The following is a 72089-nucleotide window of genomic DNA, read 5'->3' as shown; positions in this document are numbered from 1 at the left end:
GCATCATTTATTGAATTTGTTTTTTGAGTTGTTGATGTCGTGGAAACATCATCAATATTTGAAGTATGAAAGATAACTTCTGATACATTTTCAAACTTCTATAATATGTTGACAAATATCGGGAAGTGTTAAAGTGTTTGAGTCAAGTCGTCATCTTTCATTATTATGCATATATATCAAAAGCATAAAACTTCAGAAACCATAGCGAGACTCAAATGAATTTTAACGTTTGTTGACACAACGCAAATACTATTAATGTAAAATAATAATTATAGAGTTTTTGTCACTTCGAATTAAATTTTAAAGTTGATAATAACTTTATAGTGAAAATTGAGAGCCCTCTCGTTTTTGTCCCAGCATTAGTTATACCACTTTTGATGCTATTTAAAATATATGGAATAAAAATATTCATATTCATAATTCAACAAAATTATTTATGCTAAACTCAATTTCATTGGAAATTAGGAACATCAAATCTTCCAACGCTATGAGTTCGAAAATTTTGTTAGTTTAATCAGGTGACTCAAATTCAATGCCTTTTTTATATCATCAATAAACAAATCATTTTGATATGTTCATTCGCACGGAATTTCTTAAGTGAATTGAATGCTTCTCTAAGAAGTCCACTCGGGTGCAATAGCAAGATGTATGCGTGCTATTTCGTTTCTTCTGTACAAAGTATCAATTCACACACCCCATAATTGTATAGTATATTGATAGGATTCATTGATGGCTACTCACATTTATCACCCCAAACTTAAGAAGCGAGTAGGATCTATCGTTGATGTTTTTCTTAGAATTCCGGATATAAGTGTAGAGTTTCTAATGCTAGTACTCTATTTATTTTGATGAAGAGAAGAAATACATGAAACTTTTCTATAATCTTGATAATTAGAAGTATCCAAAGTATTCATAAATATTCATCTTTTAACAAACTTTTCTGTGATGCAAAAATAAAGCGATTATATTATGTCAAAACTGTCTCCAATCTTGAATTATTACAAACCGGGAAAAAATTGCATTAAAACATAGAATTAATCACTTGGTTTGTGTCATAAACTCCTGGATTTTTTCCAAGAAAATCTCATTATTCTCTTTCTTAGATTAATTATAAAATTGCATGTTCACCTCGTTGGGTTCGGATAAAAAAAGCTACAGAAAATTATTGTCTAATTTTTCAAGAATTATACTCTCTCTGCTATTTTCAAGTCGAATATTTTGTAGCTATTGGTATCAGTGTTTAGTGAAAGAGAAATTTGAATCCGTAATTCCGTTAGGTACTCACAATGGAAACATAATTATCATTAATTAATGAAAATATATAATGTATAATATTCATCAAAATTTTGCAACTGAAATATTAGAAAAACATGACAAAACATTAGCGTAGTCTTAGCGCTTCATTTATTAAATTAAATATACAATTTTAAATGATTTATCAAACGAAAAAGAGTCTTAAGACATTTTGTTTGTTGGTAGCAAAGAATACAAGTATGCACAATGTACACGTTAGATCGTACTAGTAGCAAAGATACCGACTGGATAAAGGAAAGCTTTTTATATTTTTCTGTTTACAATAATCATATATGTGAATAATATCGTCATTTTCAAGATACTAGTTACTTTTTTGGAGAAAAAAGTGCGTGGAGAAGAATTGCTCAAGAAAGCGTTCAACAAGTGCAGGAATTGTGACTCTTTCTGACAGTCTAGTGACAAAAATTCAATTTCACGACTGCCTTCATCTCTCGCAGTCGTAACAGAGTGTCAAGCTATGGAAATGCTCTCAGAAAATCGATAGTACCAATGGGATGAAATTACGAAATTAAATATTTTTGAAGCTATAACTCTCTCCTCAACTGAAAGAAGATGAGCCAGAGAATTTAAGTTGACGCGCAATGACGACGTACGTGATTGCCTAAAAGTCCCTACATATTTTTCCGATAAAACTTCATGCATACATTCGCATCGGTTGTCCTTTCTCTGGCTTAGCATTGATAGCTCGAACATCGTGAATTATTTCGAACTACATTAAACTTTCATAATTCCACCAGACAAACAAAAAAACTTTACGCTCAAATCGTTTCACGTGATTCTCTGATCATTTTTTGGCGCACTATTCAACAAATTTTATAGATCTTACCAAGTTATTTCAATAATCAATAAAAATAGGTTGAGATAATTTACAAATCATTAGGCTAAGTCGCTCAGCCCACAAGTTTTTGAAGTACTTCACACTATGTATATCCATGAATGCACGGTGGCCGAGGTGTCAAGATCTCAGCCTATACATTTTGCTTTTCTCGGTTCGATTTCCGCAAATGCAATTTTTTTATGCTAATATATTTATAGGAATATTGTTTTGAGATAATTTTTTAGTACTCTTTTTTATTTTATTTGTGAAATTAATTTTTGAAGGCTAATTAATTATCATTATAACTGAAAATTTAGTCCTATTGTATCAATCAAAATTTTTTATTGTATTTCATTAAGTCAACATTATTTATCGGTAGTGCACGTAATTTGAAGAATAAATTCAGTTTATCAGTACGTAAAGAAAATGGAATACTCTGAAGGACCAAAACTCAATCTTATATATTAAAAAAATTGATGATTTCCATTCCGAGTCCATTCAGGCGTTCTACCCAACCGATTTGCTTACTTTTTTTTTTAATGAAAGGTATTGATGCACAGATCAGCCATCAACCATCAGATTTCATCTAATTTTCACCATTCTCAAGTTATACTCAATTGCGGTTTCCCCCTGTACATTACTTATGGGAGTTTTTCACATACACACGTTCTATCCTCAATATCTCAGGTTCTATTCAAGATAGAGACTTCGTTTTGGTTTAAGAACACTCGCTGAGTTGGAGAGGAGCTAGGCGCGGACAGTCAATGTGGAGTTATGGATTTTTGTAGGTTTTTGACAATTTTTCTACAATCAAAGATCTATATCTCAGGTTCTAATAGAGCTACAGAGTTGTTAGAATTGAATAAAACACTTTATTTAACAATTCTTCATTAATAAATTAGTACAAATACATAAAAAACCAGTACATATACTAATATTACTTCCGGCTTACTTCAAAAAGCTTGTGTTTACTTAAAACTGTAAGTTCCTTCATAAAATATTTGTCAGCAATAAATAACAGACGACTAGCCATTTTTTACGCTCATTACAAATTATTTCGCACAGTATCTTAATAATGAGATTTACAAGAGTCGATTTTTTTTATCTATATCGAGATCCATAACAAATATCTGATCTTTAAATTTTATGACATGGGAATAGTTTAGCAGTTCCAGACGGCATCACTATAATGAATTAAATTGAATTATAATCATAGAATTACTTAATTAAAAGAAGTGCAAATCGAAAATATATTTAGCACCTATGAATATCTCCCGCTTTGTGTCATGAGAAGAAAACACTGTTTTTAGGCGCTATTAAATTCACAGCAACATCTTTACGACATGTTAATTGAAGTCTAACAGCGTATTAGTCTCATACAATGTTAACTCATAATTTTATTCAGATATGCAGCATTAATCAAAATTGTATTAGATATAATGTCGCCTGTCACAATACCGAGTCGATTAAAGTTTGTAACAGAATTTTTTTATTACATTTGATTGCTTAACTGATGTGTTATTGTCTTAGATAGAAATCAGAATCAGAATTGTCTGAGTATCATCTTATACTGGGTAAGTTTAAAGTATAGAAATATTTGATTATCTTCAATATTTTCGCATTGAAATAAAATATACAGTGATAGTTGCAAATAATTTATTGGGACACCTCGTATATCAGCCTCGATTCTATTATTACACAGAAGTCGTCACCTAAATTAATGCAGTTTTTCCTATGGAATTTCGAAAAATAACAGCGAAATATTTGTAAACTTGGACCTTGTGCCGTAGTATGCTTTTGGCTCAGTGGCGAAAAGAAATTTTTAGGCCAATCTTACTTCGAAACTCTATAAATTAAGACTTATTTAAGACGTATTTTTCCACAAATAACTCGAAGGTCCAGTTTCACTGAAAACATTATTCGAAATTGGAATGTAACTGAAGGCCAAGCGAAGAAAATCATATTTTAATGATGTGTTTTAATGTGTTATCTTGCATTTCTCGGCATGCTTCGTTCCTGTTTTGCTCCCACTGCAATTGGTCCACGGCGTCTCCTTGTTGGCAGTACATGCAATTCTCTGTGTCGGTTTTTCCAAATCTTCTCGCATAAACGCCGAACATTCCATGTCCCATATAACCTATTAGGTGTTGTCTCATTTTCTTATCATTCTCGTTACGTCCTTAAAGTTATTTCTCTGGATCTGCTTCTTCTTATATTTTGTTCATTCTCGATGTTCTTATGTATTGGATTCTTTCAGTAAACCTTGTTATTCCGAAGGCTGTGATACCACATACTCATCTTCTTCTTTTATAACATTATCAACACAGTTTTCACAAAGATCTTGGCGATCTGCTGCTATAACTTTCTTTACAAGTTCTACAACCTCTTTACACAGTTCTGGAGACTGATTACATTTTTGTAATTCTGATTTTACGATTGCCCAGATCAACTTTATAAGGTTAAATATGCAATGGTAAGGAGGTATTCTGAGTATTACCCTGTTCTTTGCACAGGTTGTCAATATAATAAATTTCCTCTAACTTTGGACCTTTAATAACAGTAAGCAATTCTTTGTTTGTTGTGCCTTTCTTACGATTGCTGACAGGAATAGAAATCTTTTTTTCAGACAACAATGCTAAAATTTCAGCTTTGGTATCTTAAGGAGTTACCGCGAGTGGTAGGATGCGTTCTCCATAACGATTACTAACTGTGGTCGAATGTTGTTCATTAAATCATCATCAGCACAGTTTTTTTAGCAGATATTGATGAAGCACTAGACACGAAACCGTCTTTGCTTCCAGCGTGTACTGTTATAATGCGTTTCTCTTTAGAACATCGCCCATTCAAACAGCAATTTCTACTACCAACCGAAATTTTCTACATAGTGACTATCAAACCATGTTTCATCTAGATAAATTATGTGTCTATTACAACTTTGGTAGTTTTTTTATCTGACTCAAATAATCTTGTCGCTATCGAACTGATCTCAATTTTTCTTTACATGTTTTTCGGTTCTGTGAATGTTGGAAAATATTTTATGTACAACAAAACTGTAACAATATTTTTCTAGCATACATAATTTGTTTTCTTCCAGAATTCACTTCATATTCAGATGAAATTACCATGATATGAAAATTAAAAAGTAATAAATTCAACTCTGACTCAATTTATTTTTCCATCTATTCGATCTGCATGACAAAAGCCTGAAACATTTTCAGTTAATGGACAATCATTTATTGTCGTATTCTTAGAACACGGTGTATAGTGGCATTGTATGCACGTGCACAATTTCATCATGTAGGAAATATGTTTATACTCAATTTCTTCTTGTCATGCTTTAAATATTCATACATGGCTACGTTCTGCTATTTAGGAAACTCATTTACTTCAGACTTGTTCCCCAAAATGATATATTGAGATAAACAATATTGATTTATCATTTTAACAAGGTTATTCTTGTCAAACTGTGGAGGAATCGATATATTTTCAATATTCTAGTTATTTGATATTCAGTATAATCAGTTTATCTGTATTTGGAGGTGAAAATTCTTTCAATCTCATAAAAAGATTGATCAGAAAGAGGCTTTTATCATTTCTGTTTAAATATCAGTTTCTAAGTAACACATTCATAAATTATGCTATATTCTTCCTCCTAAATAATGTCCACTCTAGCCTAAATAGCCACCACTACTAACACTGCAACAACTTTTTGTCATTCTTATAAGGTTTCGATTGTGTTAATCATAATATTTTAATTAACAAATTGCAGTACCGCGGTTTCAATGGAACACCTGAAGCTTATCAACAGAAGTCAACTTGTAAGGGATGATACAACGATGTAGACAAAGTAAATAAGTTTCTCTCTTATTATAGTATAATTTCTATGTTCGGAGAGAGTGGAAATTGTATTGTGTCGAATCTACTTCCTGAAGCAATGCGCCCAAAAATTTTCTAAATAATCTAGTCGCATCTGGTATTGTAAACTATCCAATTCATAATCCTCCCCCTTAAAACAAATTCTGATTAAACAATGCCATCTCAATCGAAGGGAGCCAGTCACTGGTTTTCGATTCAGAACTCTCAATTCTATATAAGAGTTATAACCATAAACCCAACTTTCATCATATATAACCAAAGACCCAACTTTCATCTTCTACAATTTTATTTTGTTTAATAACATTTGATCAGGAAAAACTGATAATAGGAATGGGAGTGGAATTTTATTCGTGATTTGGGAAGGAAAACCACCTGAGAAATCGCAAAGACATCCCACGGGTTCCAAGGTATTATCGTATGGCTTACTAAGTGCCATGTACACAAGAGAAAAGATAGAACCATCAAGTACGGTTGCAAGCGATGTAGAGTACCACCGATATGCTTGAGGTACACTTATTGTTTAAATGTGAAGGTATCTGGTGTGGTCGCCACGGAAAGATCGTTGACCTGACTCTGTTCCACCGATTGAGTATTTGCTCGACAGGCGGGCGAGTTCGCCTGCAGAAGCCCAGAACGTCAACTCATCGGATAATTTATTGGAGTAGGGCAAGCCTATAGAATCAGCTACCAAAGTACGACTTCCCCGAAGACTACAACATACAGAAGTTAAAAACCAATATCCACAGTCATCTCCATACGGCAGGCACCACTCAAACTACTCGAGTTTGATAGGGATTACATATAAATGAAAAAAAAAAAAAAAATGACGAAGGGTTGGGAAAACCCCTCATAGTGTAAGCCAAAACTTATATCTCCGTAGTTCACAGAAGGTTAAACGAACGATTGAGTGTTTGTTAAATTTTCATTTTCCAAATTTTCAAATAAACCTCGTTTTCCCTCAATTTTGTAAAATATTACATTTTGCCTTTCCATGAGGAAGTTTTAATACAACAAAAAACATTTGAGGAAAAAATAATTATCAACATGAAAATCTCTGTTTTTATCAATTTGGAAATATTTGCAAGCTCCATTCAATAACCGTCTCAATAACTTCTGAAATTCAATATTTCTTAAAAATAAAAAGGAGAACGTTCCTACTAAACAACGTTGTCTCATAATCTTCGTTTTCTTTTATATATCCTTTTATTGGTCTTTATAACAAAATTGTCAAACATGTTTCTGGTGCTTTTTTCTTGTAGAATGCTCGTTATAAATTTAACAAAAGAGTTTTCTTGTTTGATAGGCTTTTCTTTGAAAAAGCTTTTGTCATATTTCGCTTATTAGGGATTCTTAATAAGTGAAACTTTTTCAAATTCTTTGTTGACAGAATATGTTTTTTGTATATATAGGGTTTGTCAAAAGTCCTATAAGATTCAAAATGTTTGAAAATCACTATTTGATCTCTAGAGAATTTAAATTATCAATTTTTTCGAGTGTCAATTTATTATATAAGTAATAAGAAGAGTCATGTTCTCTGAGCCAATTTTAATTCGTCCATTCCCATTTTTATCAAAACTCACCATATATACACAAATACCAAATACAACAATAAACACAAAATTATATGCTCAACGGAAAACTAAAATGAGTTGCGTGTGCCAAATCTCTAGAAGCTGCGTAGCTCTGCTGAGATCTAAACCTTAGAGATCTGATCGCTGAGACAGAATAAACTCTTCAATTCAAAACGTCTCTGCTGGGTTTGTGAATTTATATTGGTTTTTCCTAAACCGTATACTAGGTAAATCGGAGAGGATTAAGTGAATTGTACGCTATCAGGTCATGAAGAAAGTTATAAAAGAAAGATGACTTCGAATTCCCAGAAGCAGGTAACTTGGAATTGCCGGAGTCGCAGGTTTATTGTTTTATTGAAGATATGTACTTGTATCATATATTTTTAAATAAGAGTAAGAACTATCTTCACTTTTCAAAACTCTTTTGATTATCCATAGATTATGTGATAATTGCTAATAAAAAACTTCACAAGCTTCATTGTAGGAACCAATTATTATTCAAGTTTCTGGAACTACTAGGCATACATTTACAGATTAATTAATTAGTATTAGGTATGTAAAAATGACCAGATTAACTTTAATCATACTATATTATAAATAATTTATTGATTATCTAGATTGTTTTCCAGATTTTTATGAAAAATTAAATAAAATATCATCAAATCGTTAACTTTTTTTGAATAGATTAATCACAGTCAAAAACCTTAACGAGTCGTTTCGTTAGAGTCACTCTCCACGTAAAAAATGAGCACACGTCGATGAAAACTTTCACGATTTCCATTCACAGCACTTTTCCATTAACTCAAAGTTGAGGAAAACTCACTGAGAGATGAATGAGTGTTGTGAAAGTTCAATAATCTCTCGAACAAACTAGCAACAAAATTTGAGTTAGCTCCGGAAATCGGCGTATCTCCAACACAACTACTTACTTATTCAAGTCACTCGGCATCCCAGAAGAAACCGAGATAAATCTAATATAATCAGCTTTCAAACAGGGGCGGAATAACTCACTTTGTTTTTCACAATTGAGTTTGTTGTTAGCTATTATTTTTAGTCACTGCACAATTGGAGGATTGGTGAGTAATATGGGTCAACAGATATTTTGGTCCTAGCGATATTGTTGCGGTTTCTGGTTGATTTTTGAGGATAAAATTCGAAATAGATTTTGTCTATTATTTGGTTAATAATCTGGTTAAAATTAATATGAATTTTAATGATGTGGGTGGAGCATGAGACGACATATTCCTTCTACTACACACTAAGATCCATCAAACTTAAAAAAGAACAGATGAAAAAGAATGTAGATACTATATCAGTACATGGCTATCGCAGAAATTGTTTTTATATTCTTTAAAAGAGAGAACTACCAGTGGATAAAGAGTAGCATCAATATTTATTGCTTAATATTGGTCAGAAAGAGGCTTTTATCATTTTTGTTTGAATATAAAATACTTACTACCCATCGATTTGAGTTTTTAAGTAACAAATGCACAAATTATACTATATTCTCCCTCATTAAAAATGTATACTCTAGACTAAACAGCCGTCACTCCACTCCACTTGTGTTAATCATAATATTTTAATCAACAATACCTTACCAAGAGAAGTCAGCTTGTGAGGGCTGGTACAACGATGTCATTTTGCAAGCCAATAAAATGTGAAGTGCCCCAAGGCTTATTAATATACCCTATTTTGTTTTTTCCTATTTGCAGACGATACTAGTTTCTCCTGGAGCAGCCGTACCAGTAGGATACTCGTAAAAAGGAGAGAATTTTATTATAACAGAATAAAAATTACGCATTATGTACATAGTATTAGGTACACTTATTTTTTATTGAACATTATACAAAAAATACATTATACAGAAATTAAAATATGAAAAATCATAATATTCTTGGCCCATCATGAACAGGTCGACGGACCGATCGATCAAGTAGTCAAGATCCCAAATTTTCTCCTCTTCTTTAATGACATGTTGGACTGTTTTCGCCAGTTCTCTGGTGTAACCTTCTTAATGGCTTCATCAAAAGTAGCTTAACGTCTTTCATTTTGAATGTCGTATTGTGTCTTGCTACAAATCCTTTCACTTACACAGTTATGTTTTTTGCTATATCTTCCACAGCATATTTCATAAAACGATGTTTGTGTAAATTTGCTATAGCTAATAGTTCTTTTTTTTTTAAATTAGCTTCAAATTCAATACTTTTGGTGGTTAACCAGTCAATAATTTCTTGTTTTCTCCAAGTTGGAGTCTTCTCTATGCGTCGAGAATGATAAGTTAAGCCTTATCCATAACTACTGAATCAGCCGGAAGATATTTTATCATTTCACCAAAATAGTCTTCAAAAACATCCGAATCCATGTTCTCGTGGTAATCTCCTGTATGGCACTATTGAAAAGTTAGCAAAACCTTCTTCTAAAAATCCCTCTTCGCTTCCAATATAGACGATTATTAGTCTTTTTCCTTCACCTGAAGGCACCTTAATACCCGTTGACAGGCCTTCCATGAAAGCTTGGTGAACACTCGTTATATTTTTGTCTCGTCACATTTTTGGTACTGTATAACCTTCATTATTCCGCACGGAAATCCACCATCAAATTCCATTTTTCAAGATATAAACTTTGTACATGCTTGTCAATTCAAACCAATATAAACATTCCGTAACATTAACTCTCAGAAAAAAAATTAAAAGTTGTTAGATCTGGAGATCTGGTTGGCCAATCATTATTGTACAACCGCCGCCTATCATTTGAATATGTTCTCTTATCCACTTGGCTTCTGGACATGGCCGTCTATTTTTTATTTGCCCCTTGGTTGGTCACTATTAACTTCTTATGGCAATAATTCTCAAAGGAACAAGTTCAAGAATGTCAGATCTATTTGACCAATCTATTAGCTTGGTTTGGAAACTTATCTGTAGCTTTTGTCATTAAATAGGTCTTAGCCCCTAGACGCCTGCTTATAGCACCTACTTGCTATACTTCTATTCATCTATCTATTAATCCAATTCCAGCCAATCGCAATGTTTCTAGGAATTTTTGTTGTATTGGCAAAGTTGGCGACATACATTGACTTCAACATTTTGCGGTTTATCTAAACTCAATCTCGTAGACTTGGAATGTCGTAATAATTGTTATTCGCGCCCACAGCAAAAGTTTTTAGTCAATAACATATTATTATCTCATATTTTTCACTATGGGTTCTCGTATAAGGATATGTTTATGGTTTTAAAGGAAAAATCCAGTTTTTGGTAGGTTTTTCCTAGGTCAATTAAAAAATTTAACCATTGGCCTTGCTATGGTACATGGGCCTTATGAGGAACAATTACGAATCATGAACATTTGAATACTCACTTTTTAGTTATAAATACATACCGTTACAGTTTAAACAAGGTTTTATCGATAAAATATTTTTATTTTTAAGCAATTATAAAATTTTCAATTCAAATATTGAGCAGATATTTTTGTTAAAATTATTTTATTGCCAGTATACATATAATTTGTTTTTATGGAAAGGTTATGTTTTTAAACAAACTAAACAGTAAAATAAGTGAACGTACTTGAAATATTCACGTTGTTCAAATATTGCAATTGAATCGCCAACATTTTCGTGCGATGATTTCGATTAAACCAACAGTAGTGTGCCGATTAACTCGCTTGGGCTTTTGGTGATGAAGCACCATCTGGAACCACTATGTTTCGCTGGTTTTCAGAATTCAATCGAAGTCGCACTTTGCTACAGGATGAACTTCGTCCCAAAATCGGCTCTTGTGACATATCGCAACATTTGACATTCGCTCAAAGTGAAGCTGCAAAGGAAATCTAAAAAAATTCAATCGCAGTGCTTCAAATGACGTCTACAGGTTCGTAATAAGCGACGAATGCTGGATCTATGTATATGAAACCGAAAATAAACAACAATCAATTGTATGGGTCTACAAGTTGAATCCAACAGAAGCACTTCAAAGCAAATAATCGCCTGGTTTTTCGGAATAACTGGATATTTCGCCACCGTTTTATTAGAGCAACGAAGAACGATCAATTCGGAATGGGACACCAGTATTTGTTTTAGAGAATTATTTGAAAAATCAAGGAAATCAAACGCAAAAGACGAATGATCCTCCACCAATGATACCTTCTCATTATTGCAGAAGAAGAAGCAGTTGATGCGATCAACTCACGTGTTTGGTATGTACCTTGATAAAATGGAAAAAATGATCCGAAAATTAGTTCAAACGCATACCAAAGTTTATTGATCTTTATGGATATTTTGAAAAACAATAAGGCCATAGCCAATTATGAATATTTATTTGTCTATCTTGAAATTTAAGTAACAACCCTCGTAGAAGATATTCCTGACTACAAAACTGACTATGTGCCATGATAAGTTTTTATAATTACAGTAGTCTGTAGTAATATGGAAAAGTCATAGTCATAATTGTTAAAGTTTTAATTTCATTATAAAACACGTTGGCGAAATATTTGATGCCTGTATGGTACTCACTAATACTACTATTTTTGAATAACTTCAATATAATATGTTCTTCCTAGATGGTGAAAATATATTCAGCATTTGATTTGCTGAAATGATCGAGCTTATTATGCAGCTTCAGTAGAAGCGGATATATTTATTGCTACAACTCTAGTATTTCTTGCAAGGCCATTTGAGAGAGATCAATCAAACTCAAGTTTAATAAATAGTGATTAAGTTTAGGCAAATAGAATGCGATGGTGCACCATAAAACACAGTTTTACTAGTTTGTCTCCTTCAACCAGTAAATAACCGAATAAAAAGTGTTTACTCGTTAGGCCTTTCATGGTCCACCCCAACTGGGTATTTATTACAAAATTTAAATACATGATGGAAGAATCAGTCAAAACTCTCTCATTTTTTTATCGTAAACGATTGAGTAGCAATCTCTCGACTTTTTTCTATAATATTGCCAGTGGTATATGTTGGCCACAAATATTGATATTGATGTGACAATTTTTTTCAATCTACGGAATAGGTCAAGATTAAAAAATGTGGAATTACAATTCCAATTATTGCATAATAATTATTTGTGTTCTTTTTCAAAGAGAAGAATTGGAGATTTCTGGTGTCGTAATAATTAATCGCTCCACGCATTCGTACACACCATCTCATAAAAACATTAAGCTGTTATTACTTTTCAGAGGACGTGTGAAGTAATTTCTGTTTTACCTAACCTAAAATTATTATACACAAATCTGAAAATATACTGGAAGTTTCCAATTTTATTTAGATTATCAAGTCCGTGTCTGCTTCTAAGGATGGCCCGAGAAGAAGATCAACTTTCAAGACTCTATTATATCTTTATAAATCTTGGATCCACAATTTCGTTCCCAAAGTAATCTCTTATCTTGATTGTTTATTAGGTGGAGCTCGAGTCGCTTACTGATGATTTCATTAACAAAACAATCAAGTTCCGTCTATTTTATTTCAAAAAACAAAAACACATTTTCCAAAATCGCACTTATTTTTTTTTATTTGGTTATGTAAATGTATGAAGAATCATTAGAATTGTCGAAAATGCTTTATGAAAACATTGATATAACAGTTATTTATTATACAAGGAAAAATAGTTCTAGTTTTAGCTTGAGGAGAAAAAGCCGAGAATCAAAATATAGTATTCTTCCTTTGTATTCAAAAAACGATAATTCTATATTAATTAGAATTTTGAAATAAGTAGGCTATGTTATACTTATATATATTAAACCTACGTTGATGAACGCAGTTGTTGTTTAAATTCAAGGAATGGAAGATAAAAAAAACATGCACTTCTTTCTCGGAGATGGAAACATAATAGGTGAAGTTACAAGCCCAAAAAAGCTGCAATTTTTTCGAGTGCACAAATCAGTGATTATTCAAATATTGCTTCCAATTGAGTTTATTCAATGGTCAAGATTGATGTTGTATTTGAGATCGCAGCAGCTTATCAAATCAAAGTAATGTTATTAATAGTGAAACTCAAAGAAACAGAGAGTCATGTAAACAGGAGATTGGTAGTTACTAATAAATATACATAATTAATTTTATCTAATGAATTCGTCCAGCAGCCTATTTTGAGCATATCACAATGGAAAATATATGAATCAAGTATTGGTCGGAACAGTGATTAATTTTCTTCAACTTGAAAATGCTGACTAGCTGGTCATCTATTTCGAAGATCGGCTGCTACACTTCCGGTCGAATCTGAGGGAGATGGACACTGAAGAAACATCGTGGTTGGAAGTCATCAACGGTCGCTGAAGGATATGTTAATGAATTAGTAACACACAGGACAGAAATAGCTAATAGAGTGTTTAGAACGTGTAATTTGCGTGTGCTTCAAAGGCAGTTGTAGTGACAGGAATAAATATAATTTCATTACAAGAAAATTTGACTTTTGTAGTTTGAGGAACCTGTCCTTCATGCAATGCTCATTTAATAATTGTACTTTTGATATAAAGGAAATTAACTTTATTATATATTATCCAGGAAAGAACTAATCATTTTTTCCTGGGGAAAAAGTAATTTCTAAAAAAGGACCTTCCGGCAACTGTCAACAAAAATAAAATGTCAAACTTTTTTCCCGTCACAAAAAATATTTTTTCTTCTCATTCGCCACTGGCCGCCTCACCTACGGAGTCGTAGCTGACGGTCGCGAATATTCATAATATAAGTCCCTATTTCGGGTGGGACTTGGTTATGAAAATTTTTCACTGGCCCCTGGACTATAAGTAGTAACCGTTTTGTCACCATATTCTTTTCTGGAGTGAGTTGTTACGTGATTTTTCACAATTACGGATGAACTTTGAATTTCAAATAACATACAATGGAGAAAACTAACGTTGGGATCCGATTTCAAAGATAAAGCAGAATTAAAATTCAATATGATAAAATCTTCCCATTCCAACGTCTTTTCGAATATTTCTTAGTAGATTTACCAAAGAAAATATCGTTCTATTACCTTAAAAAATTAATCTTGTTTCGTATTTTCTTCCAGAATACGTATTGCAATACAAATCAAGAGCGTTATACTCAGGATAATATAATGGCTATGAAAAATGAATGTTCTTGTAAGAAAACGTTGACAAAAATTGTGGAAAGTCTTTAGGAAACATTAATAAACACTACTACTTTCTCACTTAGCAATATCAAATGGTACTTGATTGAGATTTTTGTACCTAATTATGATTTTCATGATTGGAATGGATACTTGAGTTAACAGCGATTATCTTTGAAATCAATAGATAATATATCATCTAATTAACCTCATTACAACAATATATCAAGTAGCAGTATTTAGATGCCATATAATAAATATAGTTTATCCTTTATTAATCCATTTTGTAGCTTCACTGCGCTATGTCAATTGTGTTTGCCATTGTTCTTGACGGTAAAGGATTTCCCGTTAATTTTATGCCTCTTAACTAGGAGAACTGAACTACTTGTTAGCTGAATAATAGTCTCAATTTTCATCGATAAAATGGAATTAATGATTCCTTAGCAGAATACTCCTTTCAATGGGATCTCATATATAGCGAGACTATATGAGATCTATAATCATCTCATCTCATATTATTTATACACGTTAATCGAAATTCGAGGTGAAGTAAGCATAGTCGGGCTTTATCAATAGATACTTCCAGGATCAAAATAGAAAAATGTTCTAATAGTAAGATCTTGGATTTTATGTTCTGAAGAGATTTCGATCGAATCCCTTCATTAGATCAAATACATCTAGTCAACAAAATTTTCAATAGGTGATATTGAATACTCTACGTATGCTTAGAACAACTTTAACCCGATTGTTTTCTTATTGGAAAATTCGAAAATACCAAAACTAGTTTTTAATGTGTTACTGATGAAAAAAATGAGATGTACTTCTAGAGATTGAGGAAGATCCTCGAGAACTTGCCGCCGACAATGATTTGAGTAAATCATCTATTTTGAGAGTTTTGCTTAAAGAAAAATACCACCCTAACAAAATTCACTTTCAGTTCAGGAGTATAATGAACATGATCCGGATAGAAGGCAATAATTCTGTGAATTGATGATGGAAAAAATGAACGCAGATCTCTAGTTCAAAAACAAAATAGTTTTTTTCTGATGAAGCCACGTTTCATTTAAACGAAACGGTTAAACGGTTAACAGACAGAACTGTAGATATTGGAGCAGGGAAAATCCTCACTGGATGTGTGAGGTTCACACTCAATATCCCTAAAAGTAAACGTTTGGGCTCATATCATTAAAAATAAAATTATTGGCCCTTATTTTGATGTAATTCTTAGTGCCTACATAACAAAGACTTTTTAATGATATCTCACCATATTTTGTTTAAGATAACGGAAGAAATTATCAAAATAACCCCTGGGATCATACAAAATATTGTACGAAAATTCCAAAATCGTCTCGGTTAATTTCAAGAAGTGAATGATGGTGATTTAATTTAATTGTAAAGTACATTGAAAAATACATTGTAAATATTATGCGTAAAGTTTTGTGGTAGTGACATTATAAAAATTTCACATTTCACTATAAATTTTCTCAGTAACAAATACCCCCAATTTAAAAAAAACACTTCATATTGCTGAACAGGGGACTAAAATCCCTTTCCAACAAGGTGCTACACGACCCCTTTTCTTATTTAAAATTTTCTAGAGGGTGCTTATGATTTAGACGGGGTGCTAGAGGGGGATAATATTCACATACTCCAAATTGCCAGTTTAAGAATAAAAATCGACCTGTTTCAGGTTTTTTTCACATAGTACATAATAACGCTAAAATTGAATTTATTCCATACATGGATAATGATCCGTTATGTTAGATTTGAGGTTATTCATCAGTTAGTTCCATTCTTCAACTTTTTGAAATAGTTTGGAGCATTTTAAACGTTTTGAAGTGTTTGAAGTCAGATCTTAAATGATTGTATGTCTTAGTGTGGACCAGATTTTCAAATTTTTTCAATTAGATCAGCTCTATAGGTCTTCTGGTGGCTGTTTTTCCTTTGGGTACTCTTTTTTCTTTTCCCTCCTTCTTCTATCTCCTGCATCATTCTTACAATTCTCTGTTGTGGCAATCTGATAGAGTCCCTTATCCATCTTACTCTTTGTGTCTGAACTATTTGTGTTATTTTAGGCTTCTTGTATATCACCATTTCTACAAATAACTTCTATCATTTCGATACTGCCGTATATTTTAATGAAGTTTTTCTTTTCCCATATTTTCAGTTTATTCTCATCTTTTTTGTCATTGTCTATGTCTTCTCATGCGAATAGAACTGGTGGTCTTACAATTATTCCATACATTATGACTGCTCAGTATTTTTTATAAAGATCGTACCGATCTGTAACTTCTTACAGTTCTCTCATTCATTTAATCTATTTCTAGGTTTGTGGATGTTATAGATAATCGAATTCATTCATCATATTTTATTCCAGTTCTTATCCAGTTTTTTCGCTTCCATCTATGACTTAAAAAAGCATTTCTCTGTATTTCACCAAGAAAAATTATGGCGACTGATGTTGTACTTAAAAGTCACTAACTTTAATTTAATTATCTATTTGCGCCAGCATCAAATACAGAAGCATCAGTGGAAAATAAAAGATTCATGATCACTGAAGAAATTAAGAAATGCTACTTGACAGTACTTCAGTGCTGAATACACTGTTTACACCTACACTCAGTGTAGTTGTGTAGAGGTGGTGTAAACAGTGTATTCAGTATGAATGTTGCCAACGGTTCCCGAAATTCTAACTTACCTACTTCAGTGGTAAGTCAAAATAAGACCGCATTCTTCTTAAGCATCCAAGGAAACAAAAAGGTCAAAAGATTGTTTGTCAGAAATTAGATCCTGTACAATAAAAGGGTATGGATAAGCAGCGAGACAATTTTTTATGCTTACAAGAAAGAAAATTGCTAGCTCGACTATTTTCTTTATCGATTTTGATCTAACAAGTAAAATACAGCTCAGAGCCATGGTAGTGACACTATACCTAAACGCTATCCATTTAATGCAACTCATGGACGCCGAATTCAGAAATTTCATAAATCATTCATTTTTCAACATTTCAAATGAACTTCCCTATTCAACGTTGACTTGGTTAAGCTTGAGGGATGTTTTTAATAGAATGAATTTTGTCAAATGAGTTCATTAGACTGAGTATTTTGTCGCGAACAAATACCTACACTTTAGAAAAGAAATTGAATTGCAGCGTTAAACTGGCCTAACAAGTCAATATTAAGTTTAAGTACTTTCTAAAGTGTTGAAGTTCAAAAAGTCCTTGAGCCAAATCCTTCCGAGTTTAGCGAATAGTGTATAAAAGTTTCGCATCGCACTTCAACGACGGACGACGCGAATGTATACAATAAAATAGGATATAATTACATTTTCTTTGTGTTCTAGAAAATTCCAAAATTCTCCTTTTGTAAAGACTTAATCTCATAAAATACTTTTACAAGTTGAATCCGTTTTTCAATAGAATGAGGAATGTTTATCGAAAAGAATGAAATGTTCGGATTGGTCCAATAGACAATAATATCGTTAGCGTGAAAAGTGCTTCAAAATAGAAGAGAGATATTTTTAAAAACTATTTTCTCTATTTTTATTTTGAGAAAAATGATTCATATTTATAACAGATTATACTCAGTTTTACAACCAGAAGGAATAATGGAATAATTTATCGACCTTGGTTGTTTGGTAATTTTGTTAACAAAAAAATATCGAGGAATGTGTCTGATGACCCCGTAGTTGCACTCCTATGCACGTCTAGGTATCTGTAAAAGAATGTGATCGATATCTACTTGTGGCACATCGTTTCGAGTACCTCTAACCTCGTGGATTGAGAGCTGTTGAGGGTTCTGCAAACGTTTACCCCCATTCTCTGAAGACGATAACTTGGTTTTCGAAACGCGTGTCAGACAGTGCAATTATCAGTGCTGGCGCAGTGGTAGTGTATTCAGTATGAATATCATCAATGGTTCCAAAAATTCCAGCCTAATATTCAATAGGACTTAAATTTTTTAGGAGATTCTTAGAGAAACTATACAGTTCGATATCGAACATATGACTATGCGTTATCTTTCTCAATACGATTTGTGTTCGAGCATTTAGATAAAGTAGTAGAAGTTACGGTTGATATTGGGGCAGGTATTAACAGTACCATGATTGATTTTTTCTTTGCAAAAGTCTCTTTTAAGAGAACAAAGCGTATAGATTTGTTCAGATATCAAATTATTGCCGATAATTCTAAAATTAGTATTTAACATGATGTAGAAAGAGTGGTTAGCCTCTCAGTATCCCAAAATACCGAAGAGAAAAAATATTGATATTCGGAGAACGATTTTTGGCAGTTGCGAGACCAGCACCCTGGTCAGTTTTTTGTTATTAACAATTTAATTGTTTAAACGGCCATAATTTATTATCTACAATAGTTACGGGGTTTCTGATAGAACAGTCTGATTGCAAATCTTCTAACAAATGTTTCGGTTCTTGAATTTTGAAAAAATATTTATTATAACCAAAATTATAGGCAAAGAAGTGAAAAAAAAATTTGATTTAATTTTCAATCGGTCGTATTTCGGCTTCAATTGGATCTTTTGAAGATCCATTTAAAAAAAATACTTTTCCCTTCAAAACGAGCCCTCATACGTACATTTGCTCCGGAAATCGGCTGTAGTTTATTAACCAATTGTCATGGAATTTCAAGTGAGGGTTTAAAAATTTTCTTTTACTATGCTGTTTTTTTTTTCGAAAAAGTTTAGTCTTCTTTGCACGTATAGCCTATTGTAAACGAATAAAAGTGTAATTTTTCTATTAAAATTTTGTCTTCTAAGTACTATAAAACTGTTCCAAATGCTTGAAAATGTACGTATGAGGGCTTGTTTTGAAGGGAATAGTATTCTTTTTGAATGGATCATCCAAAGTGTCAATTGAATTTGCTCAGGCCGAAATACGACCGATTGAAAGAGAAATCAGCGCATTTTTGCATGTTTCTACACTCCTTTGCCTATAACTTTTGTTGTAATGAAATTTTTTTCAAAATTCAAAAACTAAAATATTAGTTAGAAGATTTGCAACCAAATTCTTTCATCAGAAATTCCGTAAGTATTGTTGATAATAAATTATGGCCGTTTAAACAATTTAATTGTTAATAACAAAAAACTGACAGGGAGGCGGCCTCGTAACCCCCAAAAATCGATTCTCCGGGCCAAAAAACATAGATATCAATCATTTTTTCGTGCGACCCAACAAGGGCTACGGGAACCCCTGCCAGCGCCCGGACTAAACGGACTGCCAAATAACAATTCAGTAATTTCGTAATTTCAGTTTTTCGTAATAGAATTGGATACTATTAAACAGAAATAGGAATACATTCCGAAGATTTAATTTGAAAAGAGTGATAAGTAATTTGTTACTGTTAACCATTTTTGAAAAAAATATTTCCAAAAACTGTACCAAACCTGACGTATGAATTAATGGGTCGTGATATTTTTATTTGAAATTTAATAGAATATGTGAATGGTGTGCTATTTGAAAAAATATATTAATAGGTTATTTTTCATACTTTTACTCGAAGAATTATTTGACTTTAATTTAACCTCCTTTTGAACACAAAGACTGAAATAGTGTTGTTATTGTATGAACACACTGTGTTAATTTTAACATTATCTATAATTATTTTGACTTTCAATCATAACTTAATGTTTAGGTTAAATTAGTGGGATTACTCTTAAAGGATTCAACTATTTCGATATAGTATATCCTGGACAAAACACAAACGAACAATATATCCAGAAGAATAGAAACTTTCAAAACATTATAGTTCCAGACTCTTGAAAGAATCATAGTACTTCGTCTCGGTAACTCCGTACACGTTGTAAGTGGCACTATATTTTCAATTGAATGCCAGTGAACATTTAATGACTGAGTCATAATTTCAAAAATGAACTATTCGAACGAGAAGCTATTTTGCGCTTTATGCATTTGGACTAGCAAAATTTACTGTTGCATTGTGATTTGTAGAGTAAACTTAGACGGGACCAAAAGGGTTATGGCCGTTTAATTGTCCTTTCAAGGTATATGAACTTTGTAGTAACTATAACTAACAAATATATAAATGCACTGATATTGGGAAATGTGATGTGATAAAATATTACAATTCATTCAAATGGAATGAGCTAATGATCATTCTCGTAATATATACGAAGGGGTATGAGAAATTGGTATCTATAAGATGATGTCGAGTAATTTGAGGAGATATATACCAGGAGTGGCTAATAGAAAATATAAAAACACTTATACACAAAATTATAAACTAGACCTGAATGTTTAGGACGGAAGTGTGCTGATAATTTTCAAACTTTTTGGTATCTTTCGAGCAAAATAAATGTCTTTGTTCAACCGTTTATAAAATCTGTGGTGGCAGTGGTAGTGTTAGTGTCAACTGTCTTCTTGTTCGTAAGCAAATTCTCTCCTATTTTCATTCCAATCATTATTCTAACTTTTTATAGCTTTCATGTTCTCAGTGAATATACACCTTCATTTTCATGTTATTCTTTTTCTGCTAAGAAAATTTCATATTTTCAAATTGTCAAATTTAAATGTAGCTCTGATTCTTTCATTCATCAATGCTTCTCGATTTCTATCGCTCTGTATTCCTCAATATTTGAAATTTTTAACATATTGCAGCTGTATTTCATCTATTTAGATTCTGAGGTATTATTATTTTCTACAATTATTATTATCCTCTTCATATTGATTTACTTATTCCTCAATTCGATACCTGGGTGATTCCGTTCTAACTGTGATTTTTTGTATTCAAAATTTCAAGATTTTAAAATTTAACTTTTCTAACTTTTTATGCATATTATTCATCTATTTTACTGTAAAAATAAAACTCTAAGAGGAATTTACTACAACTTCAAAGTATCACGAGCAAGACACAAATGTCGGATTTTGAGTTCCACGGTACTGACTCATTTATCCACGGTACTGACATGGTAACTTAAGATATTAAACAACAAGTGCATCAATTTTCCTCAGTTTGATCATAAACATTAGAATTTATAAGGTAATTAGTTTAAATCATTTGTTACGACAAAAAAAATTAATAATTTATCGGTAAATTCTAGGAATGGACATGACACGGTACTGACATGGTAACTTAAGATATTAAACAACAAGTGCATCAATTTTCCTCAGTTTGATCATAAACATTAGAATTTATAAGGTAATTAGTTTAAATCCTTTGTTACGACAAAAAAAATTAATAATTTATCGGTAAATTCTAGGAATGGACATGACACGGTACTGACATTCAAGTGATGTAGTATAAGTTTTCTTTAAGTGGCAAGTTATATTGTATAAAAATAATGTTTAAATATCTTAAGAATTATTCAATTAACACAAAATTTTTATTAATTGATTATTAATTAATGACTAGTACAAAAAAACAATACAGGACATTGAATATCACAGTTAGAACGGAATCACCCACCTGCTTCCATGTTGATATATTGTGCTTCAATTCCTCATAATTTTTGTGTAACGATAGTGAATCGCCCCAAAGACACCATCAGAGATTCCAACAGTTTCCATATTTTTGTATCCTATTTGTACCTGATTCAGTTTTTTCAATCAATTATCCATTATTTTTATGAATAGTGCCAGGTGTGCTGGATAGCATGCGAATTGTGTATATCTTGATGGTTTGTTGATGCAATATTCATACTTCCATTCTTATTTCAACTTAAATTTTTGTTTGATCTATACATTATTTTACAGTTATTTTGATATTTATTGATCCGTTTCTGATAGCTTCTTTTTCTACAGTACGATATGTGCTTTTATTCACCAAAAATTTCATATCAAATTCTTTTATGCGTAGCACATTGGCTTTCAGTGTGCTTTTTGAAATAGTTCAAATTTCAGAAGTGTCCTCGTCCTGGATCATCTAAACATTCTAAACTGAGTTTCGAATAGATTGTATGAACACGAGTTGCCACTGGTGAAATATAAAGTTGAAATTTGAAGAGTTACTTTTTTCTTTTATGCCATTGTGGAAGGCTGTGAGTCAGCGTTTCGACAGGAAGGAATTAACACGGCTAGAAATTGGTCGAACGATAAATTATTTTTTGATGTTTGTATTTTTTCCAGGTGTGTGAAATTGATACAGGTCTAACAAATCGATTTTCTGCTCTTTTATTTAGTGTAGCTCTTAAAACTTGGAGATATAATTTTTATTTTCACGGTATTGGGAGGTTTACTTACATATAAATCGTTTTCTAAAGTTTCAGAGTGATAATAATTTTTTATTCACCATAACAAATATTGTTGATATCATGAAAGTTATTAAATAATTTATTGAAACTGCTGAAAAAGTGTGAAACCGCTTAATACAAATTGTGTACTTCAGAAAACAAGTTTTTCTTAAAATCTGGTCCATTAACAGTAAATTATACTGTATCATTATCAATACCCGCATAGAAAATTTGTAAAATTGACGTATAAAGTAAAGAACATTCTAAAAGCTTTTTCGATTGCTGGTAAAAAATAGATTAGTTGAAAACTAAAATCGGATAAAATTTTAATATCAATTTATTCATAATATGGATCTCTTTACTTAAAATATACCGATACATTATGACTGAGGAAACTAAGAGGTATGTGTTCGAGTCAGGTAAACTGCAGGTCTGACAACGTCTAAGATATTTGATTTTACGTATTAATTAATCAATATATATCTCGCAACCTCTTGAAAATAGTTATTGAAACTACAAAAAATGTAAGTAACATTTACCAGCTAAGAACGATTTTCCACCGAGGTATAGGTTTAAGACTAGTAAATAAACTTACACCCAGTGAAGTACATAAGATTTTTCTTCTTCCTTTAGAATTTATTCTTGAATTTTCATCAATTGATTTCCGCTACTTCTCTCATGAAATTATGGACAGCTTTGATATGTTTCTATAGCATAATAAGCAATGTCGTTTTAGTAAGTACGACAAGCTCATAATTTTGTTATAAAAAATAAAGGAAAATTGAAATTATTAATATGTGTAACACCCAAGTCGATTGAGAAGAATCAGCAAATTTCTGTTATCAATATCAAGTATATAAAAGCTTTTTTCTCTTCCCAGCAGAATCCATAGTTGGAATCTCATCAATTTTATTCGATAATTTTCGCAAAAAATTATTAATAGCTTCGACCTTCTAATACTAATTGAAGACGATGAAGACGTCTTTGGCTCGACCGTAGTCGAAGCAGTTTGTCAAATAATCTTATAAATTTATCACTAACTGTTCATGAATTGCTGAGATATTATGTGGAAGCTACATAAATAATGAAGCTTCTTGATTTCGAGAGGTGCGTCTAAGATATTGTAGATGGCTCCCATTATAAACTTTGTTTAATAATATCGAAAACATAACAAAATTTGACTCTTATTGGAGTACATATAATGTTATAGAGTATTTTATTCCCAACAATTCCTCATATCAAGTAACATGACGTAATTTAGGTGGTTTTCATTGTTGGTTACGTGGGTGTCTTTTGTCTAATAAATGCTTTACATAATGTTGAATTCTCTTTGTGTATAATCCTTTATGTTTATTGAGTAAATTACTCTGATATAATCCATGTCTCTACAATTTACGTAAAATATATTTATCTAATGTACAGGTATAGCTGCTGAAAAAATGTTCAGTTTTATGAAAGGTTTTCAATTATACAAAAGGTTCATTATATTTTGTTACTATTTGTATAAAAAACTCTTTCACGGTATAAATATTAATATAAAATCATATTGAAACACATAAAAAACTGAACGTTATCAAAACTTTTTTTAATCAGCTATTTTCATGAGCCATTACAGATATTTTCGCTTGTTACAATTTTCTCATGATTGTATAGTGAGTAAAATTTGGAAAACTCATTTGATGATAGAAGGTGTTTCACATTTACTGTTATAGGACCCTGTATTCCAGCTTTTGAACTTTTCTTGGAACACTGAGCTCCAGCACTCATACCATCTTTTAGTGATCTTTATATTGGTTTTCGTATGTTTCTTTTCTCGTTTCTGGCCCATCTATTTTCTGGTGTACTGGTGTCTAATCCATATGTTTCCAGTGTTATCATTAACTTCTACGGCAATATGTATTCACAATTAATTAAGAATTGAAAAGTTTTTACTCTCATGTGAGCTGCCTCCAACAACGACCATTATCGTACCTGTACATATTGTACTTAAAATTGTTTGCAAATAATTTTAAATCAAAACAGAAACGGGTTCGTATTTTATTATTGTAATTGGAGTCGTCGAAAAATTAAATCTAGAGTCGTACAAGATGTAAGAACATCAGGCGAGAAACACATAGATTCAGAGTCAAAAGACGTAGAGGTATTGACCAACAACGCCAACAAGTTCTTCGAGCTTGTACATCAGATTAATTTCTTCGACTAGCATTCCAATATGAGCCTTATGTTGAATGTTACGTTCGTTCCAAAGTGATTATTGGACAACTATATGTGGCACGTTCTCGCATAATTAATAGTAAAAATATAAATAATTTTTTTTTGATGTTTAGATAGCCATTAAGAATTTCAATTTGAAATATATTCGTTACATTAATAAAGAATACTTTATTAATCGGAATAAAGCATTCTTTCATTGTCTATACAACGCTTTCGATTATTTGTATTGAACTAGAGAAATATTTTCTAGATATAAATTATATGGCAAAACAACCTTTGCTGGGAATTCCGAAATTTCAATTTTTGAAAACTTTATTCACAAAATACAATATCGAATGAATTGAGTAATTTCAGCGATTGAATTAACAAAACTCATTCGATTAGTGAATTGATAAAAACTCATTAAAATGGTATCTACAATAACTTTTATTTTTATTGAAATAAATGCTGAGTAAATATTTATGAAGTATAATCTTTTTACGTTTTAATTTTTAAAGTCGTCTGGATTTCCTAGATTAAACTTGGGTATAGTTTTTATATATTATAATGGTAATTGCTACTATTGTTCTCAAATATTATCATTTGTAAGGTGATTCATGAGATTGTTAGAAAATAACACAAAAGTTGTAGTTCATACAAATTAAATTATCTTGATGGTACCGTTCCACTATTCGACCAGTAGGATAATATGCAATGTTATTATATGTAGAACAATATTTACATTCTTCTGTTTTATATTGTCTATTAATGATATTATTACGTTATACTTCTTCCAATATAAATTGCAGAAGTTATGATAAGAATCAATTTTTCAATTCAAATTTGCCCGGCACTCATACCGAATTAACAAAACAAAAATAATGTTTACTCCCCGTATAAAAGTTTACCAATGAAAACATCAAATCGTAAACATAAATGCCACAGTCTGCGAGGAGCAGTGGCGTCGCTAGGTGAGATTCATTTAATTCATAAATTTCTTTAAATAAATAGACATGGCGTTCTTTAGACCATGGGCGAATGAAGACAATGACATTTCGTAATGTAGTAGACAGGTATGAATTTCTAGTAGTCACGAAATCGATTGCTGTGAATCTTTCACAGAATCGAAAAACATGTAAATAAAAACTGAAGTCAGTTGACAAAGCTACTCAAGATTTTATACATGGGACAATTTATAGTTTATACAAAGAGAACAGGTTTGCGACATTACAAGTAATATAGCGCGATTCAGAAAGGAAATTCCAATTTTCGAGTTTCCTGCGAAGAATTAAAGCGTCTTATTGTATTCTCTCGTTGTTGGACGAAGTATATACACAAATATTAAATACAAAACTTGAATAACAACACATACAAGAAAATGTTTCTATTTAAGAGCGATAAAGTCTAGATTCCTTTTAAACATTATTATTGTTAGTGAAATTTTTTTGACGCACAACTTCCATTTTCTTAAAACCTCTCGTCGTATTATCAATAAAATTTTGCAGCGCAAAAAATGATTAATGACTCACAGTGGTGCGGAATTCAACATAAACTTTTAAAAAGATTTAGGTAACTCAAAAACTTTTTCTTGTACTCGAGGAAAGTAATATTATTGAGTGGAATTTTCAATTGGCTTATACTTTATATTAAACTCACTTCAAAAATAGAAGTTGTTGTTCATAATCTAATAAATCAGAATTATATAAAGTTAATAGATGGTTTTTTCCGAGTCCCATCTCACGTTCTACGTAATTTAGTTTAGTTTAGTTTAGAGCAAAGATTTTCTTATAATTTTTATCTTATAACGACCACGTGATGAACTGAAACAACAGTTTTAGAAATCTAAAAATATGACATAAATCTCTTAGATCTGCAAAGATAATGAAATGTAATGCTTATCTAATATTTGCAAACATTTCGGATATTGATACTTTGATATTTGATACTCCTTTAGTCTCTGAAGACGATAATTTGGTTATCAAAACGCGCATCAGACAGTACAATTGTGAGTGTAGGTGTAGTGGTAGTTTACACAGAGTGTTCAGTATGAATAACAGCTCTAGAAATCTCAAATTAGGCTTTTTCTGATGAATATATAATAATGTTTATCATTCAGACCTTCATTATATTTGATTCATTGAATTTGATTGATACTTGAGAAATTGGTTCCAACTTAAATAGACACACTGTAGATATTCCAAAGCTCGAATATTTTATTGCCGCAATGAAAAATGCATTTCAATTGAAAGAGACTTAAAATCAACACGGTTTACAAAAGAAAGCATGAAAAACATCTTCTCTATAAGTATAACTTAATGTTAATTAACTACTTTTTGTGTATATTCGAAGCGGGGTTTCATGGTTCGTTTGATGAAGTAGAATTAAATCCCACTAATAATAACAAAACAATTTTAAATAGACTTGTAATGACAAAGTGTGCATAAACGAACAAAACAAACAAGCAAAAGAAATAATGTTCCTTAAAAGCCAACATTAATGAGCTAGAACTGAAAGTCTTCGAGATGCTAAGAGAACAAAGGCGGGTTATGCGGAGACAATAAGTTAATTAATAATGAATAAATGGTTACTGTACATCATTATTTTCATCCCAATAATAATTATAGTTGATATATCAAAGGAAAGGAAGTAAATTATTCAAGTTGCGGTTAATATATTCAAAAGTATATAGTTTGAATCGTATAAGAAACAACGTAAACATAATGAATGGTGATAAGAAAAAACGAGTTATAAATCAACCAATCACATCGAAGAGAATATAGTTATTTTGTATGAAATATAGAAGCAGAGAAAGGAAATTCCGTAAAAATTACCAACATCAGTATAAAACTCCAGCCGCCCATATTCTTCAAGTCTTAAGGCTAAGAACCTTTAATTGATCATAAAAAACTTGTTGAATTCTCTTTTAAGAGAAACAAGGAAAATGTATGATCTTTTGATATTAGTTGTATTGTCAAATCTATCTTTTTACTGTATCGTTAATTTCATTGTTTATTTTGTTGACTAATGTGGCGACGACTCACTTATGCCTTTAAAATCTACAATATCTCTGAAATTATTTGTTGTTTTATTTCTTATCAATAAATGGGTTGTGGGGCATGGTTTAGCTTCAGTTCAGGTAATTTTTTTCTATTCTAACCAGTATGGTGAAGTCGTGATCCTTCACAGCCTTCTATTAAGCAAGTATACAGATTGTTGTGTCCTCTTCTAATCTAGAGCAGCTAGAATTTATTGAGGTATTCATTCAATCGACGATATTCTATTGAAAACTATGTTTAAACTGGTTATCATATTCTTTCGATAACTGCTTGTAATTTTCCAGTAGTGCTTCACTTGTTTCACCTTACGTGTTGGAGTAGCAGTAATCTTATTATTTCGTCGTTAATTTTTCATTAATTTTCTGAAATATTGTATTTCTGCTCTTTCTACAAAAAGGTTCTGGTTCCTTCAAGGACGGAAGCTAATTAGGTATATCAATTTTTCTACTCCGTAGTGCCCTATGCTCCGCTATAATATAACTATGAATCAAGTCGTTGAGTTCGTCAGTTATTTCTCGGTTAGTTCTTATCCTATAGTTTCCTCCACTAATTTTTACTGGTTAAATTAGTGTTTTTTCATGCTTTTCTCCATTTTTCTTCATCATTTCTTGTTAGTGTCTTCGTTTCAGCTGAGTACATCATTACTGGTCTAATAATCGTTTTATATATAATGATCTCCGTTTATATTTTGAATGATTTAAGCTGGCTCTTAGACTATAATGCATAAATCGATTACAAGTTCAGCTGCCAATACCGCATAATTATACATTGTTTTAAAATTAGTCGTTGCGATGCAAATTATTCAATATATCAGAAAATTAGTAGGTTTAGAACTTTATGCATTGTTTCTCATGATCATTAAAGGTTTTGCTTATTGTAATCAGGTACTTTCAAAATTTAACTGATTTTAGTGAATAAGAAGGAATAAAATTCCTTATGAGAACGTTATGCTGATCCTAAATAAATTTGTGAGGAGGTACGGTAACTTACTCATTCAGTGATACACATCCATAGTAAATAACCTAAATAGCAGATTAGAGATTTCTTGAAAAAGTGCGTTTAACTGAAAATAGTCATTTTTGAGAGGCAATAAGAATTCAATTAGATGTGAATTTTGAGGACATTCGGCTCAGCAAAATGGTGGATCCCCACATTTCATTGCTGCTACTCAGAATTACTACTTAGTTACTTAATAGAATATATTTAGTTGACATTATCCATAATTTTATTCAATATTTGAAATATTATGAAAAAAATATGAATTTACAATATGTATATGTTAATACGTTATTTTGTAGTAACAGTGCACCCTGTATGATTCCAATCAATAGAATATGAATGGCAGATGACCAATTTCACAGAGCCTGTACGTGTACTATCAATTAACAAGAAGTTGCTACTACTATTTCATTAAGACTGACGCATCATCATATGAAACTAAAAGAAAAGTGCTGCCTTTCGAAAAGAAGCGAAACTTCATCCTCTTTCTTGGGTGAATGTATACCTCAAGTAATACCATGAGGTGAATAAGAAATTTTTTCCAAATAATCCGATGAATAATAATTTATAGCTGGATATGCCCTCGCCCTTCAATGAGCGGATGTCAACTGGATCAATATTTTCATTGTTCAGGAATCACTCATGTAGATTGTTTGGGGAACCGTTCTAAGTTCTTAGCCGCACTGCACCTGTACCTAAAAGATATTTTGTACAAGAGTCGGCATCTCAAAGTTCTTTCCTTTTCAATGATTGCTATTTTTCTAGAAGTTTTTGTCCAACCGCTTGAGTTGTTAGCATTATCCCTTCGAAGTCTCTTTCTAAAATGGGCTGGACATTTATATAGTAGATACTTTACTGTCTCTATTGCTTTAAATTTGATTTTAAAAAACCACGATTTTGAGACTTATGTAGGAACCTAGAAGAAACTGTTACTAAAATCGATAACCTTTCTGGGCTATGATTTTGATCTAAAATAGTTAAAACCTTATGATTTTCTTCTTGACTATTGAATTTATTGCAGGTTGAATTACATTTATATGTGTTGTTGTTTATATTAGAAAGGTGCAGGTTTTGTTTTTGTCTTGCAACATTTTTGGTACTGTATAACCTTCATTAATCCACGTCTCATCAAGGTAAAAGATTTCTTCTACTCTGCTCTGTACTGTTTCATACTTCTCAAGTATTTTCGTCGCCAGCAAACAATTTCATCGCTTTCCAGTAAAAGTGCTTTACGGTTATTCTTTTCCCAGGCAAAATCCTGGCCAAGCTCCATTAAAATCTTATCTAGGGTGGGTATTTATTTTTTGAAATAAAAAGAGTGAACTTTTCTTTGAATTACACTTTTGGTGTCTTCACCAAGGACTTTTACTGGTCTGCGTGGACTTTTCTTGGGAGGTTCCACTTGGCCAGCTATCTTTCTCCCCCGCAAAAATTTAAAAACGGTGAACTTTCCAACTCCAGTCATGCGGGAACATCGGCCGACAGTTTCTTGTATAGTAAATTTCGGGTAATCGTATTTTATACAATCTTGTACATCTGAAATAATAAGATAGTTGAACATCTTTTTGTTGGTGTAAATGTCGCCATTTTATTACTAATCTTATAATACTTTGAAAACTATTTACGTACCTGTTAAATGAAAAATGTAACTGTTTAATCTACTACCTTAATAATGCCTACACAATATTTCAAGACCTACACCTATGGCCGACACCGAACTGGACGGAATTCTCCATTTTATTGCTCTATACCTTTCTGAACTAGATTATAGTATGTTTACCATTAATAAAAATAAAGAGTAAGACTTCCGTATCATGCCGGTGAAGAAAGTGGATGGGGTTTGGTATATAAGTTGAGTTGGAGGTGAGAACTTAAAATATTCAACCACGTATTGCGGAAATGAGAAGAGGAAGAGTTATGAAAAAGTGAATCTACAGCTGTATAAATTATATAAATAAATATATTGCTTGAAATAACGAGAATTTGAAACGACATCTAGAACATGACTAATCAAATCTAACCTAATCTAACATAACTTAACCCAACCTAACCTATCTTAACCTAACCTAACCTAAACTAAACTAGCCTAACCCAAAATAATCAAAGATTTTCTTTTCTTTTTAGATTTTAGATTCAAATCTAGAACCTTAGGTTACGCAATGTTAAGCATGTTTATCAAATTTACTATATATGTTTTAGGTCATAATGCATTGTTAAAAGTTCTTTCTTTAGAATTTTTTTTTAGAACTCTATACCAAAAATTATTGTATTTACGGTTTTGATAAGCCCAGAGTACATAATAATGGTAAAAAAATCGCATTGGCATAGCTTCGCCCTCAGCTAATCCGCAATTTTATATTCTATATTTGGAGTAACCACCCCTCTAGAAGTTTTCTATAAATGTTGCTTAGAACATTCGATTGATTTCAACATTCGAAAGAAGTTTCACCGGCTATTAATAATAGAAAGATTTGAATAGAATTTATTTATTAAGTTCATCATTTTCAGTAGCACAAAAAAATCTTTATATAAAATTCGTTAGTGTACGCCTCTGACTAGACATTTTTTGTAATAGGTTAGAAGACGTTTAATTCAAACAGGTTAATTGGTGTCTGTCTCTGTAATCGCTTCTTCCCTTCTGTTTGAAAAACAATGCGACGAAACGATGCACTTGAGTTGTTGATAATTACAGTCACATTTGGAATCTTTGATGCGGCATAAACCAGTGTTAACGATAATTTATGAGCACAAATTTTATAATTTAAATACTTTATTTCGGTTGATGACTATGAAACTGTTCCAAGGGCTCGCCATATATTTCTTATGTAGTTACGACCAGAGAAACTTTTCCAAATTTAATTTCCAATGAAAAATAAGCTATACATATACACAGGTCAACAAAATGAAAGAAAAAAATAAATTTGGTTTTTGGAAAGTCAAAATTAAATGGCTTGGTCGGATTTTTCGAAAGTTACTTTCTGCTACAATGTGTTCATAAAGTGAGAAAAAATGCAGATATTTCGATAATGTTTACAAAAAAATATTCTATTGTTCAAATAACCCATATCCTCTGTATCCTTTGGATACAAACTAAAAGTATTGATGTAATTAAATTATAAACTTACTTGTAACCTGTCAATGTAGGGGTTATATTTGGAAATGACAAACTTGTCAGAGAAAGTGATATCTTGAAAGAACTATAGATGCACCAGTAGGTAATAAAATAACGTTTAACAGTTGTTCTGGGTAAATACGAGGGTGGATTAAATAGAAACTCGGAATTTTGAAATAAACAAAAAATTAAGTTTCGCAAAAGTAGCTGCACTGGATTTTGGACTGATCTAGAAGTGTCTGTTGAAAATTACTCGAGCAATTCGGGGATGGGTGCCTTTCCAAGACTCCAAGTGTATGAATGGTGTTCCGCTTTCCTAAAAGACTTAGAAGTAGCGGCAAACTTGGTACATGCGGACGCCCCAAAACAAGTGTTATCGATGAGAAAGTCTGCGCTGTAGAAAAACATATTTTGAAAGAACAACGCAATATTGCTTAAGAACCGGGCATCAGCGTAGCAAATATATCATAAACGTCTCAAACGACTTGTGAATTCTAAGCAGAAATTCACACGCCAGGAAAATTGTACGCGTCTCCTGCAGCAGTATGAGGAGAAAGGGGAGAATTTATTGCAACAAATATTTACTATAAGACTTCGGTACATCACTATATTCCTGAGAGTCACCACGCGTCTATAGATTTTAGGAAGAAAATCAAAGGCGCGGCAGTTAAAGCTAAGGTTACACTGTCATCGGGGAAGGTGTTGTGTATGGTATTTTGGGACATGAGAGGAGTAATTGCGGTTGATTTTTTCACTGAATAAAGAACTGTGAATACGCAGTATTACAGTAATGCCAGACCGCATACAGCCCAGCTCACGATGGAACCATTGAACGAATTGGTTTGCGGAAAACTGGAATACCTTCCTTGTTGTTCCGATTTGTCGCTATGCGACTATTATTTTTAATAGTAAAATTGCCCTAAACAGATACTAATATTAAAGTGCCAGGTATAATTTCACGTATCTCTTCAAATGAAATTTAGCTCTTTGGGATCAATGATTTAGATTTGATGTACAGGTTATAGGTTATAGTTATACAGTTATAAGAATTATTATTTGATTGAAAATATTCATTTACATTAACATAAAAACGATTCAATGATTCCCAACACAAACAGATTTTGCATTTACGAGGTCATTGCTGGCCTAGACCACGCTAAGCTATCATTTCCATTTCCAGACCTGCTTTTTTCGAATTCCATATCTTCAGAAGACTGATTGTTTCTTCAGCTACTTCTTCCTATCATCTTTTCCAAGCTCTTCCAATTGGCCTACGCTCTTCAAGTACTTTTCTCGTCAATTAGTGCTAGTTATTGCTAGTTCGTCGACTTATATTAAGTTTAATAGAGTGTTCAGGAAGCTACTATAATATTGGATAAACGTAGGTGGGTAGCAGAGAGTGAGGGAATATGAAAAAGACTAACTGGTTAGCCGAGTTTTGCCACCGACCTTGGGCGTAGGCTATTTCATTAACTAGCTCTGGGAAATTGTTTTACCACTTGCTGCCAATGATTTGGAGAAGGATAAGGAAATATACTTGTTACGATTTGTTTCTTTTCTTCAAACAGTCCAATATTGATGAGTTAGTGCAGAGAACGGAGACAGAATAACCTATGTTAATGATGTACTAGAAACCAATTCCTGCTCATCTTGATGGACAATCACAAATACTTTTCAAGGAGGACAACGAATGATTACTTATAAAGTTACATTTGAGACCAGCTTCCGTCTACTCTTTGTTTTACCAATGATATATCATTTTCTCAAGTGGCGGTATTTATTAACACCCATTATTTTCTTCTATCTTGATATATGAATAACGATCTGTATCTATTTTTAAGCTTGGTTCAATTTTATGGGGTTCAAGGTTCAAAATAAAAATCCTTATTCTAATAAATGACTATCGAATTACAATATATCATATTTACTGTTTGAAAATCATGGGAGAATGAAAGAGAATGAAACCTATTGCATCGGACGTAATTTTGAAGGATCGTAAAGAGTAGGCTTTGAGCCCCCATATCCTTTTGGAATCACTTGACCCGCCGTAGCCCGTATTTATCTCTAAGGGAAGCGAGAAATTGGTAGATGAAAGATTTACGACTTCATTGTATTGAAAACAGAATATATATCCTTAGAGAAGCAATGAAATTAAGTGTTCTCTGGAAAAAGAATAGACTATTTTCCAATGAAATTGTGCTGGTTGTGAAAGTGTGTTTCATTATTGTGTCTTCACTTTTATGCAAAAACATTCGCAGTTACAGGTATTTACAAGTTAAATTGTCGAATTCTAGATAAGTAAAATTTCATTTTTGTATCATTGCGTATCATTGAAACGGTAAAAGTCGTGATTCTTGAATTCTTGAAAGTTTATAATTTCGGTTTTCACTTTGAAGCAATTATAAAGAGGGAAGGGACGTCTCTACTTGTTCGTCAATCTAAGGAGTGAGGTCTCGAACTTTCCAATTCTACGCAACCAATCATCCAGACTGATTCAGTCTGTCAACTCATCAGTAAAAAGAGATCCTAGATAATGGAAATGGTTTAAAAATCAAAGAAAATCTGCTAACAATGAAGAATTGAACACTGTGTACACTGACACTTACACTGTTCATCTTTTTGGAAAGTTTGACGAGAAAACTGTTATTGTGTACTTCTCGATGAAAGAGGGTGAAATGGTATTAAAAAGAAGTGGATGAAGAAGAATTTATGACAATATTTGGCTGTCTTCACTTCACAGATAATTTGAACGTTTTCCTACTTCAACAGCTTCCCGAATTCTTTGGAGCGAAGTAATACTATGGTTTTGGTTTTATTGAAATTCACCGAATCCAGTATGGATTGGGTTTTTGGTGGAGGTGGAGGACATACTGTGATTAGTAACATAAACTTAGTGGTCGTTTACCCTGATGTCGGTTGATTTGACCCATGCTTGAACGAGAGCCAGCTAAATAGGATATTCTGTACCCTTCATCGGGAGTTTGAGGATTCTGCAAATTTTGTCTGCCTTACCTTCAATATTTTTGGTTAAACATTTAAGTCAGTGGAGATTTGGTTGAGGTGCACTTGAAGTTAAAAATTTGTAGATTATCCCAGTAACTTAATCAATGTTTGTTTCAGTTGATATGTGATGATTGGCTATCACCAGATAGTGAAATGGATCGTGATGATGTATTAATAGAAGAATCACGGATAGTGATGTGATTCGGCATTGAGAAACGGATCGTGTGAGTGGTTAGTGGGTTCAAGATAGATGAGGTGTGAGTTTTTCTGATTTAACCTCAAGGAGTGGTGGATATAAGTTTTTTTCTCATTTATCGTGATCGCAGGAAAGACCAAGTGATGAAATTATTATGGCATGTAACTTTACGAACCGTCTATCTATGGATGAAAGCTGGACATGCAGTTGAAGAAGTATGGATTGAAATAACCATGACATATTTTCAAGCAACAGTAGGCACTTAATAGATACATGAGGTTATCTAAAAAAACGTGAGAAGATGAACGTAGATCGCTTCGAACTATAATCTAAGTATGTCATTTAATGTTTCGAAGACCAGTCTATTGATAGTTCTTTCTTCTAATCTCAGTTGCCGTATTTCAACGAAAAGCTGGAGTTTTAGCAAGAGTTTGAATCCGAGGGAATGATAGATAGTGAAATATAAACAGAGTAGCGCCACGATATTACATTCAAAATTGTAGATAGGAACTTTCAGATAAAATTGCTCCGAAATTATTGAAGTACACCGGTAATCACGTTCAAAAACTGAGAAATTGATTTTTCAAGGGTTAACTGTAATTCAACTGGTTAACTTCGATAATTGTAGCAACGATAGTGGTAGTTCCACGTCTGTAGAAACTGAATCATTTTGTTGGCACCTTTCGAATAGTTTCTCATGAGAATTTTGGATATATCAAATATCAAACCTAGCAGTGAAGTACGAAATAAGACAGAAGCAATAATTTGAATCATACTCATATGAAAATATTGGAATATAATGATGTTCCTGACTAATTTTGTGTTGAGTTTGTTACATAATGGAAATGGTTCCAAAAAAGTCATTTTTTTGGTCGATCACGCTGTATTTTACAAAGAACTATAACATTTATTCGGGTTACGGGATAAACCAAATAGATAGGATCAAGTAGATGATGGCAGAAACTGAATTTCACTTGATTGTTAGCTGTCGCAGGTTATTTGCGTAAATATTAAAACGATTATAACTACCCAGAGTATAAATCGAAATAATGTTAATGAGCTTTCATTTGTTAATCAAAAATTTCGTCATTGATCATTGGATTTAACGAAAATGAACCAAATTTGTTGTTTTAGATTATTTGATACTGAATAGAGATAATTGAAACGTAATGCCAAATATTGTTGTTCCGCTTCAAAATCAATTTCGATGTAACTAAACAAACATGGCATTCAAAATTCAGTATTATTTTATTCGTTGAACTACTGCTTTTTAAATGAATAGTTGAATAAAATGAAATATTTAATCAAATTTTATCGTTGAAATGAATTGAAAGGGACCACCATACACAAAAGTACTTAATAACTTAATCAACAATCAATCAGAAAGGTCATTGATAAGTGGTACTCAGAAAATGTATGAATAACAAGCACTGAACCTACATTTACCAAAAATTGTAAATATACTTCATAAATCCCGATCCAGAACCTCCACGAGGCGAACAAGCACGAGGGCTGGGGATGGTGCACTCGTCTACCTTCGACTTACCACGGTTCTCTTCGATTATTGTCGGCTTTTAGACGCGAGTAAAAGGAGGCGAGTAAACGAATAGAAGTAATCTCGGACTCGCTCACTTTTCTGTCTAATTTTCTTTCTAATCATTTTGATTTTCTTTTTCTATTTAAATGACATGATAATGGTGGTGGACACTCTGTCACTTTAATCAGATCCATTTTGTAATAGACGTTGAAGACTACTGAATAAATCGAGAGTCGTGTTGAGAGCCTCTATGAGGTACATCCGCAATCAACATTTGAATGGAAATTTTGAGAGAGTACTTCAAAGTATTGATGGAAACTTAAAGAGAAATAAACTTCCGCTACATAATCACTTTATTAATAGAGCCCCATGTCTGACTAATTTTTTTGTAACAACTCAAACAAAGAATTTCATGAATGTTCTATTCACTAGCTGGTGCATTGGATTTGATCCTACAAAAAATTTAATGTTATTTGTTAGCAAGCTTCATCTCAAGTCAAAGTCACAGTTATAAATATTGCATAGAATTCATTTTGAGATATGAAGGATATGGGTTAATATAAAAAAGTTTCCAGAGTATTTTTCGATTCTCGGATCAGAAATTTTCAGGACTCTATTTTTCATCTGTTTGATCAAATCGTGCATTATGCACGTTATGTGAATGCTAATTAATACATCTTCCAGAGTTTATTGGTTTTTAATACTAGTCGATTAAAATTGCATTGTTATTGTTTCTAATAAATTTAGTGACAATAAAAGTGAGGAATGTTCGATTTTTTCTCGATTTCTAGTAATCTGCATATGATTATAAAATTATATGATATTAAAATTATAATTATAAAATCTACATATGTTTTGATAACGAATAACTTAAAGAACAAAACCGATATAACAAAGTTCATGATATGAATTACATAATCTGCTAGTGTAGGTGTTATTGAAGAGCCCATTCGTACTACAAAGATTAGTTGGTAATTTTTATTTTTGAAATAATATGTATTATTGAAAATTAACATTTAAATAACAGAGATTATCTGATAAAATGCCAATTTCTACTTATATCATTACATCGTTGTTGAAAATCTGTAATGAAAAACTTTGTTAACTGTATGGGAGTCTCTATTATGATGTTCATTTTAATTATACTTTCGAACAAAACAAACGAAATTTCTAGAAAAATTACGTTAGAAAATGCTGTTTATTGACTTCGATAAGCTTGAAAATATTCGAATTAAACGTCATCAATACGAAAAACAAAATAAAAATACATTAACAACCATGAAGTATTAAAAACACAAGGATTGCATGATATCTTCGACGTCCAAGAGATTATTCTAGTTATTTCCTCGTCATCTGTTCCATCTCTCTATATTATGGTGCCTTAATATTTAATCATTTCGACTCATTCCATTTTCCCCCTTATATTGTTATGTTAATGTTAATTTTCTTATTTTCTTAAGTCTACTACTTTTGACTTCCAAAAATTAATCCTCAGGTTTTTTTTGTAGTTCTCTTTATCATATCATATATTACTTATTAAGTCTTTTTCGGTAACGACAATTCTACTGGGTCCATACTATAACATCCAATTCTAATTTTTTCGGATTTTCTTTAAGATTCCGAATTGTTTTTTTTTTAACGTAACCCTTGTTGTTGGCAAATAGATTTTTATGGTATTTATCTATTTAAGGCTTCTCTAAACTCTTTGTTCTACACTATCAATTGCTTTTTTTAGGTCTTGAAAGTCTATGTATTTTTCTTTCGCTTCGTTTTTCTTTATCTATTGTTCACTACTGAATACATGATCTTGTACACAGTGTCCTTTTCTAAACACACTTCTACCTTCGTTGATCCTTAATTATTCTCATTAGTTTTTTCCTCAGTATTTACTCAACCTAGTTTCTTCTATGATTTTTATTGGAATCCTGAATCCCATCTTCTATTCGAGACTATAGTCGTTTTCCATGCTTTATAATTGTTTAGTAGGTCGTAGAAATACTCCTTCAACCGTAGTATTATTTCCTGGTCATGTGATATTATTTTTTTGTTTTTCTTCTTTATTTATTTCATTTCATATTGTATATTTCAATATTTCAAAATCCGTTCTTATTTTTAAAAAGACTGAAATAGTTCGAAACGTCAATTTTTACTTATTATCTTAAACTGATTTTCATAGAAAGGAGACCTTAAATCGAGACGAATTAAAACAAAAAACATATAAAAAGTCTAAGAAGGAAGAGTCAGATATATAGATGAATTTATTAAATTTTTTCAACTCGAAAAAACCTAAATATAAATTTCTAAACATATTGGTATTATAACAACAATGTCTTTTGTATTTTACCCGTTTTTAATCAATCTCGTATGCACCCCTATATCTCTGCCTTATCATCATCATGCTCGCCTCAATAAATCGCGAGTTCAATGAGTAAAATCCCAATTTATCGCACAATACATGTCGGTTCAGCTTTACAGAAACGTCCTTCATAAAAGTTATAATGTACTAACGACACGTGCATAAATGAGATGAATCATCCACTCAAATAATTTTCCTCGTGCTCATTTTTGATATGTTGGTAAAAAGTTGGCAGGGCCACTATGTCGTAAAGGGACTTCTCTGAAAGACGCTGAAGCTTTTCAACGAATAGATTTAGGTTATGGTCTGTGACAATCACGTGCATGTATGCGGTCATGTTGAAAGTAGGTTTTGGTTGCCGTGTGTACACAGAGCTGGGTGTAATTTTGAACGTTGTCATCGAGTGGGTTGCTGTGATGTTTACAAAAGTTTTATTTTATTATTTAAATATACAGAGTATAGTACAAACAATAATTTATGCGCGAATCGGAAACTTATAAACACTTCTTTTGGAAATAAAAAACTAGAATACTCATACGACAAAAATCTGGATAGAATTGACGACTATTGGATAATTGATTGAAATGAAGAAAAAACTGCAGAAAAACGAAGAATACGATGAAAAATTGAGATATGAGAAAGAGTTATTGCATTTGGACAAGGAACGAAATTTGATAGCTACGAAAAGTGAAAAACAATGATTGTGGTAGAATAATATAAAAATTTAGATTAACTTTATTCAAAAAGTGAGACTGAAAGTATAAAACTTAACGACCTTATGTCTATAGAAATAGTTTTTATTCAATTTAGCGAAACGAATTTATACAACAATCACTTATTCGCATATACTTTTCATTCATGAGGAAAATATATGTAGATTCTTTTCTCTGGTGGAAGTTACTCAGTCGATATACTGGCATTACTACTATTCATGATTCCCGTGTTTTTAATGCATCAGCCCATATCTAAATGCTATAAGTGAGTACAGAGGTCACTATAGATGATACTAATTTCCTATTTTTCTGCTTTGGACCTCCTATGTTGGGCATTAGCTGTGCTCAGTCTGCTCTGACCATCGTCGCTTTGTCGCTTAACTGCTGTGTCTGCTGTTCGAAGTGAAACCGAGTGTAAATCATTCTATGTGTGTGCGAGCGCAGCGTTTGTACTCTATTGTAGCCAATAAACAGCCAATAATATCTTCATCAGAGGAACGTGTTTCCGTGCTCATATTGATAATACTATTATTCTAGATTCACAAATAAGAACTCACAAGCAAATGTTTACATGAACCAACTTTATTGCCAATTGTTTGAACATTGGCCACTTCACTCTTTTCGATTCAAATGTAGGCTCCTTGATACGATTTCAAGAACAAGTGTCGAAGTTCTTTTACTACCAATGCTGCATAATTTTGTTTATTACTTCCACTATTATTACGATGTTATTTACACTTGAGTGCTCAATAAATATATTGTGAAAAGGATATTAAAACACTAATTTGTTTGCTTCATTTTTTATAAGTAAATTAATATCATCATTGCGTCAATTTTCCTCACAATTATCATGTCTGTGAATTAATTAAGAATAGAATTGTACACAAGAGTTCAGAGTAAATATATTTAAATTTATCACGGGAAATCCAATAATTATATTCTCTGTTACGAAATTATATCAATTATGTCTTAGTTATAAAAAGAAAAAAGCATAACTCGTATAATCAGAATTATAAGTTTCTCCAACACTTGTTTTATCACATCACCATGAGGATAACAATAATTCTGTTAATGTCGTTCTGTTTGGTCATAGCAGAGGTGAGTCGAATTTCAAGTTATTTTACAGTGATCTATAAACTTACTAAATATGATAAAAATATTGTTTCCTTAGTTTTTACTACTTAAACCACAAAGCTGGAATGTCCAAATAGCTCTATCTGTAGATATCCCAAAAATTCTATAATGACTTTTTATTGGTGTGAATGGGTATGGACAAAACATCTCAGAATGCTAAATCCACAAGCTTCACAGCAAATACAGTATGATAAAGTTTAGTACCTACTTTGTCCTTCGAAAATTTGAGAGACTAAAACCATCATCATCAGTTATCACATTTTAAAATTATCTACAAACTCAAAGGGTGTTCTAGAATGCTATGCCATATCAAAGTTACATTTTTTTGAATAAAGCACCTAACATTTTATTGCATATTTGGAATCAGCTTGGCTTTCCCATTACAATAATATGGAGTTGTGATGTGTTCTACGGGGTATTTGATTTCCAATTTTATAAAACCTATTGCGGCCAAAGCATTCAATTACTAGTAAAAATTCTGGAAAATAATTCATACATTCAAACTATTGATACATTATTCTGTCGTTTGTTTGTCTAATAAATCACCTTGTACTTATATGAGTATTGAAAAGTACTCTCTATATTCTTATTAATATGTCGAGCATTTCTCATACCTAAAATCATTTTTTTGTAAAGCTATGATTATGTACCTATATATAATTATTTAATAATCAATTCTAAGTTGGGTGAATTGTTCATCAAAAACTGGCATTTGTTCCTGTTTCGAAATGTGGAAGGCTGAATTGCAAATGAAAAGATAAAGCCAGTATATTACAAATAAATTAAAGGAACGAAAGAATAAAATACTTATCCTATTTGCTACCGTATACGTTCATGACTTGATTATCACAATAGGTGTTCGAATTGACCAACAAAGACATCAATACATCATTGAAAGAGTTACTCGCATTCCTATAGAAACATCTCGAGATTCATTCCGTATTCTCTCTATGAAATACCTTGTTGTTTAAGGTATTTAATATACTTCATTCTCAATGCATGCCTAGAAAAATGAGTCTATTTTATTAAAATCTGGTGATCTTGGTGGCTACTATAATGGACCATTTCCTCCAATCCATCTTCTACGAAATAGCTCTTTCAGTTCACCATTAATTAATTGATTAGCGTGAGCGGGCGCGCCATCATGCAAAACCACACCATTTGATACTTCTTTCAATAGAATATGTGATTGATTGACTAGAAAATCCAAGTACATCTCAGTATGTTAAATGTTCCTCAAGAAATATGGTACTGAGACTAGACCTTGTTACAAGATTTGTATGTATTAACATATAAATTATAAAAAAATATTCAAATTAAATGAGTAAAAAAAGAGAACATTATGCAGTATAAATGAGGTGGAAAAAATAAATCAAATCCATACCAATGCTAATCATGAGTATATTATGAGAATGTTATTTCCATAAGACATGGAATAACAATAAAAACCAACTAGTCTAAATACTGCATGAGGTTTCTACACATAGTATGAAAAATAGTTTTTCAAATAATCTATGGTTAATTTGTTATAGTTTTTATTCTCATATATAAATGGAAAACATAATTAAGATGGCTTCGGTGAAGTTGTTTGTCAAACTACTATGATAATTCGATACAGAATTGGTCGCTCTTTCAAAAAATCAACAAAACTCCATCTATATATTACTGATATTTACTATATTTTTCACTATATAGTCACGACCAACACAAATTAATCTCATCGAACACACACTAGAAACAGCTTTAAAGTACATTTCAACTCCAGCCCCTATTTACATTTAATTATATCAGTATTTGAGCGGCGTGTATACACAATCAGAGTTTGGAAAATGTTGGCTCAGAGAGAGGACCTCAAACATCAGATAATATGGACGAGTATTTACTTGAGTATCAACTTGTGTTCTGAATAGTGATATTCTCTTATTCATAAAGGAACGCTGATGAAGCATTTGCCTTGAATCGTTCCATCATATATTGAATATATTATTAGATGATAATACATGCTCTTTATGGTGTACGAGGTTCGCTATAAGATATACCCCCATGTTACAGCTAATATTACTATAAAAAATATTCTTAACTCAAAAATAACTTATTTGGAGTCATTCTGCAATTACTGATAATCACAATATGACCCATTGTGTTGACAGCAATTTCGTGGTTGAATTTAGCATGTTCTTTTTTTTTAAAAGCAGCTTCCCCTTCGCAAATTTTTCTCATTCCGCTGTATCTTTGGCGGTTCGGTGGAGTAGACTGTATAATCTTATCTCAGTTATTAGCCTTTTTCATCAAAAAGGCAATAATAAATTTCATTTTTTTAGCCTGATGCACCCAAATTCGACCATCCCAAAATAATAGCAGGTATCGCAGAATGCTCTAATACAAAAGGTATTGACATACAAATGTTATTTGATGCCCTTAAGACAGATGTAGACGATGCTCAAATGAAAGACTACAATTATTGTATATTGAAAAAAATCGACTTGATAAAAGATGATGGAACACCAAATACAGAAGTTGCTAAGGAGTACGCCGAAAAATTCTTTCCGGAAATAAGTGAAGTTTTATTGAATACGTGTTACAAAGGTAAAGGAGATCCTGTGGAGGTATCTTACATCATTAGTAAATGTGTATCAAGCTTTCATGTGTTTGATTGAAATATCTGTAAAAATTATTTCAATCTATTCAGTTATTATAAAAGTAGAAATTACATCTAATGAATAGGTGAATGAATAAATAGAATCGTTCAAGTAAGTGAAACATTTTGTTATTATTTATAGCTTCCCTTGTAAAAACACCAGGTTGCCCTTAAAATTATATTATTTCTGAAAAACGCTTTAACTGAACTACCAGTGCAAATATATTTGAAGTATTAAGTATTCAATAAAAGATCCCAATCACATTTAACTACAAACGAACGGAATCAACTTTTGATAAAATTGAAATTCATTGTAACAAACAAAACCGAGATATTAGTTCTTATTTTGGTCTGAATCCTAGTTTTTTCTACAACATCTGGTTCCATATATTCATAGTACCGTTTACGTACATTCTTTTGCAGATATTACACCCCAGTAATTTCGACATATGTTATAAATTTTGTATTTTTAGCAAGTGTTATAATTAATAATATGTTAATCAACAGAATATTCTTGATGATTGTTAATCATTAAAATTAGAAAGACATCCATTGAAAAGAAGCTTCTTCTCCTTTTGTTTTTTGGTGTCGTGACTGTCTGCAAGGGCGGTCTATTTCCATGACAATGTGTTTGAATTGATCCCTACTATTCATATTCTGCTATCAACCCTGCCCTGATTGATCAAGCGAGGTATATGATATTTGGTACCTCATATTATTTGCCCGAAAAAACTGCCCTTTCTTGTTTTTATGACGTTTAGGAGTTCTTGATCTCTATTGGGCCGTCTAAGTAGCTCTTTATTAATGGTATGGTACATGGAACTGAACACCTTTAAAAAGTCGAACAAGCAAGATGATTTGTTGAACGAATTTGTTGTAGCAACAATATTTCTATTATACTTTCAAAGATTCAATTAAAAATTAGTTTTTTATGTATGGTCCTATTAAAAAAAAACTCTGTGAAAGTACAAACAAAATCCACATCGATATAATTTTATTCTTTGTACATAACGACGTTCCTCCGCTCAAAGCTGAAAGGAAATACGCCGATGATACTTTCTCCACTGAACTGATATATTACACCCTATGGTTGGTAGCTCACTTTCAATTGCCAAAGGTAATATGAAGTGAGATCAAAACATTCGACAAAAGAAAAAAAGTAAGTATATATATAAAAATTTTATTGAAATCGAACATCGGTGAGAAATTTGTAACTTTTTCATGAATGAAAAAACTGAATCTGAACACCACATTGAACTTGAGGACTTGAGTGAATTAGAAATTTATTAAGTCAAATAATTATAAGAATAGTACAAAGTTCTCTAATAACAGAAACTTTATTTAGAAACGATTAAATTCGGGCTTGAACAGACTCATACATGTCAGTTTCTACTGTACATCTATATTGGGATAGTCCCAGATGTACCTGGCCTGACATCGAAATGGCAATAGTTGATAAAATTGGAAAATACGCAATCAATACAGCATACGTTTCAAATTTGAAGACGCCACGTTTTTTGAGTGTGGCAGTCCTCAATAGTGAATATTTCAGTGAATTTGAAAACATGGAAAAATTTGTTATCATTTTGTGATACAATACTTTTCAATTTTAAAAGTCTTAGTCCGACCAATATCAAACCTGAGTCCATGACTTCACATCCGAAACAAAAAACAATCAAAATAATGAAATGAAAAGGGAGGGCTGACTCCAAAGAAGGCAAAGTCCGTTGGATCTGCAGACAAGGTCTTGGCGTGGGATTATTAGATACACGGCAGATAATTTCCATTGACTATCATGAAAAAGAAAAAACTATGAACCGCGAGTATTAAGCGAACTTATGTTACGTTTGAGCGAAGAATTCTATCAAAAAGAGCCGCATTCGGCTAAAAAGCACCAGCTCACCCATCTGATATTGCAATGGCCAACATTAATATATTGAAGTTTGAATTGCTACCTCGTGCACCCTCTTCGCCACATTTAGCCCGCTCAGATAATTTTCTGTTTCCAAAATAGTTCGGTGGTTAAAGATTTTCCAACAATGAAGAGGTGATGTCGGCAGTTACGGGTATTTTGAGGAGCTTGACGATTCTTATTATAAAAAGGGTATCGAACTTATTTAACATCTCTGAAAAAAGTATATGGAGCTAAAAGGAGATTAAGTTGAGACATAAATATATTTTTTTCCAAAATTTGCGGCTTCTTCATTAGGCCAGCTACTTATGGGACCATCCCTTTACATATCAGTTTAGAATGTGACGTGATGATAAATAATTGTTTCGATTTATTAATAGTCATGAGCATGGAATGGAACCCTAACCCCAAAGGAATTACTGGTTAATCAACATTTATCATAGAATTGATATTTTCTTCTTTGCCTTATGATTATTAGAAATTCATTATCATTTCCTTCACGTTGTTGATAGTATTCAGTAATAAGATCAGTAAAAACGGAATTTTCTCGGAATATTTTATGTATAGTATCCTGAGTTGATAGATTTATCAAAATAAAATGGGTAGAATAGAACAAAAATTACGTCGACTTAGAACTGAAATATTATAGAATCTGTGAGCATAAGATTGAATAACGAAAGAAATTGGACGCATTATTATATGTCGAGAACAACCCACTGAACCTTCAAGAAAAGTAGCTAGTAATTGCGATGTAAGTAATATGTCTGTCCAGCAAACTTCGGGAAAAGAAAAATACCATCCACATAAAATTCAACTGGTGCAGGGAGTAAATAACGATAATCCCGATCGTCAATTAGAATTTCGTAAAATTGTTACAAATAGAATCTTTTGGAAAATATCCTGTCTCGTGAAAAGACTACATTTATCCTACAAGAGACAAGCTAAATTGTATTAAAGGAAACGAAATCCTGATTATACAAGAAAAGTTACACTTAGCGTCAAATTATTTATACGTTTCAGAAATTTTCCTCTAGAATTGGTAACTACTTAGAAATTTATTGGAAAACATGGAAGAAAACTTTTTCTGTACTTCTAATGGAAATAAGAAATCAATATCAACAATTTATCTTTCATCTCCACATTATGGTGGTGTTTTTCAAACGAGATGGTCAACTTTGTGCTAACTTTTTGACATTTGCGATCGGTATAATTTAGTGAATATTTGTTGGGTATCCCAAAAATAAGGATTTACCAAAAGTTTTTATAAACATACAATTGAAAAGAGAATTTCAACCATTAGTGATAATATATATAATATATCTAAGAAGATTGATGGGTACACCAATTTTCAATGTTAATTCGTTCGCTGTTTTTGTTTCAATGTCAGTTCATGGACTGCAATAAATGAAATTTATTGGAATGACACTGGCGCCATCTGTTAAAAATTGGCTTACCTATCATTCTTCTTCGAAACAAAAATCCACCTCGACTTTGCAACGGAATCAGACTCTCAGGCAAGAAGAGGAAGAACAAGTTATTGAGGTAACAATTTTGACTGGAACATTCAGAGATGAAGACGTACTGTTGCCATGTATCTCAATGATATGCCATTCGAATTCAAACATTCTATTAACAAAGCTCAAGGATATTTGTTGCAAGTGTATGGATTAAATTTGGAGAATCCATACTTCTCACATAGGCCCACTCAGGCTTCGGTAAATCTTCCATTAATTCAGTTACGCATTAGATGAAAAAACGTGGAATATTTTGTATTCCACAAATAGACATCGCATTGAACAGAAACGATGCAATATCACAAATTTTTTGTGTAATATCTTTTCTACAAATTTATTTCAGTTGGTGCCGTAAACGGCTGAACGGATTCGAATGAAACCTTGCACACATACAGAATATGATCTGGAATGACATATAGGAGACCCTTTATGGTGTGTAAAATTTCCCTGTTAGTTATTTTCCTATATACTAACCTTTGTTTGAACGTGTCTTGTTATGTATAAACTGTTTGACGACTTGTGATAAAAAACGTTCTATATAATTTAATAATATCAAATTCAACAGGCAAATACACGGACGAAGCTGGGACGAAGAGGGCAGTTTATATATTTGCAAAATTGTTGTGAGATAAAAAGAAGAAGTCAACATAAATTTTGGTTCTCACAAGAGAGAATGAGAAGTCAAAAAATACTTAAAATCACCTCATATAATTAATAAATACCGCACTAAGACAAAGACAGTTGATTGAGGCAAGGGAGACGTTTCTTCGCTCTCTAGTAAAAGCCTAAAAAATATCAAGGTTAGAATTTCAGACGATTCTTTGTCGCGAAAACGTCCACCAGGACTTTGAAATAATGGAATAAGATCTTCAGACTCTATACAAAAGCTGTTTGTGTTTCACAATCTTTTTTAAATAGAAAATTATGATCTTCATAAATACATCTTTGGAGATTGTAAATAGTTGAGTATTTTATTTTAATTATTTCATTTATCCACTTCCACGCCAGTTGTGAATAACAATTAATCTTGAGACAAATATTGACTCTCTAATATAAAATCTGGTATTTGAAGTTACGTTCAGTGCCTGGTACAGGAATATTAACACTTTATAGAGTATCTATTGTTGCAGTTTTAAATAGTCTGCATGTGAGTTATTGAGTTCACGTGACCTCAAGGAAACTATTAAAGTCATCTAGTAAGTTTATTCGAGTTTATAGTATTAAATCAGCAAGTTTATGATTATGAAACAATGTTTAAACTAATATTCAACACATCAATATAAAAATTCAATTCTGGTGTTAACATTGTGTTATACGAGGTTGGTTTGAAAAGTTTCTTACTTAAATATAAAAATTACCGAAAATTTTCATTTTTTTACAATGATAATAATATTCAGCACCTGATTAGTTGTTGTTTAATCATCACTCGAGTAAGTACTGATAGTTCTTATAAAATCAGTAAAAATAAATGAGATAGGAAGAAGCAAAAAGCCTACAAACATCAAAGATTAGTTGTTCACTATACAGCGTGTCATGAGAAACCTCGGGAAGGATATCATCAGGCTACTAAGGTGTCTTATTTACATTTATTATTTACAAGGTGATTTGTAAAATTGGCAGTGAATTTAAATTGGTTAATTCATCTCATTTGGGCATTACTTTCGACAAATAATAAATTGAATTGAATCAAAAGTCAAAATAATTATACAATGTATCAACTGTACCGAATGAAAACAACGAGTAGCTCTCAAAACTTTTTAAATCAAGATTGGCGTCGATCGTTCGACTTTTCTTGATATTTTTTACAAATTTTCATTATGGTCATTATCAACCGTTATGTATACAAGAATAGCTTTGGTAGAGCTTTTGTTTCTTCCGTTCAAAATGCCGCATCATTTTTGAACCACTTAATGTCATGACAAAAATGTTGTTTATGGGTTCCCTAATAGTAAAATTATAGGTGCTGCTACAAACTATTTCTCCGATCGTAGAATTACTGGTCATCCACCAATTGAATCAGTTTTTGATTATTTATGAGAAAATGGCACTTTTCCTAGTGGAAGAAGAAACACCATGTAGATGAAGCTCCGGGAGATGACATTATTGACGCTGTTACTATGAACCCTATAATAAGCACTAGACAGGTAAATCGAGTAGTTAATATTACTTAATCATAATTAGGTAGATTCTTTCAAAAAAATCATTTGTACCCATATCATATCCAAATGGATCATGGAATGATTATATTTTTAGAGCATGATGAGACTGTTTATGGCAACAGGTGGATATGACAAGAAGGTCCCATTTTTTATAATACCATTAGAAACGATTCATAGAGTATCCATAATTCAAGGCATAAATAATTCGGCAACAAAAATGTATATAGGCTGCTGGGTTCCATTTCTAGAACATTGAATAAATTTTAAACTGATCATGCAAAGTACATCAGACTTCCTATATTGTAGCAGGATTGATACAACTCGTCGGAGTTTTGATACTACACCAGAACTATCGTTTTTTAAATATATTTTGTGTTCAATAATTAGAAAAAACAAACTTCAATGAAAGAAACTACTAGTTAAAACCAAAACAAAACCAGAAAGTAAGATTGAAACGAAATAACGTTTATAGTTTATACCTGATAACTCACTGTACCACATTTTGGTACTTGACTATCACATAGTCGTTAACTTTTGTTTCTCTTCTACACGTACATTCTCAAAATGTTCTTCATATCTGTTAGCTAATTATCAAATGCAAAATGATCTGAGCAGTGTTCTTGTCTTCATTAATTTCATTCACTGTTTATGTTCAATTCAGTCTGTAGTATATTTTTATCATAGTTCTTTTTAATACATTTATTTTCTCTAGAGGCATGCTCATTTTTTATTGCCTACATATTCGGTGTATCAGTAAGAAACTTTGGCAAGTTTTTCTTAGCTTTTTTCTCGGAAGAACTTGTGGTAAAGGGAATGGGGTTGGGAACTCTTCGTTGTTCACTGTTTTCTAGAAACTATTCACCATAATCACTCCAATGGTCCTATAAGCAATAAGTTTAAATCTAGCCAAGCCTGATTCCAAACAAAAATCGGAGGTAAATTATTTTTCTTCTTAATAGACTTGAAGGTATTCGTATGGAGACAACAAAATCAACGATAGCGTGAATTTTCAAACTGAGACACTACATATTCATTAGTATTGTATGTAAGAAATTGCCAATGTAAATACTGATCGATAGATTCAAGAATTTAAAGAAACTTGTACATCACAGTGTTATCATTTATTCGAATAACCTGTTAGAAGGTGCGGTGTCGTGATGAAAAAGCACTTTCTATTTTTTTCAAATTTAGTCGCTTTTTTGCAACTTCTTCCTTTACCTTATCAAGCAATAATACGTTAGTCTCTGCTGTTATTATTTCACCTTTATGATGATAATCAATAACACAATTCCATAACTATGACGAAAAAGTTTTCAACTTTTTTGGAGAACCTTCACATTCTCTCCATTTAACCCGACGATTCTCTAGTACCATTTCTTGAATTTTTCTGATAGTATATATCGGTGGTTGTTGCAGTTTTTGACCGTCTCGAATACTCCTCAGTCAAGATTATACGTTGCTCAAAATTTTATATGAGTAAATGTTGGAGCTGAGTCTTCGTACACAGTGTTTAAGCCATCTCTCATTTGCGTAGACCTATTTTCATTCATAAACAAAACTTTTATGGCAGCTCAAAACTCGATTTTCTCAATTTCAGAAAGATCTTCACATTGACTGACTTATATGATTGTCAAACAGAAGCTAAGTGTTTAAAATGACTGACATAGTGAGGTCAAGTGGAAATATATGTAAAATATTTTTGTTCGAACCAATTTTGACTATCAAAAAACTATAGAATTAGTCCTTTTCCAAACTTGGTATAAATAGCCCTAGTTTATAATCAATAAATCACTTTTCATGTTATGAATCGGCTTGGTAGAAACTAACAATGTGTGTTTATGTTGTTAGTGCAAATGGAAGGACAAAATGGGAGATAGAGAACAGTAATAAGAGATATTAAGTTCGAGCTGCACGTAAAAACCGGAAATTTATATTTTTGTCTTTTACTTATTATGCGTTAGCGACGTAATCTGATATAAAACAGTCTATTATTGTAATACTAAAAAATTCAACTTTCAAAATTTACGAAACTCATGCACAATCCAATTTTGATAATCAAATATATATCTATAGCTCTATATCATCATATATTAGATCGGATTCACATAAATCACCATAAGTGTGGTGTTCAAGTTTACAGTCATGAATTGTATACAAAAATTTTGTCTGATGTTTTTTGCTTCCCTCCATTTTGTGTTAATTTTCTCAAGTATCGTACATCCTATGTTTCCTCATGCCTTTTTTCCCATTTTCACCTATTTTTGTATCCCATATTTTTCTCCATGAAAAAAATAGGATATTGCTTCTTCATTATGCTGTCTGTCTAATCCGTTCCTGTTACAGTACAATATTTACAGAATAGAAGAGTTGCGCAAAGAAATTTACAGTTACAAAAAGAAACAATTTGACACGAAATTTATAAATAAGTAACGTCTTACTACTGATTTAAAAATGAAATCTAATTTAAATAAGCTGTTGTTTTGAATGTAATGATAAATTGAGGTTAAGTTCAATATGGTCGTTTGTTATGTTGCGAAAGACGTCTAATATTTTTGTTGCCGGCCATAATTCTTGGTGTGGATTGTTTTTAGTTAGACTGCCGGTGATAGCTTCAGAAAAAAAGGGCAGTCAAGGGAGAAATTCGGAGTTCGGTGGAATGGTATTAGCAGAGTTCAAAGTAGTTCGATTGTTGAGAAAATAATACGTTTCGCTACCAAAATATCAATTAAATAGGGCTATACCTGATGCGTAAATGTTTATTTGAGATTAATATATTCAAATTCAAATGGAATGTGAAGTTTTTTATAGATACAGTATACAGTATACGGGCAAAATAAAAACACGGAATTTATTATATCAATTATATATTTTCGTATACATATAAATGATCTTAGCGAATTTCGAATCATTTTTGACGTTATATTTTGTACCTCGGCTCAAGCTCCATCTTTTAGTTCTTAGAGATACTGATCGTACTGTTTATACTACCACTACACCAACATTCACAATTACACTGATGTCTGACGCGTGTTTCGGTAAACAAGTTTTCGTTATCAGAGACTGATTCACTTTTCAGTTTTTAAGATATATTTCATTCACAGTATCTTATATATATGATTAAAATTTAAAGTCTTGTGAAAAATAATATCATAATATATTCATTTCATCTTATGTTCTACAGTAAATTATGGAAATTGAGCTCTTCCATTCATATACTTCTCAAGAACCATACGGAGCTCAATGCTACTCATTAAGTTTGTCAACAGACAATAAAAAACAAATTACCACTACATCAACACACAATCATACTGTTCACCTTAGGACGATGAATTGGTTATCGAAATATGCTTCAGACATGTAATTTTGATCGTTCGTATAGTGGTAGTGTAAACAGTGTATTAAAAATGAACATCATCAACATTTCCAGCTTAGAACCCTTACTTGTATACTAAGTTAACGCAGTCCAGATAGCGTTTGTCGTTAACATCCCAGAAGCTTTCGCCATTCAAGACATTCCCTCTTATTTTCTCAATGCATTGATATTCGAAGAAGATATTATCGATGAAGTAAACATTACTAGGACAGTACATAGCTTCTCCCCATATATAGAAAAAAAATGATAAATTTCATTAATTTCCAGAATTTATAATGAATCTTTACTGTTTTCCACTCAATTTATTAAAAAAGTTATCATCTATAGTGTTTATTTTTTTTTCTCTGCAGCTACTGATTTTTGTAAAAAAAAATGTTGTTCATGTACGATGGTGCTTTAGTATACTTTAGCCGAACTGCTAGGCAAGATTTAGATGCAGCATAACCCTTTCGTTGGATTGGTCGAGGAGGGCTCTAACATTGACCTCCTCGATCTTCAGAGTTGAATCCTTGTGATTTCTATATATAGGGCTACCTTAATTCATTAGTCTACACAACACCCGTAGTTGAAATCAACTATTTGAAGAATCTTATTCAAATAGCGTATGTATGTGGTTATCTACAGCATCTATTACGAATCCACTCAATTCATTGAGAAAATTATAAATTATGATGTATATTTTTTCCCTGCTGCTATTGGTTTTGAGAATAAAAAATATATTTAAATAAAACTAGGATTTTAAGTTATAATATTAGTTCATAAAACTTCATTTTGAAAAAAGTTTAGATATGAAATAGATTAAGAGCTGCTTATTTCAACCCCGTATATGTAATAGGAATATTGAAAAAATACCCGTGGTTTATCTATTGCCAGTAAACGGAAATTACAGAAACAACAAAAATATAAAAACTCAATTGTAGTTACCACATTTAAAGGATGATATATCGGTAAAGTTAAGACCAATCTTAAATTCATAGTAATTCAGAGTAATCATCTGAATGTTGTTGCATGAATTTAGAAACACCCTGTATAAAACTCATTAAAAATTTCACTATGAAATTCGTGTTGGGGAAATGTTTTTTATATTATATATTATTCAGTGTTTTCAGAGTTTACAGGTGACTATATATCAGAATGCGAGAAAGAAAAATAATGTGAAGTGCACATGCAATGTTGAAAATATAAGGTGCAATATCCTCACAGCGTTATTTTATTTTGATATATTTGTGATCGGGGAAGTAAACTACAGAGGCGTAACGGCGAACGATGGAATATTTGGATGTCAATTATATAAGAATTCTTAGAATTTACCACATAATTTTTTGGTTGAATTTGAAATCACTTTACTGCATATAGGAGAGGTACATATTTGGATTGGAGACCTCAACAAATTTTGAGCGATACTTTGGAGAAGTACATCTGATTTCGAGGAAACTTCGATTGAAAGGTGTGTTGGGGATCGAGGTAATGATAGAGAAATTTGGTATTGCGGAAACGCCCTTCAGTAGAGATGACGAAGTCAAGTACTTTGAACTGGTTTTGTAATCGTAAAACTGGGATTATGGTACTCCAACTTCGAGGGTATTTATTAAAAAGTTGGTTCTTACACACTGAGTGCTTGGAAATTGCATCTTTCTTCCAAAACGCAACTTAACGTAACCTAATTCAATCTTACCTAATCTAACCTAACCTAATCCAACCTAGCCTTAACTAACCTAATACATGTAACTAAACCAAACCTTGAAAAATGGAGTCTCACTGCAGTTTCCACATGTATGAGGAAGTACAGCGTAATTAGGGCTTTCGAAATAAATAATAATAATAAAATTTTTGACAAAAATGATTGTTTAAATTATCTCTAAACAACAAATAGTACTCAAAAATGACATCACGAGAACTTTCACTAATGAAAATATCAAACTACATGATGGCAACGTCAGATTGAACATATTCTCATCAGTGTTGCCATATCTCAACTCAAATAGCAAACCTATCAGTAGGTTATTCATTCAAATTTTGTTGAACGAAGTGATGACAAATCTGAATGAATGCGTCAGTGACAAGTCTCCACAGGCTTTACTTAAAGTTTCCACTGCTGCTTGGGCCAATTTTATTATAGTAGAGCTCAAACCGCTACTGAGTCAAGTTGTTTTGATATGAAAATATTTGACGCAGTTATAAAATTTTTGAGCAGAGAATGATTAACACCAATACAATTAAGAGATAGATTGTAGGGTTTTTACAATGACTTGTGTCCTTCATTTTTAGTAATTATAAATTGGTTCAAGTTGTTTCGCTGAAGACAATAGGTCCTGTAACAGTGACTACTCCAGAGAACATTGAATTAGAAATTTTTGTGGGTGCCTCGAATTTTCAGCGCAGTGCAAAAGAAGCGTCTAGTAGAATGTTGTGAGCGATTTTGAGATCTTTGCCGTGAGGATCAAGAAAGTATATTCCGGTCAATTCTAACGGGAAATGAAACTCTCGGCTTTCACTATAGTTCAGCATCCAAAAGAGAGTGGTATGAGAAGGGGAGCCCAAAAAAAGCAAAGGTCATGAAAAGCACCAGAAAAATTATAGTTACAATGTTTAGGTTAGGGGGTATATCGTTTATATCTATATATTCAACCGTGGCGCTTGCTTCAGACAACGCTCCCAGTCCACAGTGCTTTGCTTTCCACGGCTACTATAGATGTATGTGGCTTTACAGACATTTAACAGCCATCATCTTCGATTTCTTAGTTTCATACTTTTTAAACCTTTTCTCTTCTTCACGCAATAAGGTAGAAATTATTACAATGTAGATTCTAAACTTATATCTTATGTCATTTGAAATCAATTTACGATTTCCTTCTAAAAAACTAGATCTACGGCAATGTTGATCGTTCACACGAGCTTGAAAAAAATATAATAGTAAATACTCGTGTAATTTGTTATTTTCTACAATTAAAATGCAAATCCCATTGGTTTATTCAAATTTCCTGCTTCATAGTGGAAAATAAAACAGTCATTAATAAAATTTATCGACGAAATCAGACGTCACCTAGGATAGACTTGCACCAGCTACAGTTCCCTAAATAGATTATTGTATAGGAATACGACGAAAACACAATTTTATCATTAGTATGTCTCGATGAGAAAAGGATAACCGACATACTAAGATACAAGTACAAATTGAAACGATTGTAAAACGAATATGTATTAAAATTGATATTGTTCTATCAAAAGGAATCACACACAACAACCTAAGATCGATTATCTTCTTCACAAGACTACCTACAAGACATACATGACAGAAGTAATCGTGAAAACAGGTAATGATATAATTGGCGTAACGTGAATAATTGACGTTAGCTTTGTTTACTGGGTTGTTTTTAACGAATTTTTGGTTTGAACCAATAATTATTTTCTTATAGGAAATAATTTGAATTGTTATCTAGTTTTACATCGGTAAGTACAAATATAATACATCATCAACTTGTTAACTTTTGATATTTAATAATACCTCCTGCGAATAATCAGCTCTCTAATAACAAGCCAGTTTGGCTGATATTAATTTTGGATTTTGTAACTCACTCACCCAGTATACTGATGATTTTATCAAAAAAATTCTCCTAAATAAATTAATATTAATCATATAAATAAAATACGAACAACTAAATAAGGTGAATATCTTAAAAAATTGGTAGCAATTCGTAAAAGCCAAACCTTTGGAATATTAATCATAACGATTATTTCTATTAAGTTACCAGAAATTTTGATTTGATCCATATAAATACTACTTCCGACTTATTAGTTACGTTATGGAAGACCTCAGTCGGTTTTACTTTAAATGTATACATTTTTTAAATTGAGAGTGTGAACACACTTGTACAGTGAATTTATAATTTGATTGTACAGTTAAATGATGATACTTTCAAATTTCGATTAGTAAAGAAAGTGTCCTTTTAGATGTCTTTTTAGACTTTGAAAAAACAAATTCTGTAATTAATTTGAAGTCATCCGTAACAACATAGCCTTGCCAAACATATGAAATTTCAACTCTACTTATAACAACTTACCCAGTATAACTTATTATAATTTGATGTAATTTATAGCCTAGCCTATAAAATTTGAATGTCATTCGAAAACAAAGTGTCAAAATCAGCTGATGCTCAATTAGAAATGACCGTCGTGGGATTAACAATGCTTTTACTGTAGGTTTCTATGTGGTTTGTGGAGTTATTTTATTATATTATTTCCCACAGTTCTATTGCAAAATGGTTTCTTAAAGAGTGCGTTTATCCCAGAAACTGAGGGTAGATAAGTGGTAAATATAGTCTGAAAAACAAGTGTATTTGGAAACTGGTGGAAAATGAGTAGGATTCTGACTAAAGCTGTTTTCATTCAATAAAAACGGGTTAAAAACTCTACTTAAAGCTTTGAGTTTGTTCTTGTACTTTTTAGTTGCTACTGGGTAATCAATTTAGAACCTTAAAAAGTACTCAAGAATGTTTATTAATCCAAAACGCTGTCCAAAATAATTGAATACTCTAAATTGCTTGGAAGCTTACTTGCAGACTGGCTAAAAATATTGCCACAATACCCAGTTAACACAGTATTAATTTTTCGGAAATATATCGAAAAAGTATCTATCTATCTATCTCTTAGCACCATAAAACAGGAAAACAAAAACAAACAACAAATCAACGGGTGAAAATAAAAAAATCCATCATGGTTACATACGAGAAAGTCGATTGTTTATCCCACAGCCGTCATTTTGATATAGATCTAGCTTATAAAAATTCGCTGTCATTCATAACGATTGAACCAAACATATTCTTCATTCTGAAATATTTGTAAAGAACGAATTAATTAAAAAAACTCAATATTAATCCCTGCTGTTATTTTGAATGTTGTATTTTCAATCATATAATTATATCATTTTATATGGAATTAAAACCACACATATTTTTCAGTTATACATTGACTCTATTTCCCATTTCCGATCAATACAGGTATTCTAAAGCTTGGAATATATATTTATATTTAACAAAAGTATCTTTTGATATTTCATAGCCACCATTCCCGCAACAATTACACTCATAATCTAGTTGACAAAGAATTCATTAAAATTTACCAGAAGACATATAATTTTCAAAGAGAAATAGATAGGTAGATTCACTTTTTATTGTGAAATTGTTATGATAATTTCCCATGTCAAAAAAAGAACTAATTTATTAGTGGGATAATTATCATTTCTAGTCTCTCATCCGAGAGACACTCATACCAATTGACACCCTGTCGTTTAATCACCATAATCAACAGAATTCAATCCAAATGGAGATAAATCAATCTCGTGTAGTTAGAATTTCGATTGATTGAATACAGGGTAGACTAGGGTTACGATGCTTTTCGGATGAACGGTTTCCATCCACACGAGCGTGAGTTATAGGCGTGGGTGCGTCGTGAGGGGTGCAAAATTTCGGAAACTCCAAATGGACGGCGGCCAGGAAGTCAAGACTATTTCTGTTCTCGGCTACTGACAGCAATATTTCATTTTATTTTGTGTTATATGTGCGGCCTATCGGGTGTCAATTATAATATATGTGAACTTCCCCCTTAGCTACATTCTTATCTATAAATATATTTGTGGTGGATAGCACTAACAAACGAAGGCGAGAAAATCGATGAGACGGAATCGTTTCTATTCTTGTTCAAAGACTTTCGATTATTAATAGTCTCATTTCACCCACAACAAATGAGAAGACATTCGACTATTAAATTGTGAAAAATCATTTTTTCATTCGCTTTTCTCAGTATATCAATATTTCAATTGAAATTACCTTCTTTTTTGATATAAAAAATTTTAACTGCCTACAAGTATTAATCAGAAAAATCCCCTTTTAATGAAATATTATACCTGGTAGGTAAGGTATAAACAGGATTGTTTGATGTTAGTCCAGTCAACGACGTTTTTTCATCCGAAGTATTGAACGGTACGTGGATTGGTGTGAAAATTGTAGAGAAAATTTTTTGATTGTAAGATATATCATGATTCTTTCAGACAAAAGTGCCTGTCCTTCTAAGATGCATCTACTTTCGGTAGATAGTTTTTTTGTGCTTCCATAAAACCACTTTCTCTCATCGTCGTAGATGATGATTGATAATATTCAGGATCTAAAAATATTTCATAAACACAAAAATAACCACGATTTGTCTTCCAAACATAACCAACATTCTATTTGATTTACACAGGATGTGTTATTGTACTTCACAACCAACGATGTTATGTGAAAACGTTTTCTTACAATATCAATCTACCATAATTATTTTTCTCATGCCTTCTTGGATTCTTCCACCTCCTCAAAAATTGATCCATTCCTCGCACTTTTACATATTTTGTTTATAACAAGAATGTATTTGACAGGTGAAGCCACAGTTTATATTCAAAGATAGTTCCAATTCACGGTTCTGTCCCATCTAAATTTGAAAATATACATCCCCGTTCAGTATAATAGTTATCTTTAAGATTCACTTACCATGAAGAGCCCATTCAAAGACGGTGGCCTATCAAGCTGACGCTTCGATTATCTTCATAAAAATCAAAAGCTCCCCGTTTCCAGTGCTAATGATTCGAGTCATAGCTTTTATCACGGGAAAAGCTCGAAACCACTTCTTACATTAGAAAAACAAAAGCTAGGGTCCTGAAAATGGAGGCAATCACGAAACTACGTTTAGAACGAGTAACGACGATATGAAAAATACTTCACGGCTGCTCTTGCAAAGGAATTTTTCCATTTTTCTATGTTTTAATTGACCAAGCAGATGTGTATATGTTATTCTGAATTAACCAACAGATGAATTCACAACAAGTAGATAGTTTGATAACTTATCATTGAAAGATAAAATTAGTATAATTATGCGAGAAGGGGATTGAAATTGCCTTTGGCTAGTAATGCACTTATCTCAATGTTGAACATCTGACTGGAAGACTTTGGTATGCTTCCTTTTGTATACATATATTTTGAAAATCTATACTGGGAAATTATAAATACTGATGTGTAAATTAAAAAAAATATATCAAAAAGCCAATAATGTGTAATGGTTACGATGATTACGTGATAATATTATCTTCATGGGAAAAAAGTTTATGGATACTGAATCAATTATCGATTGAAATACCTCCCTCTGTTATGTGAGACCTCATATTGTTTTGTTGGAGAATGTTCCACCTTCAGCGATTAGTTTTCAGCGTATTATTCAGAAATGACCGTTCTACATTACTCTGTTGAAATAAGGTTCTCTCATCTTCATAGCATGAGCAACTAGTATAGACGGTTTTAAATTTCCATTGTGTAATAACACTGCTTTTAAACTGAATTTAGACGAGTCAATAGATAGACGCCACTCACTGGGATTATGCTCAATATCAAGTTCCTTCATTAGACCATCAATATCCAAACACGCACACGACTTTTCAATACTGTAGAATACAGAAAATGTAGTATTTCTTTTTCTAAACGTCGTAATTTTTGTCTCTTAGTCTAACAAGTTCCATTCCTTAAGAAGGGAAGCAAGAAGTTTAGACTGTTGCTTTGATAACCCCATATCACGTACAAAATCATTCAATTCACTTTGAACTATCAAATGTGGCTCGCTGGAACTGGTACTTGAAGTGAAAATAAGATTTCCTGATGACACGTTGTCTCCAGTATCTTCTTCAAACACAATATTAAGCGGATCTAAAAGCGAAATTCTTCACAAAAATAGCAAAATTTGTCAGGAGAAGTTTTGTAGCTGCGACGCGTTTGACTCGACATTTCCGTCTTTATGATCCCTTTTTGCACTATGAACAGAGAACCACTATGAAACTCAACATAAAATTTATCGATATTAACCACCCCTTTATAAAATTACTGGTAATGCAAATAGGGATAATTATTCTATTGAAAAGTGGTACGTGTTAGGCCTTAATAAATATTCTTTCTATTATAGGAGAAAGGTTTTTATAGACTTTTATTGACATCGGCTAGCATTTCTTCAGAATTGATAAACTGAAAAACAAAATATTAAAAACGGTAACTCATTTTTATCAATTTGTAAATTTCAGCCAATATCCATTCACTGTGTTTTCTGACCTAATGCACGGAGGAAAGGAATAACTATATTTTTCGACTTTAAATAAGATATCAGAACTGAGATGTCAGAAATGCGTTGAGAGACTCCAACTGAAATTTTGCCATTTTGTATGTTTCTCTTTGACAATTGTTTGAGTGAGTCCTTGTGAAGATTTTTCTAGAAATGGGAGAAATTGAGGATTAAGTTATCATTAAATATTTGTTTTTGAAAGGCGTTACGCCTACACAAATGAAAAAGATGCGACAACCAGCTTACCAAATCGCATCTTCGGAAAAACATTGTAAATGTTGTGAAACGTTTAAATTATTTGGAGTTGCAAATAAAGATCTCTATGTTGAAAACTTCCCGTTAGCATCTAGGTGTCTGTGAATTGGCGATGTTTATTCATGGAGTGATACCATCTGATACTTCATGTATCGTGCATGTGGACTGAGCTACATTGTCACAAAGTTGAATACGACAATGATTTGAATATTATTATGAAGCAACAAAGACTTAATAGTATATTATTCACGAGTCTATAATGGAGTTTATTATCCACCAGATGAAGATTATTGCCACGAGCTCTAGCGTACCATGTTAAGTAACTTCCTTGACTTTTCCGACGATAAATTTAATGGGGGACAATCTCAGTATTTTCTCTAATTCAAATCTGAGAAATATACCCATGCAAACAATAATTTTGATAGATTTGAGTCGAATTTATTCCGTTTTAGACACTGAAATATTGTGTCATCGTATACAGCCAAATTACAATCTTTTGGTTCATTAAATATTGTGATGGATTGATAATTCCCTATATTATTTTCAGATTAAATATATTTGTTACTAGCTCAAATAATCTACAAAATATATTCGTCTGCTCTATGAAGTATCTTCCAACTAATGTTTGAATTTCAATCATTATTTTATCTGTAATCCAGGCTTGTAATGTAATTTCTTTGTATGTTCCTTTGTTGTCATTTTGTTGAGGTCAATAGCTCAAATTTCCCTCATAATTCTTCAATTAAATCAACATTTCTTCAGTAGTGCTAAGCCATTAGAAGCTTGCGTCAAATTCATAGAATTTATTGAAGCAAGTTGCTTATATTCGATTTTTTTCTGCTGTATCTGTATCTATATAAATATTGCACCATTTATTGATCTACTGCGACTGTTGTTTCTCATTTATACCAGTCCTATTATAACAGAAAATAACAACTGTGGATTTGGAAATGTGTGGAGTGAATTCAAATAAAGAGATTTGGATGGTAGATAGAATTTGCAAAACAGTTCATCATGCTACGAGGGAATCTCTATGATTTGGTTAGGAGGAGCTTCGAAAGCAATGCAGCGAGATTACTTCCACATCCAGCTTTAAAACACGTTTAATTAATATCACTTTTCAGCATCAAACTACCATTCATAAGTAGTTTCGTATTCACAACTCGCTTCCATTATAAATTCATGAGATGCAAGTGTTTAAGTTTCAATTTGAATTGAAGTTGAATCTATGAGGGAAGCTGTACAGGGTGTCGCGTAAATTTTATATTATTAGAAATATTGAAAATAGGCAAAGTTGCGGAGAGAATGCAATCTTCTTATTTTCAATACGGTATTTTTTGAACGACAAATTTCTCTTTTCTAATAATGTGGATTTTCAGCATGATCATCTTCGGGGTTTACTCAAATAGAAATGTTGCATATTTTGTACTTTTATATGTGTTACCTAAGATAAAATTTCTAAGATGTCCTTTTGGTTTCAATAACTTCGAACGTCGCTATGTCTGATTCTGTTTCAAATTCAGAATATATTTCAAGTGCAATTATCATGAAGGAGAAGTAAATATCACTAACCAATATATAACAAAAAATAATGACTTCCAACGTTTCAATTATTAAGATGCTTAACTGACGTTAAAAGTGACAATTTTAATTCAATCTGACATGATCAAAAATTGAATGTTACAACAAAGTGTGTCTATAAATACTTTCAACACTAGTTAAAAAACACCCGACAATAAAGTCAAGTCATAATTTTATCGAAAATATTATTTATTTATCCATTTACAAAGAAATAGGTTATTTTAAGAAACTATAATTTGGCATATTTAACATCAAATTGTGGCATGCATTAAGTTTTGATAACACAACAAATATTCACTTATTTGTATGTAATAATATCAGCACTGCAATAAGAACAGTTTACTATGCAGGCTCATTGCTAAGATAACCAATTTCTCCAAGCTTGTTGAAATATATTATTGCTACTTGAAGATGTCACTAGTTCAGAGTACTGTTTATCACTATTTGAAGCTGTTGTAGCTGCTGATGCAACAAGAAACTCATCACACAGATTGGTAACAAAAAGAATGCCGCCAGTAATTTTATTTTTATTTCCAATAGAGTCCTCAATGTACCCCTCGTTACCGTTAAGGTTCTCCATTGTCCATGTATTTTGGTCGTCGTCAGATCAGTTCCTAAATTCGCTGACGATATCTTAGAAAGCAGTGACCTCTAAAAGCTTGGGTTCCCCTAATATAAATACGTAGCAATGTCAGCTAATATCTTACCAAACATGATTATTCCAGCTGATTGTATACTGTACTTATTGTTAACGTACTTCACAAAAAATGAGTTCATATAAATTATTAGAAGTGTAATAGTTTTACTCCGCCTTCATTTCTTCTTGTAACGCGCCAATCAGTTGCTTACGTCACTAGCGCCGATTTGTTTTGCCATGTTATTACGTGGTATTAGTTGTGTATTTTGTTAGGATGTGATGTCGAACCCTGGATTCGATTCGTCATAAATATTGTATTGTAACAAAATATACCAACACCTTTATTATTGCTTCAAATAAAGTATCCCCAAACGAGAGAAATTACGGACAAAATTGATACAATGGAAAAGGTCAACAAAAGGAATACTATTTCTTCTATCCAGTAAAAATAATCGGTTTTGTGTGGATATCATATCGAGGCAATAGCATATTTAGAGCCTAAACCTTACGATACAGGGTACATTGACGGATTATTGTATTTTTTGGATGTTTTGTGGGGGTGTGACCTGAATATTTTTGAGGAAAAAAGGAGTGCCACCGGTTTTTCAAAACTAATAATTTTCAAAATTCACATTCAACGGCGAATCAGACACATTTTCACTCATAAGTCCAACAATGAATTTTTCCGAACTTCAACACTTGGTATCTTACAATTAAGAGGTTCCGTGAATATAAAATCTTCTTTTATTTGTCCCATGAACATGTCATTCTATCGATCCATCTGTTTATTTGGTTCATCCCGCGGATTTTAACAGTCGTAAAATTGTTATTTGTAGCAAAATAAGTACTCATAGCAAGAGAATCTATTCAAGCCAAGTTGTCTTAAGAACATCGAAAAAAAAACCTGCCAGTAGCATTTTGTCAAACAGGCCGGTTGCTCTCCTATATAATTGGCGCTGATGACGCAGGATTAAATATATCCAAACTATGTAAGTAATACTAATCCTATCGACTCAAAATAAACACCATTATTCTTGTGAATTTGAGTTATATTTAATTTCGTTGAAGAAAAAAATTAGCTTATATAAAATTTTCCAAGCCGATTATTTCCCGAATCAGTTATACTTCAAGTTATCCGTGCTATAGCTTATGCAGCGTTCTAAAATATGAGAACAAGAGTTATTCCAAGAATAAACGGCTGGTAGTTCTGCTTATACGCATTTTAGTTCCACTGAACGCTAATCTCTTAGTAGAAAAGCAAAGTATTTCTTAACCTTTTTGTGTATGTTTATGTTTGCGAAAGCTCCCTTAAACATGGAAAAAAGTATAAAAAGCGTCGTAAGAATTTATTAAAGGATGACATACATATATTAGTGGTTTTGATTAGACTTTAAAAAGATATTACTGACATAAATTCGAATTGCATGGAATATTGAAGTCGTAACTCACAATAATTTACAAATATTAAGTTAACAGGTGTTAGCAGTAGGCTTTAAGTGGGATTGCAGCTGAGGCAACTTAATCTGCTTTTGATAGTAAATTTGCTGAATTGAGTTCCTCTTTTATTCTTCTTTAAATTCATTTATCATAGAGAGTTGCTTGCAATGTATTTGTTGATAGTTTTGATACTCTGGGGAAGAATACAGCAGCAGTTGCTATATGAAATGAAATGGTTTGGAATTGGATTGGTGGAAACGCTCTTTCCATGGAAAACATGGCAACTGTTATTGCAGTTATTCTATCAATTATTCCACCAGTTGATCTACCCATCCAAAACCAATCTAAACATCCTGAACTGCAAAAGGAACCCACTTACAAATTTTCATTTATGTGCAGTCGATATCTCCAATGACATGTGGAAATCTTGCTAGCTTGTAGAAAAATTCTTCAGATTCCTGCTTAGCAGACTCGATTTCAGGAAATGTAACAAATTTAGAATGAAGCCTGCTAATAGCTTCAGAAACCTGTCTCACTTGTGTACAAACGTGTTACTAGTCGCACAAAATCTTAAGACCAGAAGTAGTTTAGTTGTAGGTGAAATTGCATGGTTCCGTTCTGTCCGAGATTTAATATACTCTCTAAATGAATTCAATAGAGTTTCACATATATTTTTTTCTGCATACAAAAACGAGCCAACTCTGCATATTCTTCAAAATAATTAGATAGATAAAACATAAATTTGTTTGGAAATTTCAAGCAGCACCAGCAGTTGTTTGCCAGATGGGTTCGGAAAAATAACGAAAACCATCCGCTATACAGTTCCTGTTTGACACCCAATAATTTTTTCTATCTCATTTTTCTATCTCAAAATTTGAGCAGCAATCATCGTGAAACATATTGCAATTTTGCAAGATGTTAGGTATATTATACAACACAGTTTTTGTGAAATTTTTGGACGACCTCTATAATGGTATTTCTATTGTAGAACATGATAAAAATTTTGATACGATGTGCAAGAAGATTAGTTAATTTATTGGCAAGCAACTATATCACTCATACGCAATGGTGGAACAGAAAATTTTAATAAGCAGTGACTAATTAAAAATAAGGGTTTGGAAATAGTGATAGGACTGAAGTAACAGAAGTAGCTATTTTAGGTCTTGGTGCCATAACTGACGCAAACTCTAGAGTATTTCACGTATTACAGCATTCTCAAATCTAATCCATACTTCCAAATATCAGGATGGATTGGTTTCCCGTGCTCACTCTGTATGTTATTATCACAAAACGTTTATTTTATTTTATAACAGCATAGAAATTTTGTGTTGTATGTGTTATTCTGTTTACATCTCCATAAACTCGTTGATAAAATATTTGTACACATGTTTCATTAGCCTGCCGCAAGTCTAAATACAGCAAAAGCCTCTATTGACATAAAAGGCTTTATTCCATTTCAAATATACGGTAATAACTACTACTGAAGTATGAAAGCCGATTGGACAACGTTTCATTTAAAAATGCATAGCGCGCCGGGCATTTTCATGAATCTAGGTATATTCCATTAGATATTACTTTTATTTTTGTTATTTTTTAATGAAAAATTCTCGAAATACATTGCAGTTGACTGTTGAATATAAATAATTGGAGAGGATTTATACAGCTAATTAAAAAAATTTCTAAGCTCGAGCTTATAATTCAGTGAAAAATGTGAATACAAAATTTGTAGACAACAGTACGAGGAAAATAAGTCATGATTTCATCTAGTTTTGGGAAATTAATTTTTTAATGCCGACAAATCTAGAACACCGTAATCTTCAATAACACTAATCAATCATGCTCATTTAAAATAAACCTAGATCATCATTCCTCGGTAATTTGGAGAGCTGTAGTTGGTATGGGTTCGCTTTGATGGTGATTTCTCTGGAGAATGGATGGGTTTCAGGCATATGCCGAAAAGTAGGAGGGCTTTTATCCAGTCGATCAGATACTCGCATTCCGAGACAGATAAAGAAATTTCAAGCTTATTATCACTAGTTTATTTTTGACAATTTATGATGAAATGGCTAGCTAAACATCATAAAAGCCTATCAGGCATAGTATACTTTTTTAGTTTTTCAGGACATCTAACAACATTAGCCAACTACATGCCAAAGGTAGAAGTGGAAGCAAATTTATCTTATACAATCAAAAAACTCTCAAATATTTGCATCAAATTGAGAAAATAAGTGAAGGAGGTGTTTGGATACCCCATTATCCTTTAGAAGAGAACAAAGCTAATAGATCTATTACCAGTGACGTAATGACCATACAGAACCGTTTTTTGATTGCTAGACCACTAAATACGAAGCATGGGTCCTATTTGATAATTCAAAACGCAAAAAGTAGTAGCTCTCTAGCAGTGGAGTTTGCGAGGAGTTGTTTATTAGAAAGTACTGAAACCTGGAAATACTGTAAATGGAGATCTTCACTGGAAACAATTCTTTCAAGCAAATCAGACACGTCAATAGAAAATCGCAATTTGCAAAACAAAACTTCAACTAAACTAGAACATTTGGAACCACTAGTAATACTCATACTAAACACACTGTTCACACTGCCAATACTCTGATGCGCGTTTAGACAACAAAGTTATCGGCTCAGTGTTGGTGCAGTGCTAGTGTAAATAGTGTTGGTAAACTGGGGTGGAATGCTCTTCCTCATTTATTATACTTGCCAGAAATCGCATTCTTGATTATTTGTTTATAACGAAGGTGATTACTGATCAAAAATTCAAGGCTGTTGAAAATTTACTTGTTTGAGTTTGATTTGAGAAAGTGACACTACTCCCCCTTTCCTCCCCCATTTTAGTTAGATGATTATCACAATTTTTTTTCTCCTCATGTATAAAATCCCTATTAATATATAGACTACAACAATTCGCTGAAAATCATTGAGAATTCACTTTCTTCATTTCCATTTATCATTTTTCCCTAACAATTTAGGCGCTGTCAACGTCGAGTAGGGTGAAAAAAAATAGAATTAGTGATGAATATTTTTGATGGCTTCTTGTGAGGTGTCACTCCAATATGAATTATGAATGTGGTCAATATACAGGGCAACAAAAACTGGAATCATCAATAATCATTATTTGAAGAAAATATTCTACAGATCATTTTTCCATGTAACAATGAAATTTCACGTATTAAAACAGTTTCCTATCTATTTCATTACCTGAATTCAGGCCAAGTCTCTCAGTTTATATGCTGCTAGAATAAAAATTGTGTGAATTATGGTGCAGGATTTCGAATTAATATATATGTTACCGGCCAAATTTGATTTCAGGACAAACTAGTTATGCCCACGTCAAACTGGTTGATCCTGATATAAATATGCACACTCTAGAATAAACTAATATGTCCTAGTCTAAACCAATTTAGCAGAGTCGAAAGTAATTGAGTAAACATGTCGGGACTTGTACATGCGGGAGCTAGATTTGTCTTTCTGAGCGCATCTTGCTAGCTGTGCGTAACGTATTTAGTCAATGTCTGCAGTTTAAAATTAGTTTATACTACATCAAAAAGTTTGCTTCTTTTTCAATATGGATGAAACTACGTTAAATCGACAATCAGATCAAAAACAATACAGGGAAAAGTTTTTGACAAAAATGTTATAAAGTGAAAGTGAAAAGTCTTATAATATGTTACCATCGAAGCAATATTTGAAAATCGTTGAAGAAGCTCAAAATGCGGGGAAATCTGAGAAAATCACACCATTAAAAAAAAGGAGATTCGCTGTATACGGAGTAAGGTAATATAAAATACTATCTTCCATCCGATGAACCTTATGATGTGATTGATGAAGCTCATGTGGGTGTCGGCCACGGTGGTCGAGACAGAATGTTTGCCAAAACATCAAAAAATATGCCGATATTACAAAGAGATGATAAGCTTGTATTTATCTATGTGTAGTATCTGTCATAAAAAACAAAAAAAGAAAAGAATATTAGTTTTTAATCTCATTCTTCAGTCGGAAATGAATGGTAGGTCCAAGTAGATTTTATCGATTTTCAGACACAACCAGATGGAAATTATAAATTTATTATGGTTTATCAAGATCATCAAGCATCTATTAGTCGCTTTACAATCTAAGAAAGCGACAGAGGTGCCTCTAGATGGAGCGCCGTGTATTTTTCAATCTGACAACGGTAGGGAATTTGTCAATACTGTTACAAATAACGCAAGAGCTCAAAATTGTGCACGGAATATCCAGTGCTCTATTAAAGTGCCAATCAAGATATTGAGAACATAATACGCTCTTGAAGGAAAGATATGGTTTCAACGAAATGGTCAGAAGGCTACAATTCATGTAAAACCGCGCCTACCATTTAGGGATAGAACAATCGACATACAACGCATTATTTGGAATAGAATCCTTAGTAGGACTTTCGACTTACGCTTTGCCGCAGGTAAATCATAGATTTTATTCGAGATGAAGATGATTTAAAGAAGGTAATGGAAGATGATTGCAATGTCAACCTGATAGAAGTCAGTGATGATAACGTTATCAAAGTTATTAACCATTCGCTATCACTATCATGTCATTTGAATATTTCCCAAGGTGTCATTTCTCGCTTAAACTAATTACTATGTTATTTTGATTACGATCCTAGGTCTCGTTTTATGAGTAGCAAACTCTGTTTTGTTCGTTCTGGAATATTATCTAAATTGAGCTGCGGTTTCCTTGCAACCTGTTGAACCGGTTCTCCAGCCAAATGGCCGACAATAGGAAATAACGCAGCCCAAGCTGTACCCGCACGCTCCCTTTTAAATTTTTTCGAAACGCCAAAGAAACGGTTTCTTCTAGCCAAAATATCCGCTTCTTCCTTCTAGAAAAGTTAGGCAAACACAACCCCACGCAACCACCACAACACCAGCCCTGCAGAGGACCAACTCCTCCTTATCCTACCAAATTTAGAATCTTTCTCTCTCTATCATGCAATATTCATATATTCTAGGCGAGCTACGATAGAGATCGAACTACCATTAGAGCTACTTATTGATCTCCCGCACTAGACCCTTTGGTCGGTTACAGAATGGAAGCGATGGATGAAAGCGAATATATTATACGTCGAAGAAGCTGCTTATAAGCCTCGAGTTAATTATATTTCAATAACGCTCGAAAAGAATATATACATACGAAGATTATTTATTTATATTATGAGTATATGAGTTCTCCGAACGACAAATCTCAAGGAGAATAATGGGTAATCAGGGACAGGTATTCCTCTTACAAATAATCTCTAAACGGTGAAGTCGATTCGCGAGGAACCTGCGACATACCCGATAAGGAACACCTCAAAGTAAGCATGTAGTGCCAAAACTAAAGAAATTTTTGCCATTATTAGGAAACAAATAGTTTTTTCCTTTTTGTAATTTTTGTCAATGTCAGGTAATATTTTGATAAAGATCGCAGTAGGTCGGAACGACAGAATTTCATTTGAAAAAAGGTCTAAGAAATGAGAAATAGAAAAAATCTACCTATACATCTACATATATAAGGTAAGTTGCGCGTTTTTTGTATGGTGAAATAGTTTTAAGCACGTCAATGGTACAAATACAATACAAATACGCTAGAGAACGGATATTTGGAAGAAACGGGATTCAATGGTTTGGAAATATCCACAGATTTCTATTAAACTACGGGATGAGGTCCTTACCTGCCAAGATTTGACGATTATTGCGTAAAATTCAGGAAAACTGAGGAAAAGATAGCCCGTCGTAAAAATTTCATTGTTCTGGATCAGTTCAAAAATTTACATTTGTCGCTCGCAGTAACGAGACAAATGTAAAAATGCGAAGAGCTTAAATATGCAAATTTCCAACAGAAAGTTTTTATAACGTATTTTTGTTTGGAATACATTCATTTCTTTTTATAAATGGGAAAATTGCTAAGGATATATTTAGAAAAAAATTGGTGTTCTAATAGCTGATATCTGAGGCCTTAATAATAAATTAAGTTCATTATATATTTATAATCGACTGTACGAGTATATCAACTTTATGTTAAGCTACATCATAAGCTTTATTATTTAGGGAGTCACAGTAAATTCAAAGTTACAAACAAAAGAGCAATTAGAACAGTTTTGTTTGTTGGCACCAATAAAAATGTGGACGTAATGTTTCCACCGTCAACAAGAAGACAAGAACCGAAAACTTTTTGTGTTTCAGTTCCTAATCACGCTATCTGTGGTTCTGGTATCGTCAGCTGCATATTAAGTTCACTTGTGATCTAACAAGTAATAAAGATTCTAAAGTTCTAAAACACCGACTATGTTAAAGGAAAGGGAACAACCAAGAACTATTGGAACGTTAGTGTGCATTAGCAATTCCGACTGTTTGAAGAGGTTTGAGGAGATAATTAGGTACAACTATCATTTTTGGTTACTACAGACACTTGAACCTACATACCATGATTCCCACACCAACTTCACTAACGAATTGATATTAACAACAATGATGATTTTATGTTTTTACGTGATTTCGATAACGTATGTATGTATTGAGCTGCCAAAGATTTTTATCTTCTATTTCATACCCTCCCAGGTTTATTTATCTAGAGTTATGTATTTTCCCACAATTCGATAGTAGTTCGATATGAATCGGTCTCTCACCTCAATAATTGAGTTTCATTTTCTATCTCATACAGGCTCATGATATTCTTGAGAAAAAGAAAGAGATACTTTATTGTCCAGAAATTGTCACAATTTGTATACAAAAACTTGTAAAAACTAAAAAACAAACATAAAAATAATTAAATAAAGATACAAATGAAATAAAATTTTAATATACAGAAGAAATTTGCAATGAGTAATAAAATTAAAAGTAATAGTACTAGACAATAATTAGTAAAAAAGTCGTATATACAAGTCCATAGCAAAAATTAAACCATTATTCAGCATGCCCGGAGTTAAATATTATTATTAGAATAGAAGTCGTTTACAGAATAGAAGGCACTTTTCAGGAAATATTCTCTCAAATTATTGCAGAATGCGGAAAATATGATATCGATTTGGTTTCAATTGGCAAGTGATTGTGCATTTTTTTTGCATTGTAAAATATTGAGCCCGTAACTAGTTCTGGAGTGTGGGGTAGGTAGGTAGAGGTCGTGCTCCGCTTTCTAAGTGGATTGTCGTGCAACAACCTTACTGAAATTGGAGAAGCATACTTACCGGTTATGCAAACGGATTTAAAAATGAATAAGGAAGTCAGAATTTTTAATCTTTTGGAGAATTCCCTGCAGAGAGGCCGAGTAAATATCTAACAGCTCTCT

General features: G+C 32.2%; 1 protein-coding gene across 1 annotated transcript; it reads left to right on the top strand.

The window, feature by feature from the left end:
* Nucleotides 1-41012: 41012 nt before the first annotated feature.
* Nucleotides 41013-43975, top strand: LOC130898506 (uncharacterized). Its single transcript, XM_057807862.1, has 2 exons — nt 41013-41106; nt 43464-43975. The coding sequence occupies exons 1-2, from the start codon at nt 41056-41058 to the stop codon at nt 43797-43799; spliced, it is 387 nt and encodes a 128-aa protein (XP_057663845.1). The 5' UTR covers nt 41013-41055; the 3' UTR covers nt 43800-43975.
* Nucleotides 43976-72089: the final 28114 nt, after the last annotated feature.

The sequence above is a fragment of the Diorhabda carinulata genome, chromosome 10 (genome assembly GCF_026250575.1).
Source record: "Diorhabda carinulata isolate Delta chromosome 10, icDioCari1.1, whole genome shotgun sequence".
NCBI lineage: Eukaryota > Metazoa > Arthropoda > Insecta > Coleoptera > Chrysomelidae > Diorhabda > Diorhabda carinulata.
The sequence above is the reverse complement of the archived record's forward strand: the minus strand, read 5'-3'. Positions and strand labels throughout refer to the sequence as shown.

What these genes read in the sequence shown, in the direction of transcription:
- LOC130898506 (XM_057807862.1), top strand. Translation starts at nt 41,056, where the DNA reads ATGAGGATAACAATAATTCTGTTAATGTCGTTCTGTTTGGTCATAGCA. An exon ending in TCTGTTTGGTCATAGCAGAG is followed by an intron (nt 41,107 to 43,463) that starts GTGAGTCGAATT and finishes TCATTTTTTTAG; the next exon opens with CCTGATGCACCCAAATTCGA.